General features: G+C 38.0%; 5 protein-coding genes and 1 pseudogene across 6 annotated transcripts; all 6 read right to left on the bottom strand.

The window, feature by feature from the left end:
• Window positions 1–6,599: 6,599 nt before the first annotated feature.
• Window positions 6,600–8,548, bottom strand: LOC147548804 (putative caffeoyl-CoA O-methyltransferase At4g26220). The gene is made up of 5 exons (XM_086671200.1): window positions 8,153–8,548; window positions 7,986–8,065; window positions 7,738–7,882; window positions 7,506–7,637; window positions 6,600–7,135 (listed from the first exon to the last, which is right to left on the bottom strand). Exons 1-5 carry the CDS (start codon window positions 8,237–8,239, stop codon window positions 6,842–6,844), a joined length of 738 nt encoding a protein of 245 aa, XP_086527326.1. The 5' UTR covers window positions 8,240–8,548; the 3' UTR covers window positions 6,600–6,841.
• Window positions 8,549–32,390: 23,842 nt separating this feature from the next.
• LOC147548803 (cytosolic sulfotransferase 12-like) lies at window positions 32,391–33,834 on the bottom strand. The gene has a single exon (XM_086672398.1). It carries the CDS (start codon window positions 33,589–33,591, stop codon window positions 32,584–32,586), a length of 1,008 nt encoding a protein of 335 aa, XP_086528524.1. The 5' UTR covers window positions 33,592–33,834; the 3' UTR covers window positions 32,391–32,583.
• A 2,375-nt stretch (window positions 33,835–36,209) lies between these two features.
• On the bottom strand, window positions 36,210–37,395 carry LOC147548802 (uncharacterized). Its single transcript, XM_086668125.1, has 2 exons — window positions 37,053–37,395; window positions 36,210–36,805 (listed from the first exon to the last, which is right to left on the bottom strand). Exons 1-2 carry the CDS (start codon window positions 37,393–37,395, stop codon window positions 36,210–36,212), a joined length of 939 nt encoding a protein of 312 aa, XP_086524251.1.
• Window positions 37,396–38,511: 1,116 nt separating this feature from the next.
• LOC147548801 (transcription factor PIF4-like) lies at window positions 38,512–42,316 on the bottom strand. Of its 2 annotated transcripts, XM_086666927.1 has the most exons (9): window positions 42,208–42,316; window positions 41,676–41,762; window positions 40,685–41,567; window positions 40,491–40,589; window positions 40,357–40,422; window positions 40,181–40,246; window positions 39,796–40,092; window positions 39,197–39,305; window positions 38,512–38,863 (listed from the first exon to the last, which is right to left on the bottom strand). In XM_086666927.1, the coding sequence occupies exons 2-9, from the start codon at window positions 41,750–41,752 to the stop codon at window positions 38,859–38,861; spliced, it is 1,602 nt and encodes a 533-aa protein (XP_086523053.1). In that variant the 5' UTR covers window positions 41,753–41,762; window positions 42,208–42,316; the 3' UTR covers window positions 38,512–38,858. The 2 variants fall into 2 exon arrangements, with proteins under 2 accessions (XP_086523053.1, XP_086523054.1); XM_086666928.1 differs by lacking the exon at window positions 42,208–42,316 and having other exon boundaries at window positions 41,676–42,198.
• Window positions 42,317–52,182: 9,866 nt separating this feature from the next.
• LOC147548800 (secreted RxLR effector protein 161 pseudogene) lies at window positions 52,183–52,711 on the bottom strand (annotated as a pseudogene).
• Window positions 52,712–70,463: 17,752 nt separating this feature from the next.
• LOC147548799 (uncharacterized) lies at window positions 70,464–71,246 on the bottom strand. Its single transcript, XM_086668121.1, has one exon. The coding sequence runs from the start codon at window positions 71,244–71,246 to the stop codon at window positions 70,464–70,466; it is 783 nt and encodes a 260-aa protein (XP_086524247.1).
• Between the last annotated feature and the right edge of the window lie 843 nt (window positions 71,247–72,089).

Genomic DNA, 72,089 nt, shown 5'->3' with positions numbered 1-72,089 from the left:
TGTATGGAAAGAAAGAAATGGAATACACTTTAAGTCCACTTCTTTCAATGTCGATCAAGTGATACACAGAACCAAAATAGATTTGGCGTACTTACCAAATGATCAGACTCAAGGTTCTTCCACAAGTCATGGCATGAATTCTCCCCCACTACAGTGGGTCCCAACCATGAAATATTTCACTAAACTAAACGTCGATGGAGCTTTCTCAAACAAAAAAGAAATTGTAGAGGTATATTCCAGGGAGGAACATCGAATTGTCTTTCTTGTCAAAGTCTTATTGAAGCATAAGGGAGTGCTATTCTGCTAGGCATGGAATTTGCAAGAACCATGCATTATTCGAAGATCATTATAGAAAGTGACTCGCAATCACTCATAAATGACTTGCTCAAGAAGACACACTAACCCCTTGGCCTTTTCGACCAATACTCAGTGATATTCATTATCTGGAAGCTGCTTTGGAATCAGTTCAGTTCTGCTACTGTTCTAGGGTTTGCAATCCGGCGGCACATGAATTAGCAGCATTAGCAATACACAACAATGTTTGTGGTGTTTGGAATAAGATTAATATTTCGAATTGTATTGTATCTTGTATCCAAAGCGATAATGCATAAATGAAATAAAGTTTCTTGTTTAAAAAAAAATGCTTAAGCCCGAGAGGATTTAAGTGAGTTTGTTTCAAATAAAATAATTTCACATTATTGTTTCTGATATCTAAACTTAAATGACAAATGAAGATCATAGGTATAGATTTCTAAACAAATAATAAATTATTTTTAAATACTAATCAACATAGCCAAAGGAAGGCTCTGATACCAAATGTTAGATTTATTAAATCTAAATATGCGGAAATTATATACCTTCAACCATTGTTGATTAAGTAGGAAAAATTGGAACTGTAAGATAAAAGTCTTAAAGTCTTCTAACCCCAATCCATTGTTGTGTTAATGATGGAGAGATACAAACAGTAAAATACGAGGGGTTAATGTAACTACTCCACTTCTTTTCCATCGAACAAGGGTGTAGTGGGATGGTTAATGTAATCAACTTTATCTCCCAAGTCTTTATTCCAGAATACCCATGTACGCATTCACTGAATTCAAATGAGTAAATGGTCAAAACCAAGGTATATATAATGTAATGAATTTGTGATACAGCTGACAAAATAACATTAGAGTTTTATGCTAAGTGGGGTCGTGACAAGTCAGGGATTGGATGACCTAGAGGAAGATTTTCCATTTTTAGTAGTTTCCGAATTTTATATTTTCTTTATTTTAGTAGTTTCAGAATATTAGTTGCTTTAGATAAGATTTCCTAGTTTTTAGCAATTTCCCAGATTTGGTTATTTTCTTAGTTTTTAGCGGTTTCTAGATTCTAGATATTTTAGAGTTTTAGTATTTTTAGACTTCTATTAATCAATCATAGAGGAGTGATCTCTATACTTTTAATCATTATTAAGGGAGCTTAGTTTATTGAATAGGCCTTTTATGTTCATTGTTAAGGGAGCTTAGTTTATTGAATAAAATTCCGTTTGATTTAATCAATCATAGAGGAGTGATCTCTATACTTTTAATCTCTTGCCTACTATGCGTTGCATCAGTTGGTATCAGAGTTTGTGTCGATCTTTAACAATGTCACCGAGAACACAACCTGCTAGCGGTAGGGAGGATCCCATGGATATTGTTAATGAAAGAGCTGAAGCTATAAATCAATCATTGGACGGTGTTGACGAATGGGGGCAACAAATGACTCGAATGATGAAAGAATTTACGCATCGGTTAGATGCCTACATTGTTCATCAAAGGGAACTGCACTCGGTAAGGGATGATGAATCTACTGAAGATGATTTTCATAATCCTTTTGTTAGGGACGTTCGGGGAAGAAGGAACCAAACAAATCACGATTCTCAGAGATGGAAAGCGGGATTGAGGATTGATATCCCAGAATTCAGAGGGCGTGGTAAACTTGAAGAATTCCTCGACTTGCAAACTACAGTTGACGATATTCTTGAGTTTAAGGGGATACCTCAGAATAGAGAGGTTCCTCTTATGGTTACTAGACTTCGTGATAGGGCTTCTGCATGGTGGCATCAATCTAAGTTGATGCGGTCCAGAACAGGGAAATCAAAGGTAACTTCGTGAGAGAAGATGAAGAAATATATGCGTGCAAATTTTCTTCCACATAACTACACCAAGTTAATGTATCAAAAATCACAACAAGTGAAGCAAAGAAAGAACACTTATAGTTTTCAATTCGACAAGAAGAAAATCGTGTTACTACCTAGTAGAGAGATTCCTCCTACAACTAACAAAGGTCACACTTCAAATTTGTTATCTTATGGGTTGTTCATTGAGGAGGTTGAACAAACTGATGTTGAATATATGATGATTGGTACGGAAAGTATTATTGTGAATGAGGTGAGTCCATATTCTGTTTCTCCAACATTTGAAGAAATCACGAATGTTTTCCCTACATATCTATCTAACGGTTTACCACCGCTAAAAGATGTTCAACATCAAACAAATCAATTTCCTAGTGGGAGCCGAATATATTTCATTATAGGGCGAGCCTAGAGGAAAACGTGGAGTATGAGGTGGGCGTGTATGTTTGGGTTTGTTTAACCAAAGACAAATTCCTAGTGGGTGAAAATAACAAGTTATCAACAAGGAAAATCAGACCACTAGAGATACTTGAAAAAATTAATCCGATTGCTTATCGTCTGAAATTGCTAAGTCATGTACACTCCTCAAATGTTTTTAATGTCAAAGACTTATTACCATATTATGGAGATGATTCAGACGAGGACGATTCAAATTCGACGTCGAATTCCGTCCAACCCAGGGAGGATGATGCAGATGACAAAATTGCATTAGAAGTTTATGTTAAGTGGGGCCGTGACAAGTCAGCGATTGAATAACTTAGAGGAAGTTTTTTTATTTTTAGAAGTTTCCGAATTATATACTTTTCTAGTTTTAGTGGTTTCAGAATATTAATTGTTTTAGAGAAGATTTCCTAGTTTTTAGCAGTTTCCCAGATTTGGTTATTTTTTTAGTTTTTAACAGTTTCTAGATTCTAGATATTTTAGAGTTTTAGTATTTTTAGACTTCTATAATTTTAGGGTTTAAAGCCTATAAATAGGTCTTTTATCTTCATTGTTAAGGGAGCTTAGTTTATTGAATAAGATTTCGTTTGATTTAATCAATCATAGAGGAGCGATTTCTATACTTTTAATCTCTTGCCTACTACGCGCTGTATTAATTTGTCAGACTCGTGCTTATCACATCTTCATGATGTATCAATGCCATATAACGTAGATCGTAGTCCATTTCTCAAAAAAAATAAAAATAATCAGACAAACATTCTTACAACACTAATTAACCAAGGCCATTAGAAAAGGGGATCCTCTTTCACCGTTTCTTTTCGCGATTGCTATGGAAGGCCTCAGTAGGCTTTTAGAGAAGAATAATCATCAATCCTCCTTTATAGGCTTTCCTATTCCTAACTCTGATATCACTATCAAGCATTTGCTCTTCGCTGACGACTGTATCATTTTCGGGAAAAATTCACTTGATAATATCTACAATCTTAAGCTCATTCTGAAGGAATTTAGTGACGCTTCTGGTCAGATGATTAACTATTCTAAGTCTAATATTTTCTTCTCCAAAAACTCGCACCCGAAGTTTAAACGCATGATCATTAGGGAACTCAAAGTTCATCAATCTTCTACTGGTGACAAATACCTTGGTACTAATCTGCTCATCGACCGTAACAAAAAACAAGCCTTCTCAATCTCTTCTCTCACAAATCAAGAACAAACTTGCCAAATGGCAAACTCATCTCCTCTCTCAAGCTGGTCGCTCGGTGGTGCTCACTACCATAGCAGCGGCCGTTCCCTGATACCAAATGCAGTACTTTGCCATTCCCAAAGGTATTTGCACCAGCATTGAGTCTCTTCAAAGGACTTTCTGATGGGGAAAATCCAAAACCTTCCACACTATTAACTAGTCAACCATTTGCAAGCCTCGCAAACTTGGAGGACTGGTTTTCGTCTCCCCTCTCTTGATAATCAAGCTTTTCTCAACAAGATTAATTGGCGCCTGATCAACAATCCCCAAGCGGTGTGGGTTAAAGTGCTCAAAGGTAAATATTTCCACAAATCTCATAAACCCACTCCCCCTAAAGCTAACCAATCTTGGCCCTGGAAATCCATCACTAAATAGTTCAATCAGATGGAGGGTCTGGTCTTCTGGGATATCAACAATGGTCATAATATTAATATCTGGAAGGACTTTTAGATCCCCAATCATCCCCCTCCCATCACTAATCAAAGCGGGACGAACCTGGAATGGGTAGCACAACTAATTAACAATAGTAACTGGAATATAAATGTTATAAATAATTGTTTTAATAGTGAAATCTGCAGCTCTATTCTTAGCGTAAATCTATAGGCAAATGAAGAGGATAGACCGATATGGACGCTGACAAAATCAGGTAATTTCTCAATTAAATCTATGTATAATTTTTGGAGGACAGGAAGTGCTAACCAAATGCAGGACCAGAACGATTGGGTTTTTATCTAGAACATGAATACGATACCTCGCATCAAACTATGCCTTTGGAAATGTTGTACGAACAGTCTACCAGTTAAAGCAAAAATAGGTAAATATATTGGAAACACTTACTCCTGTATCATCTGTAATGAGGACGAAACCATAGATCATGCAATGCTTCATTGTACTTTTGCGAAAGCCATTTGGTTCCATTTTCAGGTTCGAACGGATCAACTAACTACAGTTAATGAATGGATACAACAATGGAAAACCTTAGACGACGAAACTATCACTTTATATGCAAAATTACTATGGTTCATTTGGAAAGCTAGGTGCGAAAATTGTTTCTCCACGAATAAGCAAAACCCGAAACAAATGATAGAGAGGATTAATAACACCTCGACCACTGCACTCAAAATTGAGACTAGTATTACTAATAAATGCAGGGTCAAAACCAAGCAACAAACATGGAGACCTCCATCGACACCATTCTTGAAGTTAAACGTCGATGCCTCGTTTTCTACGCTCACTGAACCGACCGGGATAGGATGTATTATACGAGATGAAGAAGCAAATTTTATTATTGCAGCAGCGGACTCAGTTCGATGCCAGAACGCAGAAGAAGGCGAAAGCTTGGCTATTCTCTCCAGTATTTTATGGGCTATTCAACTGAACATTACCCGCGCGCATGTGAAAAGTGACAATCAAGCATTAATTATGTTCATCAACGGACAAAGTGTTCGGCTTCATTGGCAATCCAAAAGAATCATGCAACAAGTGAAGGACCTCAGACAAATTCACTATTATAATCTTCACCTTTGTTCCTTGAAACTGCAATGCTCAGGCGGATGCACTCGCGAAATGGGGTCATAAAAATGGACATAGAAATATTTAGAATTTTGTACCTTCTTTTATTCCCGGTTTACACTAGAGACCTTGTATTGCTTTGTTGCTTTAATTTAAGTTTATTTCATAAAAAAATTAACCAAGGCCATAAACGAAATAGGAAATTGGGCCTGCAGCCCAATTTCATGTTTTTTTTTTTGTCAAAAAGACAAGTTATCTTTTTATCCTTTTAGGCCCCATATATAGTTTGGAAATAGTCTTGAAGGACAATTCTAAAAGCACTCCCATTTCTAATGCCGAAATTGCTCTTAGAATCTTAGCTTGCGAAGCTTTACAAACTGGTTTGCACTGCTTTGCAATCTGGTTTACAGAGCTTTGCAAACTGGTTTGCACTTCTTTGCGGTCTGGTTTACAGAGCTTTGCAAACTGGTTTGCACTGCTTTGCAATCTGGTTTGCAGAGCTTTGCATTGCTTTGCAATCTAGTTTGCCTTGCAATGACTTTGCACACACTTTGCAATCTGGTTTGCAGAGCTTTGCAAACTAGTTTGCACTACTTTGCGATTTGATTTGTCTTGCAAAGCTTTGCATTCTGGTTTGCAGAGCTTTGCAAACTAGTTTGCAATAAGGTCAGTTTCGTCTTTTCCCTATATTAGATTATTTACAAAAATGCCATAGGGAGCTGAAGCCTATAAAAAGTTGATAAATCATTTTTAACCAAAACTCGAATTTTTTAGGGAGTTTTGACCAAATTTCCCTACAAATAACCATGTTTGCTGCACTCACAAATTTCTTTCCTCCGAAGCATCCTCTTTCTCAATCAACACCTAAGGATTTGTTGGCGAGGGAAGACACCAGGCTATTACTCCATTGACGAAGAAAACCAGTTCTAAACAAATCCAAAACCATTATACTTCACAACACTGACGTCCAAGATATGATTTTGGTTAACTCGATTTATTTGAATATCAATCATAATCTTATTGAACCTGGTTTGGTTAACTGGATACATTAGAATATCAATCATAATCTTATGGAAACTAGAAAAGAAAAAGAACAAAACAGAAAATTTTAAAAAAAAAATCAAATTGTAATATGAGTAACAGTATTTACGGAAGCGGCACCGGTTAAGCGAAAGCAAATGGGATTGAAACTATACTCGCTAGAATTTACTAAGCTCTGATACCATAATAAATATGAAACTTGAGTGATTAATAAGACTCCTCAAATCTATTTATAATATTGAGGAAGTTACAACAAACAGAAACATATCAAAGAGATAAACATACAAGGGAAAAGATAATCATAAAAGAAATTTTAATCTTGGATACATTGGTCTCCTCTTTGAAGTCAGAATTTTCTCTCTGAATTTCTTCTTCTCTTGGTTTCTTACCTTATTAGCACAAAGTAATTCCAAATAAAAACTACAATTAAAAGTCCAAGAATCAGGTCAGTGAAGACGCATACAAATTGTGAGACCATCACCAACAGGAAGTTGTAGTAGTTGAATCCGGGGATCAACTGCTAAGAAGTCATTAACATCTCTCATTGATTTCCTGACCTTTTTCATGTTTTCATCAAGTGTGGAGTCATCTGTCCATGCAACTGTACCTGACCAAAGAGTGTTATCAAACAAGATTAACCCTCCAATCCTTACCAATCTCATTAGCCTCTCATGATATTCCAAGAAATTAAACTTGTCTGCATCCACAAACGCGTAGTCGAACGACCCCTCGTTATTTGCCTGTAAATATTTCATAATTCATTAACCAAATATGATGCAAAAAATTATATTCATATCAGAAAATAATCAATTCTAAAACTTCAATTTCACTGAAATTAATCATTAAAATTTATCAAAATTTAGTTGGTTTTCTCCATCCACTTTTCATTGAACTTGTAATAGAAATTCAACAGGCACCCCAAGCACCCTTTTTACCTTGGTCTTTTAGTTACTAAAATTCTAAAGGCGCCTCATTTAAGCCTTTTCTTTACCCATGTATTGGAAAACTAGGAAGAAGAAAGAAGAAGATGATGAAGAATAAGAAGAAGCCATACAATTAAGAACATGAAAGAAAAAGAAGGGCTAAAAGGGCATTTGTATTTGTACTTACATCTTTGAGTAGTTGGTCAAGGGCAGGAATACCAAGAGACTCGACGAATTCCACCTTATGCTCTACCCCTGCCTTTTTGAAGAACGGTGCCCCGACTTCATACATTTTTCGATCTGTATCTATGGCTACGATCTGCATACTCTCTAACTCGATTACTATTCATCCAATTATCTTATACATACAAGGAATTAAGTATACACATATGGATAAATTAAGAGAAGAAAGGAATTACTTTTCCGTCATGTGGAATAGTAAGAGCTGTAACCAGGAGAGAATATCCTGTATAAACCCCAACCTCGATAGTCTTCTTTGCGTGTATTAGCTTAAGAAGTAAGGACATAACTGGTCCTTCATCTGCTGAACAAAGCATCAAACTCCTATAACAACAATTCAAACATCTTTCAGCATGTTAAAGAAACACTCTGTCTCTCTCCATATATATGTAATTTTGAGCGCGAGGCTTTTTCTTCGTTTACGTACCTAGGTTGACTGTAAGTAATATTTCTTAGCTCCTTGAGAAGTTCTGATTCTCTTGGGTAGACACTGGTCTCCAAGATATACTATACATTTGGAACCGATTAATTATCAAAATTTCGGGTACATATTAACATCTATATTTCTATGAACAATATATAAACAAGGCTTACCTGGTAGAGTTCCTTGCTCTGCAACAATCCCTTGTCTGTTTTTGCTATATCAAGCACACTAAGTTTCTTGGAAGAAGCTCCTTCCATATTATTTTCCCTCTGTTCTTTGATAATCAAGATTTCAAACTTTTCCCTTTAAGCCTTCATTGGGAGAGAAGATTAAAGAACTAGAAGGAATAAAAACAAATGATTTCATTGAGAATTATTGTTCCCTTAACTTTAAACTTTTCTTTGGTTGACCTCTAAAATAAATGGAGAGCTCCTCTTTGCCCCCTACTTTGTGACCAACATCTTTTTAAATCTCTTAAAATTCAATTTAGTGACGGTTTAAAGAGAAAATGACTATTTAGGTTCAAAATATTATCATAATAAAGAAAAAAACCACTTCTTTTTTCTATTAACCAAAATTTGTCATAATAATATTGGTAATGATACATAAGGATCGAAATAATGTGAGTAATTATCAATTAGGTCATTTTCTATTTTTTTAGTTCTCAGAATACCCTTAACCTTAAAACTCTCTTTCTCCCTAAAAAAAATGGAGAACCATTTTAGGGTTTATTCTTCAATAGCAACAAAAGATCAATTTCTCTCTCTCTCTCTAGTGTTTGAAATCTTCGTCTGGGGTTCACCGTACACTATAAAGAAGAACGCAAGAATTCGGATATGTTAAAGCTTGATTAAGAAAAGCTTAGGGAGTTAGGGTAATCCATTAATGGCAACGATTGACTTTCTTTATCTCCTTCTAATTTTCATTCCTCTGTCATTTTCTCTCCTTTTAACCATAATTGTTCGCCCTAGACCAGTTAAGATCCAACTCAAAAACCGTCATGTCTTCATTACTGGTGGATCAAGTAATATCGGATTAGCATTAGCTCAACAAGCAGCATCACAAGTTTATTGAGTTTCTAAATTGCCATATTTAGTCATTTTTGTTATTTATTAAACATTTTTTTGATTTGGTTGGAAATTGGGAATTAAAGTTTGTTTAGTAATATATTGTGTTAATGGTATTGCTATGAACTGTGAAGTTTGTTTGCTAATTCTCCATTAATTCTTGGGTTATTTTCCTAATGGCCCCCTACTTTGTGACCAGCTTCCCGCCTGGCCCCTCACTTTACGAGAAATACCCATATGGCCCCCTTCCGTTATAACACCGTTACTCTCTCTCTCTTCCATTTCTTTTCTCTCTCCTCCAGCATGTTTTCTCTCTCTGCCACCTCGTTAAAACCAGCCACATCATCGTCTTCACCGGAAGGGTCGCCGGCTGGCGACCTTCAAACTTTTTTTTCTCTCTCTCTCTCTAAAATATTTTTTTTAAAATTCTCTCCTCTCTCTCTCTCTCTCTAAACTCCGGCGAAGGGGGTTTCCCTTCGCCGGAGCGGTCTGTTCATCATGAACAGACCACGATCTGGTATGTTCATCACGGACAGACCCAGATCTGGGTCTGTTCATCACGAACAGACCTAGCTCCGGCGAAGGGAAACTCCCTTCGCCGGAGTTTAGAGAGAGAGAGAGAGAGGGGAGAATTTAAAAAAAAATATTTTAGAGAGAGAGAGAGAAAAAAAAATTTGAAGGTCGTCGGCCGGAAATTTAGCCGGTCGGCGACCCATCCGGTGAAGACGATGATGTGGCTGGTTTTAACGAGGTGGCAGAGAGAGAAAACATGCTGGAGGAGAGAGAAAAGAAATGGAAGAGAGAGAGAGTAACGGTGTTATAACGGAAGGGGACCATATGGGTATTTCTCGTAAAGTGGGGGGTCAGGCGGGAAGTTGGTCACAAAGTAGGGGGCCATTAGGGAAATAACCCTTAATTCTTCTGGTTCTTGTCTCGAATTGGGATGAGCTCTCTCTCTTTTTGTGTATGTTGCTCTTACTTTTATGTCAGTTTATATGCTTTGGGTATCTGAGAACTTTTTGTTTTGGCAAATGGTTTTGTAGGTATTGTATTGAATCTTAGGTGAGCTCAAACTGTTCATATAGGCTCCCCAATGCTTCTTACTGATTAGGGTATTCTCTCCCTCTCATTTGTTTTAGTTGAATTGGAGTTTGAGCAGAATCTATACGGAGATATCAGGAGTTTCAGAATGTTCAGGGGTCTCTGATGTCGAGGTTGCATCATATGGTCATGGGTCAACTCAACCTAGGAATAGTTTAGATGGGTGTGAGAATCTCGGTGTTGACCTTATTGGTGATTTAGGTTCCTATTTGGAAGATACTAATGACCGTTTGACTATATTGAGGATGGTGAGTGATTCTATCATCAAGAGAACGGTGAATGTTGTTACAGAAGAGGCTAGTGAGAGAATTTGTAAGAAAGAAGAAGAGGTGGCATTATTAAAGGAACGATTACAATTTATGAAGCGGGTTCGGGTAGATTTAAGGATCTCGAGTGTTTCAGACACTTCAGTAGTGAAGGATGGTAAAGATGAGTGTTTGGGCAATCTTAAAATTTAAGTAGAAGAGAAGTTTCAAAAACTCAGTAAAGATATTGAGGATGAGGTGAGAGATGTCGCGCTTCTTGTGTTTGGTAACAAGAAAGATCCTCCAAGTCACTCGCACATTCAGAACACATGTGCTACTTCAAGACGAGGATTGTGTGAAGGACTTGACTTGCTCTCCAACAACATTGTTAGCAATGCATAGAGAGGTTGGAACAATTTTTTTAGCTGCTTTTGCTATAAACGTTGGATTCGAGATGTTATATAAACTACTATTGTTATTGTCTTGGTGGGATTATTAACGATTAATCGTTCGAATGGTTGTACTTTTTTTCTTCTTCTCTTGATGCAAGAAAGGAATGAGTTGTTGGTCAATCCTTTTTTTCTTTTCTCCAGTTTTTTTTTTTTTTCAAACGATCCAGATCTCGATTTTATATGATGAATGATGAAATCAATTCCAAATTCAAGATTTCGTAGATACATACTCTTAGTTTATATTCTCGATTTGCAAACCGAATTTGCAAGATATGAAACCCAAGATTATATTCTGTAACGCTTGCAAATCATGTTTGCAATCTATATTTTGCACACAGAGTTTGCAGTTTACATGATGCAAACACAGTATGCAGAATAGATCGTTGCAAACACAGTTTGGAGAATAGATCGTTGCAAACACAGGTTTGCAGAATAGATCATTGCAAACACGTGTTTGCAGAAAAACGTAAGAGAAAAAACGTCGTTTTTTTCTGTTTTTTTTTTTTGAAAAAAAAGTATTGAAAGTGGATCTTGTTAAAAAGCTAATAAAAAATCATTTCTAAATATATAATTTTATAGAAAACCGGCATCTCAAACAAAAGTTATATCGATTTAAAGTTTAAAGCAAAATAAAAGAATTTAATTATACAAAATGACAAAAAAAGGTATTTTAGTATTTGTATACTTTTTTACCTGAATAATAATTTTCAAATGATTTGTGTTTTTCTACTCATTTTCAATATTAATTTGACCTTTATAAAAATTACCCCCGATTTTAATTGTCTTGGCCTTGGATGTTAGATGTTTTACTATTTAGTTGTTTTTGTGAAAGAATGAGAAAATTAAAAAAGGCAAAAGAAAAGAATATTATGTCTTTTTTCTCTCAAAGAATAAAGTGTCGTATGACAACACAAAATTAAGTAATTTGACTTTCTTTTGAAGTTCAAAATTTTTGTTTTTGTCTTCAAAGTGAAGTTACTTAAATTCATCATATACTTGATAATTACTAGACTATATTTTTTATCTACCTTTGCTCCACCACAATATAATTTTCACCACCACCACCATCACCATCACCAAGCCTCCAGCATCACTACCATGATTATCACGTCTCCACTATCACTATCACCAAGCCTCCAACACCATTACCACCATCACCACCACACATCCACTGGTCCGGTCTTGACCCAAATCGAGCAAAGCTTCGTTTTGGCCCACCAAATTTAAGGGCCACAACTTTGATGAGCCACAATTTTGGTGAGTCGAATCTAGAATTTTTGTGGTTTTAGCCCAAAAGAAAGGCCAATCGTTGGGTAACAAAAGAAGAAGTAACCCCGACAACTAACGGATATAACTTAACGGTGGGCCCACTTTGTTATGTTAAAGAGTGGGCCCCACCCAATAGGAACTCATGTGCTCCATTTACAGCCTGTTCTCATATCTTTTCTCTTTGTCTCTCCTCTGAGTCCTCTCTAATCCCAACGATCCACAGTTGGCACTTCTCTACTCATCAAATCCATCTTACTTTTGGCAGTTTTCTCTTCATCAAATCTAACTTACTTTTCTTCCAATGTTAATCCCAATCCCTCTCTATGATATTCATACGTACATAGATCATAGCTTCTATTCGCATTGGAAATAGATCCAATCTTATAGATTCAAAATATCTGTCTTTATATGCTTTTTTGGGCCTAAAGATGTCTCTGATTACGATAGATTCAAGACTGAATAATGATGTAATTTCACACATATATTTATGGTATATCCATATCGTATTGATGTGATAAATCTGAAAATATGTCAAAAATGTAAAAACTATATACATATATGCCTTGAAGCGTGCGCGCGCGCGCACACACACACATTTTCTTTAATGAATTGTCAGCGTACTTCGAGGCCTTGATTTCTAAAGTGAGAGACTAAACTTCTTACCACTCCAACCAATGGTTGTTGGCTCCTTTTGTTAAATTTATTGATCACTGTGATGCTAAAAGTGTCAAGTCTTGCAACATAGAACTTTCCTATAGAGATACGCCAGTAAGCGGCGTTTGCACACCCTATATAGATTAAACATTGAACTAGAGGACATTCCTATGAATGAAAGACAAGCCGAACAAAGGCATAATAAATATAAAGATCCTTTAACTATTTATTTGCGCACATTATGATTATTTTTTTTATTTTTGTTTTTGAAACCTCACATTATGATTATTATTGTCTTCAAGAATGTTAACAATTTTAGTCGCGGAATCAGTTTTTGTAAAATACCAATTATTAAGCGATAATCTTTAATTTTTTGCGAAATACCGTTCTGACAAATAATTTGGCAAATTTTGCACAAACTCTTATGAAGGACACATCTTAAAAAATCGCTTCGGGTCACTAAAATCTCAGGGCTGACCCTGCACCTCCACCACCACAGCCACCACAGTTCCACCACCACCACAACACCTCAAACACCACCAGTGTACCTCCACCACCACCATACTTTCATCTCCACAACCACACCTCAACCGCACCTCAACTACCAACACAAACCTCCACCACCACCATACGTCGACCACCACAACCACCATCCTTCCACCACCACCATACTTCCACCAACACCACCATTATACTTCCACCATCATACCTCCATGTTTCCACCATCACAACCATCATACTTCCGTTACCACCACCATCGCCATATTTCCACTACCATACCTTTGTCACGACTACCACCATTTCAACACCACGACCGCCATATTTTCACCTTTACCACCACCAGCACACCTCAACCACAATCATTGTATCTCCATCGCCGCACAACCACATCTCAACCTCATCACCATTTCTCCAAAGGTCCAACACCATTACCACTTTTATCATTATGGCCATCACAACCACCGCCACTGCCACCACCTTTGCCACAATATAGTTATCATGAAATCGTATGAGCAAATTTAAAATGATTATCTCTAAGAGAAAAGAAAAATATAAAATAAAAAGTACTTCTACTCGAAGCAAAGTTGTTTTTCTATTTTTGCCAAACAACACCTAAAAAAAACAACTATTTAGATGTTTCTTTTAATTATCTTCCCTCTTTCTCTCTTCCCGCTCTCACTTTCTCTCGCATCACAATTTTATTTTTATTTTCTTTGTAGAAGAGAAAAAAACCAATCTAATTTTACCCAGATGTTTCTCAAGCCCACCCTCTCTTATAATTTGCAATTCTGTTTGCTTTGTGAATTCGAGGTATTGAAACCTTGGTTGTTTATATTATACTCCCTACGTCCCATTTTGTTTGCAGGTTTGGGGAATTCAACTTATTAAGGAGACCTTATTTATTGTTGACAAAAAGAAACACTTTCCTAAACTACCCTCATTTAACTTAAAGTATTTCATTAAATATAACATTGGTAAAAGTGTAGAACCAATTAGAACTTTTTATTGGTATTGAAATTAAAGGGTAGCTTTGGAAGTGCCATCATTTTAATATTCGAATGAATGTTATAAAAGGAAAGTGACCAAACATTTTGGGACATCCATAAAACGAATAACAACCAAACAAAATGGTACCGAGGGAGTACATATTTTCAAATCTTACTGAAATTGTGGTATCTTCAAGTGTGTAGAAATATAGTTTAAAGAATAAAGCATTGACTAGTATATACATTTATCTCTCTGTAAACGTTTTACATCAACTTCACATCCTCATACTTTGAGAAGACACAACATTAAAACCTTTTCATTCTATAACTCATATTGATGATACATAAAACGGTTACCAGTTGACTATCGTTACTAAGTCAAGAAAAGACCAAAAACACAACGGGTCAACCCATCTCAAGGTTACAGGACCGCTGAGCCCAAATAGGTATGTCACCTAAGCCTGTAATCGGAAGGTTGACAAGATCATCTAAGGGGCCCTAGCCCTGTCCTACATCAAATATAACTAGATCTGTCTTGGGATTCGCGAGAAGTACAAGGGGGTCCACGTAAGCAAGACCGATGCTTTAAGCCCTAACCATGGGAAGGGAAAAATACACCACAAGCTTACCAACTCAACCCTAGATCTTTCCAAAGATCTCAGTCGACCAATATCTTAAGTATTTAACTTCAAAAGTCTTCATATTATAAGGAAACATCTCTTAGAGAATCTATGAACTCGGAAGGATATCTAGCAAGAATCTTTGAACATATGAACTTATAATAACAGTAATCCATCTCCTAGAATCCAAAATTTCGTTCTTGAGAAATGCAGGAAACAAAATCTAGTGTGGGAAGAAATCATCACGTTAGCAAGGTCAACAGAAACTACTCCTAACTAGGGATAAGTTAGTACAATATCCGTGATAATCCAAGAACAAACCTTAAAATCCCATGATCTGAAGGTAAAGTTAGTACAATATCCGTGATAATCCAAGAACAAACCTTAAAATCCCATGATTTGAAGGCAAAGTATGAACAAAAGTAGACCAGGAACACAAAGTTCGGAAGAACCAGAAGGTTTTGGGACAGGAAAGTGGTCGACATGAAAAAAATGAAAAAAAATGAACCAGCATAATTTAAAAAACCTAGGACAGTGGATGAATTTGCTTAGTGTGATAAATATTGCATCGAAAAGGTAGAATTAAAAAATGATGACATTGAATGCAAAATTTGTCTTGGGTCAAGTCTTTGTTTCGCAGTTTCAGAAATTAATTCGGCAAAGTACGATTAGGGAATGCATAAGATCAGAGGTCTATTCCGAAGAAGAGGCAAAATAAGGAAGCTGAGGGCAGATGCTCTGCCCTATAAACAACATTAGACTATAATAACATTAGAAAGAGGCAAACCAAAAAAGTGTGTTGAGGAAGCTACGTGTCGATGCTCTGCCTTGTAACAATCTTCAAAGAACCAGGGATTATCAAGTGGAACATCTCTTTCTGCTTTGTAAAATGTATATATTACCTCCTTTAATAGAACTAAGTCTTGTTGATGTTATGACAGACATTGACAGGTCGAGAAGTTTTGATAAACTTGTTTTTTTCCTAAGCATCTTGGCATTCGACTAACGAGTGGTGGGGAAGGGGCCAGCTTTGACCAGCCTAGAGATACAGAGATTAAGGGCATATGTTGAAACCCCCACATACACAAGAGTGAGCCTTTGATATGGTCGACAAAGAGGTAGACTCGAAAGAGCAATGTCACTTGAGCTTTAACTTAAACAAAGAGATTGTTCGAAGGTTAACACAAGTCTCATAGCCACTTAGAATTCTATCATAATATGAAGGCGAGACAAATAGACTTGAGTAAGCTATGCCACCTGAGCCCTGGAGTATGGGATTCTGCTTTGAGACTTGTTTTAGTCTCACCATTGCAGCAAGATGTCAATCAAATTAACTGAATTATAAGGCTAGTGTGAAGAGGGACTTTCCTCTTTACTGTTAGTATAAAACAGTGCGAAAGAAAGATAGGGATAACCGAGAGAGAAATAGTGATCGAGAGGGAGAGAGAGATTTGAATTTGAATATATTCAAGTTGTTATTTTATGTGGGATAGTTACAAGTATATATAGAGTTTACAAATTTGAATAAGTAAATCCTAACTAAATCTTAACAATACATGAGAATCTTGTACCTAGTCAAGGTGGACTCGGTTGGCCGAGTATGAAGAATTCCTGGGTCCCTAATACTCCCCCTCAAGTTGTAGCGGTGATGGAAACGACGCCCAACTTGCCGATTATCTTCTAAAACGGTTCTGCACCCAAGGGTTTGGTGAAGATGTCTGCTAGTTGCTCAGTTGTTGGTGTAAATTGAGTAGCGATGACGTTTCCTTTTATCTTTTCGCGAACAAAATGGTAATCAATTTCTATATGCTTTGTTATTTGGTGAAAAACGGGATTATCTGCAACGTGAAGTGCCGCCTTATTATCACAATGAACCGTCATTGGATAAGAGTGATTAATACCCATATCTTGAAGCAGGTATTTGAGCCACTGTAATTCACACGCGACAGTGGCAAGAGCACGGTATTCAGCTTCAACTGATGATTTTGCAACCGTTGGTTGTTTCTTGGATTTCCAGGATAAAAGGCTGGAACCAAGCATTGTAAAATAGCCGGTTGTAGATCTCCTAGTAGTAGGACAACCAGCCCAGTCAGAATCACAATAACCAGTGATGTGAAGAGAACTAGAGGCAGATAAGAAAATACCTTTTTCAAGGGAACCTTTGAGATATCGAAGAACACGATGAGCTGGGTCAAGATGAACTTGGCTCGGACTTTGCATGAACTGACTTAGATTATTGACTGAGCAGGTGATATCCGGGCGAGTGACCGTTAGATATAGTAAACGACCAATTAAGAGACGATAGAAGGTCGGATCAGATAAAAGATATCATTAGACGGACTAAGATGTGATTTTTGTTCCATTGCAAAAGCTGATGGTTTAGAAGCCATCAAACCATAATTCTTGAGAATATTAAGGGTATATTTTCTTTGACATAAGAAAATTCCTTTGGAAGAATGAGAGACTTCAATACCGAGAAAATTTGAAGTCTTCCAAGGTCCTTGAGAGAGAACGTTCGATCAAGACAAGTTTTAAGTTTGGAAACAGAAAAATTGTCATTACCAGTTATGATTATGTCATCGACATAAACAAGAACAAATATGGAAGTAGAACCTGAAATAAAAGTGAAGTGAGAGTAGTCAGATTTGGATTGGGAGAAGCCTTTAGAAAGTAAGACCGATAAAAATTTGGAGAACCATTGGCGAGAGGCCTGTTTGAGACCATAAAGGGATTTATTCAGGCGACAGACATTGGAATCCCACTTATTTGAAAAACTGGGAGGTAATTTCATAAAGACTTCTTCAATAAGATCACCTTGTAAGAAGGCGTTATTTACATCAAGTTGATGTAAAAATCAATTTTTGATAGCAGCTATAGAAAGGAGGACACGAACTGTTACTAATTTTGCAACAGGAGCGAAAGTGTCATGATAATCCAAACCTTCAATTTGGGTATTGCCCTTGGCGACAAGACGGGCTTTATGACGTTCTACAGTGCCGTCTGATTTGAATTTGACTTTGTAGACCCATTTACATCCAATGGGTCGTTTACCAGGAGGTAATGGTACTATAGACTATGTGTTATTTGATTCGAGGGTCGAGATTCTTTGGCCATAGCTTGGCGCCAATGTGGATATTTCAATGCCTGAGTATAAGTTGTAGGCTCAGAAGTAGCAATGACTGAAGATAAAAACGCTTGATGAGAGTCAGAGAAAGCGTTGATAGATGAGTATTGTTCGATAGGATATGGTAAGTCCGAAGATGATGAACAAATGTAGTCGTTTAGCTGAGGTGGTGGTCGGCGTGAACGAGTTGGCCGAGATGGCTGCTGACCGATGTTAGTATGGGTGTCAACAGAATGTTGAGGACTAACATGAGGACTCGAATTTAGGCCCAGCGAAGTGGGACTGGAAAGGGGGTGCTCGGAGACATCCGAGTGGGAAGATTCTGAAGGCACCGTAGAAGAATCAGGTGCAGCAGGAGTACTTGAGAGATACTCAGTTGGATTGGATGCTATAGGCACCGTTCGGACCGGAGAAGTGTTAACAAGAGATGATGAACGAGTGGGATTAGCGGAAGTAGGTGGTAAACGAGGGTAGTTAAATGTCTCATTGTCTGATATAGTGATAAAAGGTGGAGAGGTTTGAGATGAACCAAAATTGGTCATCGGAAACTAATTCTCATGGAATGTTATATCTCGAGAAATAAATATTCGACGAGTTTTAATATCATATACTCGATAACCTTTTTGGCCGTGAGGGTATCCAATAAAAATACCCGGAGAAGATCGTGGGTCCATTTTAGTTCTGAGGCGAAGTAGAACGGGCGAAACATAAAAACCCAAAAACTCGTAAATGATGTAAATGTGGCGGTGAACCAAGTAATTTCTCGTGAGGCGAGGGTCCATTTAAACTAGGAGTGGGTAACTTATTTATCAGGTAGACCGCCGTTAGAACATATTCACCCCAAAAAGAGATCGGTAAATGGGATTGAATTCGGAGGGAACGCGCCACTTCAAGTATGTGTCGATATTTACGTTCCACAACGCCATTTTGTTATGGAGTGTAAACGCAACTTTTTTGATGAATAACACCATGAAGATGAAAAAATTCTGTAATTCATGGTTGAGAAATTCTGAACCATTGTCAGAACTGACAGTCTGAATGTGAGAAAGGACTTGAGTGCCATTTCCATAATGTAAAGTTGAAATTTTGGAACCAAATTGTGTTGATACGTAATTAAAAAGACGAATAATGTATTTGGTTATGTCCGATTTACAATGCAAAAGAAACAGCCAAGTACATCGTGAAAACTATCAACGATGGTTAGAAAATATCTAGAGCCATTTAAGGAGGGGACCGAAAAAGCCATTTAAGGAGGGGACCGAAAAAGGTCCCCATACGTCAATGTGAATTAGTTCAAACGGGCGAATAGTATTCGAAGAACCAATGGGAAAAGGAAGGCGAGTTTGTTTAGATTGCGGACAAACAAGACATGGAGCTTTATTCTCATTATTCAAATTAATGGGTTTCATACAAGGAAACTTAGAGACAAAATATTTAAATCTAAAAAGAGAGGGGTTTCCTAGACGCCAGTGCCATACATCAAAGGAAGTATTAGAAGCACAATTATTAACTAATAATAAAGAAAATAAAATTCTAGGCTCTAGTCGAAGAAAATAGAGGCCATCAAATGGATCACCAAGTCCAATCGTCTCCTTCGTAACCCGGTCCTGAAAGACACAAGAGTCAGAATTAAAGAAGACGGTACAATAAAGAGATTTTGAAACTTCGGAAACCGAAATTAAATTAAATTGAAATTGCGGTAAAATAAAATTCTAGGCTCCAGTCGAAGAAAATAGAGTCCCATCGGGCAAACGAACGAAGTAATTCGGTGGAGCCGGTATATAGGTTGAAAACCTAGAGAGAGAGAAACAAATATTTTTTGCTGCCCCGGAGTCAATGACCCATGGGTTTTGAGTAAAAGGAGTTACCTGTTAGATCTATAGTTGGTTCGGAGGTGCTTCCAGATGTCTAGCCAGTAGAAGTAGGTCCATGAGACAGGGTGCCTCCAGCAGCTCGCTGTTGGGCCAGGAGAGATAGGAGTGACTGATATTGCTCGAGTGTAAGAGAGGTTGCTAACGGCACCGATTGAAGGCTTTGGTCGGTGTCGACAGAGGCAGCAATGGGCCCCGAGCGGTGTTGGGGTCTGTTCTTCGGCCCATTTCGAGGAGGATACCCATGGAGTTGATAACAGTTTTCTGTAGAGTGCCCATGTGTTTGACAGTGATCACAATAGAGTCTTGGCCGTTTGGTCCTTGGTTTGTCAAGACGAGAACCCGACTTATTACCCGAGTATCCAACAGCAAGAGCAGTTGCGTTGGCGCCGGCAACCGGTGAAGCAATGATGTGTTGTTGTACTTCCTCTTGCTTCACAAGAGAATGGATACGTAAGGTCGATGGGAATGGATCCATCAATAATATTTGACTCCGGATTGCCGAGAAACGATCATGGAGTCCTTGAAGGAACTCTATGGCTCGTTCTTGATTTGAACGATCCAAAATGGACTTTCCATGACCACATATACACGGTTTCAATAGCCAATAATGAAAATGTAACTCATCTTGCAAAGATTTGAGATGTGTGAAGTATGATGACACATCCGAACCATCTTGTTTGAGAGATGAGATTGCCCTTTTTAGTTGATAGATTTTAGGACTATTAGTTTGAAAGAACCGATCGTGTAGGTTACGCCAAATATCTGCAGCACTCTCATCATATAAGATGGAGGAACGAAAATCAGTTGCGACAGAGTTCATGATCCAACTAGCAACGAGATCATTGCAACGTTCCCATGAATGTATTTCATTGGGAGATGGGGGTTTTGGAATCGAACCATCTACAAAACCCAACTTTTTCTTTGCTCGAAGTGCCATTTTCATCGCACGAGCCCACAATGAGTAGTTATCTCGAGACAAAGGTGGAGTAATGAGCACAATTGTGGGGGAATCGGAATGATGAACATCAAAACCATTAGTGTTTTGAGCAGAGACACTGATTGTAGTTTCAGAAGATCGATCACCTGGATTATCCATTGATTAAAAAAAATCCTTGCTCTTATACCATGTGAAGAGGGACTTCCTCTTTACTGTTAGTATAAAAGAGTGAGAAAGAAAGATAGGGATGACCGAGAGAGAGATAGTGATCGAGATGGAGAGAGAGATTTGAATTTGAATATATTCAAGTTGTTATTTTATGTGGATAGTTACAAGTATATATAGAGTTTACAAATTTGAATAAGTAAAATCTTAACAATACATGAGTAATCTTGGACCTAGTCAAGGTGGACTCGGTTGGCCGAGTATGGAGAATTCGTGGGTCCCTAATAGTTAGTTTCTTAGTGATACGTGGGAAACCACTTTTTGACATCATCAAGAAGATATGCAAAGCCACTACCACATCTCGAGTTTCAATCTTTCTCACCATACATTTTCTTTCGTATTTCTAAGGTAGATTTTCTAGTAGGATCAATCTCACATTAATATTTAACTTACATTTCCAGCATCCTAAATGGAACAAGATTTTCTTACAATCATTTCTATTGTATATCAAAATCTTTGTGGAAAAAATACTTTTTTCATACAGTCATGAAAGTAAATACTCAATAATTTTCGAAAGTGCATTAGGTAAAAGTAATTTATGATGCCAACATTTCATTTCCAAAATCATTATTACTACTTTGGAAGTCCATGTTATGTGAATATCACCAAGATGATGCCTTGCCACTCTGAAATCACTCTGTGAATTACCACCGTCATTCAAACCTATATAAGCATCATACATTTGTCTTGAATCAATATTTAATATTTAATATTTCATAATTGGTTGACTTGCAACCTACTAACTCAACTTACTTGAGTGTTGAAGTGTCTTTGTAGGTCCCCCCATCGAATCTTCAATCGAAATAATGACTATGAAGTTAATTCCGTAGAGATATTCGAAAACCACTTTCCGACATGAAAAAAAAAAATGATTCTACCACATCTCAGTTTCAATCTTTCTCAACATATACATTCTACATTCTATATCCTATTTAGGATGCAGATTTCCTAGGAACATCAATCTCACATCAATATTCTACTCATGCTTCTGACATCCAAAATGGAGACTAGATTTTTTACAATCCGTTCTATTGTGAATCACTACCTATATGAAAACCTTTGTGGAGAAAATATTTCTTTGATACCATCATGAAAGTAAATACTTAATAGTTTTCCCAATTTCATTAACTATAGTCTATAAGAAATTTGTGATGGCGACATTTTCTTTCCAAAATCATTATTACTTGTTCCGAAGGCATAAAATGTTGACGAGAATGTTATACCTTTGCTCAGATATTTTATTTTTATCTTCTGCAAATAAAATTGATATTCTTTAATGGAGATTCATAAAAATTGTACTTTTAAGATAAAGAGAAAGAAATAATGTAATAGCTAGAGAGGCAAAGAAAAAAAGGAAATGATAAAGTTACAAAAGATTTTGACAAAAAAAGGTTCCCAGCTGATGTGGCGGGTGTGGTTTCAAACTTTGACCAAATCTAAGTCCACATCAGCTGGGAACCTTTTTTTGTCAAAATCTTTTGTGATTCTAGCATCTCTCAAGAAAAAAATAACTAGAGGTGGTTGTGGAAAACAGAAAGCATCTAACCGCAATCAAGAACGTGCAATTAAAAAGGGATTCAAATGAAAATTTGTCAAAAAGGTAGGGGTAAAGAAAGAACAAAGGTAACAGTCAACTAACAATAAAATTTAGATCAAGATCATAAACTAAGTTTAATTATGAAATGGGGGTTTCTTACTTTAGATTATCTAGTAGGTACTAAACTAAAAATTCTCGCATTGATCAACTTTGAATTAAACAAAGGATCGACCCACCAAAATATTATGTATGTTTTTTTTTTGTTTGGTTATGTGAATTGATCTCAATAAATTAGGTGAGAGGCCGACCTGGCCAATCATTTAACCTATTTAACTTCTTTTTCTTCTTTTTCTTCTTTTTTTTCTTTCTTTTTTTTTTTGTTGAAAAATATTCAACTGAAGTCTAATCAAATATTGTAGTTTTTATGTCCTGTAACTACAGACATGTTTAAGTAAGATTCGCTTTGATATATTACTTTTATAAAATTTGGTATGATTATAATTAAAAAATGGTAGTTATTCACACGTTATATAATTCTGAGGTTTTAAAATAATTTCGATCAAATCACATCAAATTAACAGTTGGAAGATATATAAGAATCATCAAGAAGTTGTTGTTATGTCAATTCCTACATAAAAAATTATTCAGGTACACCTAATACCTTATTTATTAGGGCGATTTTAGGTTGGATCAAGAAATATAGTTAATAGTAGAAAAAAACCAGTATCTTTTATTAAAGGTAAACACAAAACAAAGACATGACATTTAATATCCTAGTCTTGTTCTTTTCCATACCTTATTAAATGCACGTAGTCTCCAGTTTTTGTAGAAAATATGTATTGTCTTTTCTGTTGTTTTTTAGCTGTTATTTTCTTTATTACATTGTTACTGTTATTTCACTCTCTCTTTTTATTAAATTATTTTTTGACTATTTTTACATTTTTTTTGTTCACCATTCACCGTTTATTCACTGTTTTTTTTACGATTTTTCATTGATTTTTTTGCCTCAATCAATTTTCGAAGCGTTTTTTCATATATAAAAAAAAAACTAATTATTTTCTACGGTCCACGGGTTTTAGGCTCAAGATAAAATTCAAAAAGGGATTAAGGTTCAATCTTCCTAGAAAATAAGATTTTAGTTTTTTTCCTTTTGGAAGAAACATTGTTGATACATAATATGTTATGTATGACACATATAAAAAAAATGAAACAATGTATGAAACTTTAATAATAAATAACACGTTATTTCTGAAACAAAACAAGAATCAATAAACAGAAAAACACTATAACTTTGACATCTAGACATACTTTAACCATACTAAATGTGTTTTGTTGTAGAAATATACGTAATTGACACTAGATAACGTGTATATTGCGAAATAGATAGTAAGTTTGAAATCAATCGAAAAAATCTGAGAAAAAAAAGAAAGAGAATTTTGGGGATTGGTTGTCAAAAGTGGGTTTTTCCTTATATATATAAAAGGTTATAATGGGTATTATGATTAAATAGAAATGATAGAGATCTGTTTTTTCTATAGAGATGAGTCATTTTAGACTAAATATCCATTATAATTATAATTTTGGCTTAAAATCCTATATCAATATTAGGGCGGACTAAATGTGTGTTTAGGTGTAGATTTTTGGACAAAGAACCCAAAAATCATATTTTCTACCCGTAGTCAATAAGAACACTTCTTTGTATACCAAACTAAAGTTTTCCTTGACCAGTTGTGTTTGTCCTGAACAAACTATTGTCTGCCTTTGGATAAACTTATGTTTGTCTTCAACATAAAGATATTTGTTTTGAAAAAACTACTGCTTGTTTATTATTTTTTTCGTTTTCCATGTTCATTATTTTCCAAGAAACTTGTTCTTCCCACTGGCCCAACAATTTGTATCGAGTAATTAAACAACAGTTTGTATCGAGATAATAGTTATTTATATCGAACAAGCAACTATTTGTATCGACCAAATAACTTATTGTATCAGACAAACAATTGTTTAAAAGAATTTGATTTACAAAATATCACAAACATATGTCAAAAACATCAAATATATATCAAATAGATCAAACATAGATCAAAACAGATATGAAAATACTAAAGCTCCACCAAAATAAAAATAAAAAACAGATCGAAAAGCCTCAGCATAACTGGAATAGATCTAATTTTCAATAATACATAAATGTTTTTATAAAGGGAACAATGATTTAGATAAAGAAAACAAATATTTATACAGGTTGGTTTTGTTGATAAAAAAATGTGAGCTCACTTGCGTGGGTGAACAAAAACTATGGTAAACCTCCCAATTAATGGCCTAACTGCCATTTACATTATTTTGATTTTTTCGCTAAATTGATATTCGTGTTTTTTTCGTTAACTGTGCCGTAAAAAAGGCTCATTCCCAAATGTCAAAAGACTCCTAGTCTCGTATGCCTTTAATTAATTTACCGATTTCCGACATCACCAACTGAAACATTTAGGTTTTGGGTGAGGAAAATCATATACCTTTAGGTCTATTTATAATAAAAGAGTAATACAAATTTACAATGGTTCGAAATAAATAACATAAATATAGAAATAATCCTAAATCTAGTGTATCTATGAGAATATTTCCATTGATTTTTATCTTGGGTAGAAATATTTACAGAGTCCCACACTTACCCTTGTTAACAACAGACTGATCATTTGCCTCGTATTTAATCGTTCCCATAGAGATACCGTCTAACTACAACAATAGCAGTTATTAGTTCCAGTGTTACTCTTTCGCTACATGTTATAATTAGTTGTGACTATATATAGTATTTGTCTTGTGGGAGGTGATTATTGGAACTTACGTGTTTCTTCTTTTAATTATTTTCGGCCTTTATAAAATTTCATTTATCAGAATTTGGTTAAAAAACGGTAGCTTATTTTAAGCTAGAAAAATCCCTTTTTCTATGAAAAGCAAAAGCAAGAATTTCGCAATTTTTTTATAGACCCATTTTTAAAAGGATTTTTGAGTCAACAGTCCAAAATCTGGGAGGTAAACCCAAATTAAATCCACTCTTGCCCAAAAATTAGTTGCAGGTCCAAATGTCAGTTTTTTTTTTATCCCCCACTTGCCCTTGGACGGGACATGTTGACGTTTTCTTGAAAAAAAAAATGTCTGGTAAATAAAATAATTTACGAGTACACGAAAAATACAAAGTTTCAAAATTTTTTGAAAATTTGAAATTTTCAAACGAAATTTCAAATTCCCGCCCAGCAAACTATCTCTTCCCGGTAAATAAAATAATTTTCCGTACACAAAAAATTCCAATTTTTTTGAAATTTTCAAACGAAATCTTTTTTTCGAAATTTTGAAATTTTTGAAATTTTTTTGAAATTTTCAAACGAAATTTCAAATTCCCGGCCAAATTTTCAAATTTTTTTGAAAATTTTAAATTCCTGCCCAGCAAAAGTGTCTAGTACAGAAATTTTTTTTCAGTAAATAAAATAATTTCCCGGTCAGAAAATCTTTTTTTCGAAGTTTTGAAATTTTCAAACGAAATTTCAAATTCCCGCCCAAATTTTCAAATTTTTTTACGAAATTTCAAATTCCCGCCCAGCAAAAATGTCTAGTACAGAAAAAAATTTCCAGTAAATAAAATAATTTCCCGAAAAAAATTTCGTTTCCTGGGAATTTTTCGGTGGCAGTTCCGTAAATTTCTGAACAGTACACATTCTGATGGACGGGTTGTCAGATTATTTTTCAGAAAAAAAATCGTTTCCCGAGAAATTTCGATGGCAATTTTGTAATTTTTGATGGCATGAACGGTAAATACTTTATTTTCGAAGGGCCCTTTACGTAATTTTGACCCCCAAACTGACACATTGGACCTCCCTTTCATTTTTAGGCAACTTTGGGTGGGATTTTCATTTTGGTCCCCTTTTTGGACCAATAGCCCAATCCCTCTTTTTAAAAAGCTAGATTGTGAAAAAATTTGTTACTATCATCAATATCAATAACAATTCACTACCATCACAACCAGCACTCCACCACTTCTATCACAACTACTCCACAACCTCTCACACAATTCCGCCGACATCACAACCACTCCACCACCTCCGCTGTAACTCCACCACCACCAATTTGTCAAATCCATCACAAGTCCACCACCTCTACCACTTCTCTACTACTATCACCATCACTCCACCAAACCTGCCACAAATCCACCACTCCGTTACCTTTGTCGAAACTCACTACCCTTGGCGCAACTCCGCCACCACCATAACCACTTCACCCACCGCACTACACCACCTTCACCAACACCATTGGACCACCATTCTAGCAACTTTACAAATGACACCCTCCATTTCACCACAATCATCATTGCCACCATTCCACCACCACTCGTGCCATAATTCTACCGCCACCACTGACCACCTTATTGTCATTCCTCCATCACCACACCTACACGACATTCCATTGCCAATGCCAGTACCGCCACAACTCCAGCCACCATTAATATACGCCAACCACCATCACTTCACTACCGCGTCTTCATTACTATTTGTAACGCCCCAAGTGTTAGCAGCTGCAGATATTGTCCCCGCTTTGACCACCTCACACATGTATGAGTTTTATTCTTGGCAAAGGCACCACGAGCCCCCAAAAGGCCTCAGTACTTACTAAGCTTGTGCGTACACCTATAGCCCAGTCTCTGGACACTCTTACGAGCAATGTGGGACTCTGTCAATCCCCCACCCTCAGCTAAGAGTCGTCCTCGGCTCTGATACCACTTTGTAACTCCGTAAGCCTTAGTAGTTGTCGATATTGTCCCCGCTTTGACCACCTCACATAGGTATGGAGTTTTATATTTGGCGAAGGCCCCACCAGCCCCTCCGAAAGGCCTCTGTATGGGCGACGACACACGATTCGCCCGACCATCAGAGTACGCAGCGACTCCGTGGACCCTCTACAACGATATTGTCTCACTTTAGCCACCACCCACCGTGGTATGAGGTTTTGTTCTCCATACGAAGCCTCGGTACTTACTAGGCTTGAGCGTACACCTATAGCCCAGTCTCTGGACACTCTTGCGAGCAATGTGGGACTATTACAATCTTTGTAACGCCCCAAGCCTAGTAAGTACCGAGGCTTCGTATGGAGAACAAAACCTCATACCACGGTGGGTGGTGGCTAAAGTGAGGACAATATCGTTGTAGAGGGTCCACGGAGTCGCTGCGTACTCTGATGGTCGGGCGAATCGTGTGTCGTCGCCCATACAGAGGCCTTTCGGAGGGGCTGGTGGGGCCTTCGCCAAGTATAAAACTCCATACCTATGTGAGGTGATCAAAACGGGGACATATCGGCAACCTAAGGCTTGGGGCGTTACACTACCACAATAAATTTTTTTAGCTTACTACCACCAAACTAAAACCATAATCATTATTGTAAGAAAAATTTCAATTTCTCAAATTTTGATATTTATTTGTGTAATTAAATTTTGTGTTATATTATTTTTCCTTATTATATATTTCTTTTTTATATAATTGAATATGTATACTATTTTTATAATCACAATAAAGTAACATTTTTTTCCTGAACGTCACAAGCTAGGAATTTAGGATGTAAAAACACTTTTAGTGTAGCGTTCCAAACGACTCAGGTATATTATTAAAAAGCATTTTCGTTTAAATACTAACAAAAAAACTTGTTAATTAAGCTATATGTGTATCTAAATGAAGCCTAAAATATCTGTATCAAATCAGAAAAGATTGTAATCCTTGTATACAAGATAGTACACATTTGTTTATACATGGTTTGATAAAAGAGGTATTTATTATAATGAGTCAATATATTAAGAAAAATAAAAGAAGCAAGATCAAAATTTCAAAATGCAAATGATGTCCATGGACTAATATTCTTTTCTTTTTTTACATAAATTAGTAGACTTAAGGGAGCCTGAGCCCAAAAATTCAACAACAAAAAAGTCAACAGACAGCTCCAAAAACAACCAAATCACTAGGCACCTAGTGCCACAACAACTCAAAAAAAAAAGGTAGCTGACAAATGCAACCCCGACAGACTACCTAACCGTCTGCCTTACAATTCCATGTTGTTTCTCTTGAATGAGCCTCTGAAACTCCAAGCATAGCTCTTGCGGTCCCAGGTCCTCCTCTCCAGTCTCCATGACCAGGCCTCGTACCAGCTATCTGGTTGGTCTCTCTAAACACATGGTATACGACATGCAACAAACTGCTCCATCAGCCTCCTTATTTTAATAACCAGAACTTAGAATGCCAAGGGGGAATAAGCGAGCTGCTGGACAACAAAGAATAAGCCAGTTTTGAAGACTAGCACAAAATCTTAATTTTAGTATTATTCTACAAAACAACCACCACCTATAAGCACTACATTCTTATTTATTTTTATGTTCTTCTCATCTCTTTCGTTTCTATGTAGCATATTTATTATTTAATCCTATTGGTAAAAAATGTTAGGTGAAATTCTTCTCATCTCTTCCTCTCTAATTTGCTTCTTCAGAGATAGATCTCTCATTTAAAGATCATTAAATCGAGATTACACCTAAAGTGGATTGCTCTCTTTAAATATCGTCTTGCTTATGAATTATTCGATCAAGAACCCAACCCTTCTGAGATCTCAACAAACCCTAAAATATCTCAATCGAGCTTTCCCTGAACTTTCTCTCTCCCTTTCGATCAAGATTAGAGCCAACCCTTCAAAGATCGATCTTCCTTTTGTTCCCTAAAAGATCTTTGATCAAATAAGTCTAAATGATCAAAGATTGATCTTGGTTAAGAAAATGAAAATAGATGGGAAAAGAAAGAAGAGAAGTCTAAAACGAGAAGGTCTCGGAGTGCTAGTCCGAGACCTCACTTAAGGTCTCGGACTACCTCAGTCTTAGAGCTTAAGTAAGCTCCCAGACTGACCAATCTTAGAGCCCAAGCAAAGTCTTGGACTAGGGTAGTCAGAGACCTCTCTTCGGCTCTCGAACTAGTCAGTCCGAAAAGGGCGCCTACGGATGTCGGAGGTCCCTTTTCTAGGGCGCGAAAAGAAATTTTCACAGGCGCCTATAGTCGTTCTTATATTTATTTTAAAATTAATTTTGGATCCTTTTTCCAATCTTCAGCGACCTTTCACCTTTTATATATCTATATAACAAAACAGAACTTGTTTTGTTGACTAGGACAAAGTAAATGCACCTAGATGTTGACTGGACAACCACGTAGATATATCAAACAACTCATCTCTTGGAATCGCTAATGAATATCAAATTTAATATGATTCTTTGAATACCGAAACAACTTATCTCTTGGAATTCTCTAATGAATCTCAAATTTAATTTGATTTTTTGAATTCCCAAACTGACTCATCCCTTGAAATTCCTTTTCATTAGGAACTCTTGATCTCTGTTTAATAGAGAATTTTTTCTAAGGGTAAAGATAACACTGGATCTTTCTTCCAGAATTCTCCATCTTTCAACTCTTTCTCTCTCTCTCTCTCTCTCTCTCTCTCTCTCTCTCTCTCTCTCTCTCTCTCTCTCTCTCTAATTCTCTTTACTCTATTCTATTGAAAAAAATGAACCATATGTAAAAAGACAATTATCTCTTACGTAAGAGTAGATCACATCTATCAAAAATAATTCGTTGAGTTTTAGTTGGAAATATGGTTTGGTGCCTTGTTTTAATTAGGTTATTTGTTATATTTTACAAAAATTTATTTTCATCTTCCTATTTTGCTTATGCATTGCATCATGAATAAAGTCTTAGGGGACTTGATTGTTTTGGATGAATGACAATTATAGTGGGGTTCATAAGTTTTTTGGCAAGTGTGTACGATTTACTTGAATATTACTTCTTTATTTTGTAATGTAATGTTAGATTTTGTATATTGTTAAAAATTATTGAAGATTAAAACTTACAAGCTTTAGTTTGAACTTTTAAAGATTTGAAAGTGAAGTGTTGAATGCATAGTTGTGTGTATCTAATGTCTCTTCCGACTTCTTGATCTTATGGAACAAAGATGGCGTTGTCTTTCGGAATGCTTTCCACTCGGTTCTTTGCCAATTAAGAGATGCGTATTCTTGTGGTGGATCTCGACGCAGTAAGACGATTATATTATACATATTCAAGTTGGGAGATACTGTGAACACTATTCTACTATTTGTATGCATTCTTTTACATACTTTCGTTTGAAAATAAAAATAGTTAATTTCTTCAGGGAGTGCGGATATTCAGGGGTGGCCCGTGACCAAAGCCACCAAAGCGGTCGCTTTGGGCCCCAAATAACCAAGGGTCTTATGTTTCCTATTTCGTATGTAACTTTCGAAAAACTAATTATACTTTAATCCAATTTTAAACATAATTTAAAGCGTAGCTTAGTGGTAAAGAATTTAGATCTTTGATAAAAGGTTAAGGGTTTGATTCCTACCCTTTGCATTGTTTAAATTTTATTTAATTTTTTTCTAATATCCATTGTATGGGCCCCAATTTTTAATTTCGCTTGGGGCCACAGATATACTTGGGCCAGCCCTATGGATATTATTGCAAGACAAATTTTCTATTAGTGAGTTTATTAATGCAACCATACATCAATAGCCCTTGTGTCTCATTTCTATAGATTGAAATTGAGTACCATGCTTAATGTTGTTTCCTCGTTGTCTGGTAACTATAATATTTCCAACTCCGTTTTCACCTGTTATTGGGCTAAGAAATATACATAGTTGTGCATTTTGACCATCCTAATCTATTAATATCTTGGAATATGTTTTAGTCTACAAGTTACTTGTAATTTATAATTAAACGAGAACATAAAAATTAAATGAGAACATAACCTCTTTGTTATGTCTTCTAGAATCTATAATTGAACATTTTGATGGAAGCCTTTCAGAGTTTTAATCTACAAGTTACCTACAATTTAATAGGCCTCTTTGTTTTCTTAAAAAATTATATGAGAACATAACCTCTTTGTTATGTCTTCTCAGAATCTATAAATGAACATTTTGATAGAAGTCTTTCATAATTCTATACATGTGACATTTTGGTGTACAATTTTAAGTTAGTGTAATCTCCTTATCATAGGTCGTCATAAACTATTTATTGAGAGAGTGGGACATAGTTACTCCAATACAATCGGAGTAGTTGATTTTAGAGGTGGTTCTACTCAAATGGCTTACGTCATCTCAAAAAGTTTGCTGGAAAAACTCTAAAAAAATGGTTTGATTCGTTAAGTGGTTTGGATCGGTACAGTTGTGTGTATCTAATGTTGCTTCCCATTTCCTGATCCTACAGAATATATAAATGAACGTTTTGATGGCTTACGCCATCTCAAAAATAAAATAGTAACGTACCAAACTACGAGCAGTTTGGTAACGATTTGACAAATCACTAACCAAACCATGAGTGGTTTGGTAACAGATGACTTCAAAATACCGGATATCGAACCAACGAACACCCCTTGAAATATATTATGTAAATGCGTAAAATATTTAAAGGAAGTACCCGTGCCGGAGGCACGGGTTATGCCTAGTATATATACATAAAAGCAATGCTCAAAGTTGTTATAGACAATGCGGTTTTCACCTAGACAATTTTCGGTCGGTGACTTTTTACCAGAGAAGATGGAAGATGGGCACTACCCTCGAGACCACATTGCCTCTAACTATTTGTGACATTGTCTTGAGCGAGATTGCCTTTAACAACTTTTAACATTGCCTATAAAATCTCCTACTTGATAACGATAATTAAATTATTATGACCCTTGCTTTCATAGCACACTTAATCTTAATTAGTAAATTAGAAAGTGCTATAATGGTAGAAAATTAGAATGTGTTCCAAAACTAACATAAATATTTTCCTTAATATCAGATTGATCAATAATTCATACATGGAAAACAACAAAGTCTTCATCAATAATACAAGAGGTTATTCTAGCTAGTGGTAGACCAAGTTTGGTAACACTTAAAGAAATAGAAGCAAGCAACAGATAGAAGCACAACCAAACAACTTGATTGTCATTCAATTTAATGGAACCTTAAACCAGATCCTTGTAACTTTTCTTCAGTGATCTGATCAATCAGCTCAATCATATTTGGAGTCAGATAATTCTCATAATCTCCTACTTCGCCCCGACGAAAGAAACTACTGTAATCTAAGCCGGAGGAGAGTTTCCCAACCTTATTCACCTCTAAATTGCTCATGTTTTCAAAACTGCACAACCTTAATATTTCCTCTGCTATCCCTTCTTTTTCTTCCTCAAGTGAAAATGGATAACCAAGGAATTCAGCCAATTTTCTCAACTGAAGTTTGGGTTCTTTTTTCATATCCTCAAACTGTAGGAAACAAACCCTTTCAGGATTTTCTAAGCTTACTTTCCAGTACCCCAAAACATGATCCCAAAATGGTCCAAAGTATGAAATACCCCTAGAGAACTTGTCAACAACTTGTTCAATTGATAGAGGTCCTAAATTCTGAACTTGTCTCTTCTTGTTTATGAAATGCCAAAATGAAACAAGAGTATCCTTAGGATTCCTACAGAGATAAACAACTTTACACTTGGAAGAATCATCTGTTACGGATTCTGGTAGTAACACATATGGTACATGTGTGGAGAAGAGCCTCGGAGAACCATAACTTGAGAGATCAGGATGTGGATTATCGATGTATTCCCGGTCCAAAAATTTGACAAGTTCATGTGGGTTTGTGACGAGAAGAGGGTGTTGAAGATGAGTGTTGGAACGATTATTAGATGAATTATAGTGAACTCGGTTAACGGTAGCGAAAGCCAATGCCTTCAACCAAGTTGTGCCAGATTTAGGGGTGGTTACAAGAAACATATCAGAGTCTTGAGCTTTGAACTGCTTTTGACATCTTATCACACCTTGTAATTGTATAGGTATTTGCCAAAAGCCTTGGTATTGGTATAGATAATCGAGATTTCCCCAAGCTTCTGTTTTTGGCAGGGAAGATAGAAAATCCTTGGTCTCATTTGTTAATACTTCTGACTGCATATCACTTGAAGATGGAGGCATAGTTGTAATAAAATACAATGGGGTTGGATGAAAGACAATATATCAAGTTAGGATTACTAAAAGAATATGGAATAATGGAGTGAGTTCTTAGACTCCTCCTTTCATCTATTTATAATCATAAGAAGATACAAGGAAAATAAAATGTATGTCTGTTGGAAATTAAACCAAGTTAAATGAACATCAATCAATATTATTAATTATTTTTTTTGTTTGAAAACATCAATCAATATTGGTGGGAGATGAAACAAAAGAAGTCTTTAATTTTGTTATGCACTAAATTAGTAAATTAAGTTATAGAATTATTGTAGTAGTAGTTACTTATGTTATGGAATTTGGAAAATCAAAAGTCTTTTACATTTACTTAGAATTAATCTAGAATTATCTTGGGCATCTATGAATACTCAAGTTTGTAATTTGTTTTAAGCAAGAAGTGAGAAAAAAAGTTAATAGAAGTAAAGAGTATTAGCCTTCTCCTTCTTCTCTAGTCCATTTTAGTTCCAACAAAGTGGTATCAAAGCGAGGTTTCAAAAATTGAAAGAAAAACTGTGAGAAAAAGTTGTGTCGAAGATGAAAAATTGTACTAACAACATGGTTACACAAATGGGAAATGATAGAGTGACTTAGAATTTGGTACTTAGAGGATGACATGTTTCCTCATTTCGAAAGAAAAGCGGTCCCCACCATGGTCAAACTTTGAAAAGTCCTTGTCTTTTAGTGAATTCCACGTCATTATGTCATCCTCTAAGTCACGCTAGCATCTCCCCAAACAGATTCCTGTTAGAAATAAACATTAGGGTCAATGGGGATAAGGCCTAAAGTAAAACCCAAAAAGGGATTAAGGTCCTATCTTCCCATAAAATATGATTTTAGTCCTTCAGCACTTTAGACCCTATCACCCTTAAAAACATGAAATCTATTCTGACCCAATCCTTCCTCATTTTTCACCCAAATTTTAGAGAGTTGGACGCGCAAATTTTTTTTCTCACTTTTTCTCTCTAGAAAACAGTCAGTCCCCCTCTTTAAAACCCTTGAGTTTCTTCACCTAAACTAGCTCGACCATAAACCGAGATGAAGCGTCTCTCTCTATGTCTCTCTCTCTCTCTCTCTCTTTATATATCTCAATATTTCTTGTTTCCTCGCCATCCATTTCTGAAGATTCATCAAATACATTGTAACGCACAACCGAAACCCTAAAAGTCAGAAACAAAACGTCATAAAAGATTCAACATCTACATCTTCAAGCTTCTTCTTCATCTTCATCTTCATCTTCAAGTTCCATTAACGATTGGTAGTGCTTCATTAAAGTTTAATAATGCTCATGAAAAGTCTTGGAGAATCTTAAAGTTTCATCTTCTTGTTTTCATTTGTAACATTTCATCTTCAAGGTTATGTTTCATCATCTTCCTCTTTCTTTTAGGGTTTCATCTTCAAACTTATGTTTCAACTTCTGTACCATTTCGCAAATTGTTTATTATAAAATACATTTTGTATCATCCATTTCATATACTTTTTGTTCATAAGCATGTTGTTTCAAATTATGTTTTGTATTATAATTTTCCATATTGTGATTTACAAAACGAAATTTCCACTCATAATAATGTGCAATTTGATCTTCAAGGTTATGTTTCACCATTGAAACATAATGATTGAGATTGAGAGGGAGAGGGGCGAGAGATAGGAGAGACTGGGGAGACTGGGGAGGGATCTGATTTGGGGGTATTGGATTTTTTTTTAAAATCTTGGTCGTTCAATCTTGAACAGCCAGATCTCGGTCAAATTTTCGACGGTGCCACGTCAGGAGGGTGACTGGACTGGGCATCCTCTAAGTCACCCTCCTGGGCACCATAGCATTTTCGTTCTTCTTTTAAGCCTTGGGAGAAACCTTCCATGAAACTAACTATTGAGATTGAACTTAGAAAATTCTTGCACAATATTATACTTTGCGGGAAGATATCAGATAGATAGTTGGAAAGTACGGTGCAATGAAAGGGATTATAATTTCCTTCCATCATGGAACCCAAGTTCTTTCTCAATTTTTTTGTGCATGAAAGATGTCCCAGTTCTAACCAATGTAGAAGCACAATCAGCAAAGTTGCAACTTTTGTCACTCTGATCTCCATGAATCCTATAATACTGCCCATGGCATTATTTAAAGATGTCAACAAGCCGATGGTAAGAGCAAGTCCAATGCGGGCCGGGCGCAGGCCAAAAATTAAAATTTTTGGCCTGTGCCCGGCCTTCCAACGGTAGTCGGCTGGGACGGAGCCCCAACCGATTGCTTCAGTGGCCCCTAACATTAGGGGCGACTGAAGCAGTCCCCAACCGTCATGTTGGGGCAGGTCTTGGCCGTTGGATTATCCAACGGGGAGATCTTGTTTTTTTTTTGTAAAATAAATAACTAAAATAACTTAAAAATTAAAAATAACTTCAAAAGTAAAAATAACTAAAAAAAATTTAAATAACTAAAAAATTTAAAATAACTTAAAAATTAAAACCAACATTAATAATAAAAATATATTAATACAAACCGACTTTTGCATTAATAATCGACCGATCAAAACACATTAGTAATAATCCAACGAATCAAAACACATTACTAATAATCAAACGACCAAAATCTATTCATTGTCATCGTTAAATCTCGTATTCCGTAAGTGTTCAACAAGATCTGCCTTCAACCGAGAATGAGTATCTTGTCTTCTAACTCGACCTACACGTTCAAGCACTTCGTCTGATAAATTTTCTCCATGCTCTATCGGACCCATTTCACTTCCCTCAATATTGATTGTAGCATTTGGACCTTCGTCTTCAATAATCATGTTATGCATTATGATACATACCTTCATAATATCACTCATGGTCTTTACGTCCCACCAACGTGACGGTCCCCGAATAATTCCCCAACGAGCTTGCAGTACACCAAAAGCTCGTTTAACGTCTTTTTGAACCGACTCTTGTCTTTTGGCAAAATATGCTTCTTTTGGACCATATAGATTAGCAATAGTTTTAACTAAAGTACCCCATGGAGGGTATATCCCATCAGCAAGATAATAACCCATATCATATTGTGTGCCATTAACTACATAATTAACCGGGGGACTCTCACCCATTAACAATTTATCAAAAATCGGTGAACGCTCAAGAACATTAATGTCATTACATGATCCAAACATCCCAAAAAATGCATGCCATATATGGAGATCTGACGATGCAACTGCTTCTAGGATGATAGTTGGGGCTTTAACATGGCTAGTGTAGGATCCGTGCCATGAGGCGGGCCATTTACTCCATTCCAATGCGTACAATCAATAGTCCCTAGTATTCCAGGAAATCCTTGCGATTCACCAAGTGCTAGGAGTCTAGATATATCTAACTCATTCAGATCTCTAAGTATCTAGGGCCAAAGACATGGATGACTCCTATTAGAAATTCTCGTAAAAATTCAATGACAGTAGACTTACCAATCCAACAATATTCGTCTTGTGAGTTGGACGCACATCCATATGCAAGCATCCACATTACAGCTGCTATTTTTTGATGAGGTGACAATCCCTTTTGCCCCACTGCATCAACTCTTTCAATAAATTTGGGGTTGTATTCCCCAACAACATTGAGAATACGCAAAAATAAACCACAATTCATCCTGTAGCGTGAGCGAAACATTGTGTCATCATAAGTTCGAGTTTCATTGAAATAATCTCTCATAATGTTTTCATGACCGAGTTGTCTATTACGATCTATCGTTTGGCGACCCAAAACAGAACCAACATGACGAGAACGTTTTCGTGTAACGTTATTTTCCATTTCTTCTAACATTTTACGATCATCGTCATCTCTTTGTCGAGCTCATTCATCTTCTTCAAGCATCAAGTTTAATAAAGTAAAATTGGAATTCATGGGATTCAAAGGATCCATGGTAGAGAAAAAAGAAGATGAAGTTTGTAGAGAAATAAGAAGATGAAGTTTGTAGAGAAATAAGAAAGTGAAGTTTGTAGAGAAAGGGAAATGTATTTATAGAGAAATATGAGATATTTAATATGGTGGTTGGATGGTTAGAAAAGAGGGAAATTCAAATTTTCGGCCTTCAGGGAGGCTGAGGCTGGAGCTGAATTTTTGAGTCTGAGCTGAGACCAAAAATTTTGGGTGAAAAAGTTATTTTTGTCGGCCTAAGACAGACTGACATTGGACTTGCTCTAAGGCTTCTTTAATCATCAACCTGCACTATAGTCGTCTTATAATTCTCTCGAATATATCGAGGGTGATGAACAAGGGGTAGTCCCGAAAGCAAAAATCTAATCGTTGATCTGATTTCCCCCCTCTAACACTAAGATAATCGACGTTGGAAACTCATAATATCCGTACAAAAGTTCAGCAAAGTAAATCTAAAAGAAAATCCTATTGATCCGGCGAACAAGAAGAAGATGAATCATCAATCCAAAGAAACAGTTGCCAAAATCAACTTACTTCTTCTCTGATCTACTCCAAATTACTTGGGTTAGATGTTAAATTAAATAAAAAAAAAAACTTAAGCGGATGTTCCCCTTTGCAATTACAGGGGTTCCCTTTGCCGGAAGAAGGGGTGATCACTTGGGGTTTCTCTGTGAAGTTTGTTCAACCGTGAGAGTTGACACTATAAGCTATCACATTTTGGGTAATTTGAGAGGCGTCCCTCAAATGAGATATCGACTCCTCTTTTCCTCACAGTTCCTCTCTAAAATTTGCCTTCAGGCGGCCAATAACACTTTGGAGAGACGCCTTTATAAACCCATCACATCATGCAGAAATAGACAATGAATATTTTTCTTACTCAATATAAAAGTAACAAATTGAATATAAGAAGGTAAAAACTAAACAAGCACTCACCAGTTCCTAGAAAAGAAAAGGCTCGACGACCAAATACGGTTATTCCATCAAACATTATTGAATACACACTCATAAATGTAATTTTTATAAATAAGATGTTCTATATTTAACAATTTCACAAGGAGATGTTCTATTCTTGTAGCACAAGTTTAAAGCCCTACCGAATAATGAAAGGCTTCCAACTTTTCTTTGCTTTCATATATATACATAAGAAAAATCTGAGTATATTTCTACCAAAAGTTTATTTCGGGGAAACACTGCATAGAATTAGCAGTTGTTAAATGATTGGATGGGACCTCTTATTGGAGTGTTATAAAGAACGAGTTAATCCTCACCCTATTGCAAAAAGAAGTATTTGCTTCACATGGGACTATAAGCAAAAGATAAGCATCAAGTCTTGTGGGCTAACCTGTTAACGTCATTGAGAAAAGAGAAGGTAAATGACAACTATGAAGAAAACGACTTGTATGATTGTATCAACTAAAAGATCCGCTATTGTTTATAATTATAACCCGAAATGGAATAACTGAAAAAACATCGTACAAAAGTTGGAAAAACGAATGTAAAATTTGATATGTAGAAGTTCAAGTGTTTTAAACGTCGTTTTTTTATGAATCGGAATGTTGTAACTGTTGAAGGGCAGGACATCAAATGACAACCACTCTATCATACTAAGGCTATATTATACTGTTATTGCTGCAATGAAATAACAGAAATTTGAATCTCTAACTTGAGCACTTACTATTTGGAGCAGTATCACGGGGAGTTCCTCCATGACAGGGTAAACCATTTAGTCCGGTCTGTTGACTCTGCTGTACTGGCTGATGACCATAGTTGAACATGTTCATGGGCTGAAGCAAAACAAAAATATTACGTCGGGAAATTTCTCATTGCAAACTAAATCCATGGAGATGCAAAAACATGCAATTTGATGCCAATATAGGAATTATATTATATATATGTGAAAATTGGTCAAAACTCCCCAGGCCAAAATTTAATTTGTCAAGGACGATCCATTAAGTCTTTCGCTTTAGCTCCCTACGTAATGTTTTTGATGTAACTTTTCAGAAGTCCACACATAGTAGGTAAATTTGCGACATGTTTGCACAGGTTTTCCGAGGAGTCCAACCCTAAAAATATCGATATGTTTATTTAACCAAGATTATAAGGAAATTGGACCTTCAACCCAATCTCCTGTATATATAAATTTTTACCATATGTGGATTTCTTGTATATATATATATATATATATATATATATATATATATATATATATATATATATATATATCAATGAGAACAAACAGAATAAGTTTTTCTATCAAGGATGTAAAGGACAAACCGGAGCAGGTTGCATGTGGTGGAAGCCCATATAGCGTGCATATGGTTCGGGAAAGTTCTGGTTTTGCATCTGATTTTGAAAGTTAATTGGATTCAGCATAGGTGGAGGGCACATAGGAGGTTGGTTTGGTGCCGGAGCAGAAGGGATTGCTTGATCAACTAGTGGAACCCTTGGTAATTGAATTGGGTTATGCAAAGAAGGCAAGGTAGCTGGACCCATTCCCATACTCATTCTTGAAAGATAGTGCTGCATCCCAGGAAACATCATTGGTGCCATCCCACTTCCCATCCACATTAGCTATATTTTTAAGAAACAAAACACTATTGAGTCTAAAAATGGATAATAATGTCGACATGATGAAAATGCGATTATTTGATCTTCTGACCTGAACTTGTAACTGAAGTGATTTTAAGTATTCAATCGCCTCATCTAGCATTGATGCTTTGTCGGACTGAGAATTACAACAGTAAATTGTATTAGATCGATCAATTAAAGCTTAAAAAGCTTGAATTTGAACCTCAAATCTCATGTGTAAAGGCAAAAGATTTTGAAATAGCAGACCTTGTTACAGTGCGGTATAAGCTCCTGCAGTGCCTTCATCTTCTCATTGATTCTATCCCTTCTTCTCTGAAACCGGAAAAGCTTTAGGGAGAAGAAATGTGATTAAAATCGTAAAGACATTAGACTTATCATACCCTCTCTGAGAGATTATGAACTTCAGCAGCTCGGCTCTTGCGGTTGGACTCAGATCGTTGAGGTGGTTTCTTCGCCTCTGCCGACTGAAATTCGGCATCCTATATGTTTCATAGACTTAAACCACAAAATTCTAAAAAATGGACTAAAACAAAATATAGAACCGAAAGATGAGGAAAGAGTAAAAGTTGCTAACTTCACTTGGGCTCTCAGATTCATCTGCATCTCTTCCCTTCCTTTTGTGGCCGTGGGTGCTAGCTGATAGCTTCCATATTCCTCCAAAACTACCTCCAGATCCACCAGATGACGACGTAACAGTTGGCCCAAGAGTCTCTGTATCCCCTATTTCGCACTGGGTAAACAACTTCTGAGTATCATCTTTCACAGGTCCTGTAAACATACTTGAAACCCGACTCAAGTCAGCATCATTTAGTGGTTGGTTACTGCCACAATGGCTTGAGCCAATTGTCATCACTGATGACTCCCCAACATCACCCATTGTAACATGACCTGCACCTTTCTGTCCATTTGATGCGCCTAGTTTCCCCTTGATTGGCCTCGAGAGAGGAGAAACTTTTACGATTTTATCTGTTTTTTCCACAGTGCAATCTTGGCATGACGAATTGGAAAATTTCAACTGAGGAGGTGGCATTTCATTTTGATCTAAACGCATATTATTAGACTCTTTTAAATTGGGTAGTTGAGTCCTAACTGTACTAGTGGTGATAAAATGAGCATTAGTTTCCTCCAAGGCAGCGAAATTAACATTCTTATCTCCTTCATATTGTTTGGTTGGTTTCTCAGCTCCAATTTGCTGGGAGTCCGGTAATTCACCGAAGAAGTGGGGAAAGAAATCCTTTTCCAAAGAATCTTCAAGCGGGTAATTGAGCCACGATGCAGTATCATCTTCCTGAATAGTATTTCCTAAATTTCCAAAAGACCCAACACCCCTCGAGATTTGTTTCTCGGGCTTCTGATTTTGGCCAGAATTCGGAGTAGAACCTCGTTTCCGAGGTGTCTGACTGTGCAAAACCACCTGCCCGTTATGCCACAAGAGCTCTACGAGCTCGTTATCAAGTCTGCAGAATTCCGATAAAGCAAATAAAAAAAAAATTAACCTAGTAAATGGAAGTAACAACTAAGAATTAGTTAAACTATATATGAGTAAAGAGAATGATAATACTAACCCTAGAGATCTTCTCTGGTTTCCAATTGTAGGTTGAACATTATCCTCCATGTTCCAGTCAGGAACACAGTCATTCATTATTGAGATACTGGATGACAAGAATTTAATTTAATACTAAAAAATTGAACATCAAAGATATTAAGAACTTCATTTCCAACTAATTTAAAACTAAAAACAGTAAAAGTTCATGGCATAAAATCCACACATTAAAGTTAAGAAAGTAAAAGAAAGAATTAAAAATTAATCTATTTTATCTCCTCACTGTTTCTTTAAAAATTAAAAATGAAACAAAATTGAGAAAATAGGAATAAAATTATGAAATAATGAATCCCAAAGAAGAAAACCAGCCCACAATCCAAACCAAACCCATCACAAAAAGGAACCCAAAATCAAGAAACAAATGAAGGATAAACAAGAAAGCATTGTTTCTGTCATAACCCAACTTTTTTTTTTTCTGAATAAGAAATCAAAATGATGAAAAACAGTTAAGAAGAAGGAGAAGAAGAGAAGAAGAGAAGTGAAGCAAAACACACCTGACACTGAAGACCTCCTTTCTCTACCTCGCACACTCTTCTCTCTCTCTCTCTCTCTCTCTCTCTCTCTCTCTCTTCTCTAGTGGTCTGTGGTGTAGTATGCGTATGCAATTAACACCACGAAACATTTTTAAGTATATTGAAAAAACCTCACGTGAGAGTAACACGTGAGGATCAAAATGGTATGGCTCTTCAATTGCTTGGATTAAAATAGTAGATATTTTGGAATGAGGGATTGGGCCATTGGTCCAAAAAGGGGACCAAATGAAAATCCCACCCAAAGTTGCCTAAAAATGAAAGGAGGTCCAATGTGTCAGTTTAGGGGTCAAAATTACGTAAAGGGCCCTTAGAAAATAAAGTATTTACCGTTCATGCAATCGAAAATTACAAAATTGCCATTGAAAATTACAAAATTGCCATCGAAATTTCTCGGGAAACGATTTTTTTGCTGAAAAATAATCTGACAACCCGTTCATCAGAATGTGTACTGTTCAGAAATTTTGCGGAAATGCCACCGAAAAATTCCCAGGAAACGAAATTTTTTTCGGGAAATTATTTTATTTACTGGAAATTTTTTTCTATACTAGACATTTTTGCTGGGCGGGAATTTGAAATTTCGTAAAAAAATTTGAAAATTTGGGCGGGAATTTGAAATTTCGTTTGAAAATTTCAAAACTTCGAAAAAAAGATTTTGTGACCGGGAAATTATTTTATTTACTGGAAATTTTTTTCTGTACTAGACACTTTTGCTGGGTAGGAATTTAAAAGTTTCAAAAAAATTTGAAAATTTGGCCGGGAATTTGAAATTTCGTTTGAAAATTTCAAAATTTCAAAATTTTCAAAATTTTCAAATTTTCAAAATTTCGAAAAGGGAGATTTTGACATACACCCCCACTATTATATGAATATTAGGACTTCACCCCCACTTTTTGAAAACTTTTGATATACACCCCCACTTCGACGGAAACCGTCAACTCAGAGTTAAGTTAGCCGTGTGTGACACACACGCGCCAACCATGACAATTTTACCCTTTCGTAGTTGTTGAAATTTTTTGACATATACCCCCACTATTATATAAATTTTTGGACTGCACCCCCATTTAAAAAAAAAAACAAAATTCCACCTAATTTAGTCTTTAAGCCAACTAATTATAAGCCAATCAAGTACAAGCCAGGGGTTAAGTTACTAATTTGTATTATTAAGCACATCTTTTAATTCTACCCTAAAATATAAAAAAAATGCAGGAAATGTGTTGTCAAATTTGCGAATCAGAGACACATTTGGTCTTCAAATGTCCTTTTATATACATTCAAGTAATGATGTATAACAATTCAAGTTTCATAATATCAAACTAAAGTACCATATGTCTATTATCCACAAAAGAGCTCCATGATATTTTAATATTCAAACGAAGAACAAATAGATATTTTCATTCCCAATCCATAACAAAAAGAAGCCAAATAAATTAACTAAACAAAAATATTTCTACTTCATAATAGTCTCAACAAAAGAGTTATGTTTCTTTTATTTGGTACTCTGTTTCCTTGACTTGTACTTGGTTGGCTTAAAGACGAAATTAGGTGGAATTTTGTTTTTTTTAAAAATGGGGGTATAGTCCAAAAACTTATATTATAGTGGGGGTGTATGTCAAAATCTCTCAAATATTTCAACAACTACAAAAGGGTAAAATCGTCATGGTTGTCGCGTGTCTGTCGCACACGCCTAACTTAACTCTGAGTTGACGGTTTCCGTCCACGTGGGGGTGTATATCAAAAGTTTTCAAAAAGTGAGGGTGAAGTCCTAATATTCATATAATATTGGGGGTGTATGTCAAAATCTCCCTTTCGAAAAAAATATTTCGTTTGAAAATTGGAATATTTTGTGTACGGGAAATTATTTTATTTACCGAGAAGAGATGGTTTGCTGGGCGGGAATTTGAAATTTCGTTTGAAAATTTCAAATTTTCAAAAAATTTTGAAACTTTGAATTTTTTCTTGTACTGGTAAATTATTTTATTTACCAGACATTTTTTTTTCAGGAAAACGTCAGCATGTCCCGTCCAAGGGCAAGAGGGGAATAAAAAAAAAAAAAACTGACATTTGGACTTGCAACTAATTTTTGAGCAAGAGTGGATTTTTTTTGGGTTTACCCCCCAGATTTTGGACTGTTGACTCAAAAATCCTTTTGGAATGAATGAGATAGAATTCGACAACTTATTTGTTTATTATGTCGTTTTTGGATTGTGTTGGAAAACGGTTTCGGTTTGTAGTGTTTTTGTTTTCTTCTAAGTAATTAAGTGAACTCTAATTTATTGTATAAAATAGGTAGTCCAAATATGGATAAAAAATTCTTCAAAAAACCTCTCTCTCATTATTATCTCTTTCCATTGCTCTCACTATCTATATCTCTCGATCTCTCATTATTTCTCTCTCAATCTCTCATTGTTTCTCGATCGATATCTCTCTCTCTCACAAACACTGTTCGGCGAAGAAAAGCGTTCCCTTCACCGAAACCAGACCCCGAGGAGGGTTTCTGGCGAAACCCTCTAAGGGTTTCATGAGCACGAAACATGTTGTCACAAAACGGTTCGTAGCCCTGACCATTTCTTGGCCACAAAGCGTTTCGTGGCCCTGACAATTTCATTGCCACAAAACGTTTTGTGGTCACGAACTCTGTGATCTCCACAGAGAGATCTGTACAAACCGCAAGAGAGAGATGGAGAGATAAAGACTGTGCGAAAGAGAGATAAAAACTGCGCGAGAGAGAAAAAGAAAAGAGGAACTAATCTACACAGATATATTTCTACAGCGAGAGAAATGAGAGTATCTACAATGAAAGAGAGAAAGATCTAGAGTGAGAACGATAGAGAGATAATGTGAGACAGTGGGCGTAATAAGTAAGAGAAAAAGATGGATAGAGAAGATGAATATTATGGGGCAATGTTTGATCAAGTAAATTTTTAGACTAAAAGAAGAATATGTTTTCTAAATTAATGTTTATTGAAATTCTTTATTCCTTGGAGATTTTTCTTTATTCCCCAAGGCCGGAGCCATTTTAAAAGGCTGCCACTTTGGGGTATAAAAAAAGGGGAGATTTGTAGTTTGGATCACTTTCGTGTAATATACTTGTTTGAATTCCTTTTTTCTATTGTTACGCTTTGGACTCCTTGTTTCAAAAAAAAAGTTCAATATAACAATTAAGAGGGAAAAATACTATTTTACCCTTTACTTAACCTAACCCAACCTAAGTAGTTAACTCACGAGTTAACTAAATCCAAGTACTTAACCGCGATATAATCGCGTAGGTTCTAAACAACAATCAAGATTCTTCTTCTTCCATTAGAAAGGGAGTTTTTAGTTTTAATGGGAAATTGAAATTAGTACTTGTCGTGTCAATAATCAATAGTGGCTTGAAATTACAATTCTTGTAATTTGAAAACTGTGGGTTGTTTTGATTCTAGTTGGAAATTGAAATCCTGCATGATTGTTATTTCTAAGGTTGACCCGGAATCTGGTGATGAAAAATCATTTGATATTAAAATCCCAATTTCTGAACCAATTATGATTCATGATTTTGCAATTAGAGAGAGTTTTGTCGTAATCCTAGATTAACAAGTTGTTTTCAAACTTCATAAAATGATTAGAGGATAATCATCTCATCAAAAAAAAGATTAGAGGATAATCATCAGTTGTTTATGATAAAACACAAGATATCAAGATTTGGGTTCTTGAGAAATATGCGATAGATTCATCTGAAATTAAATGGGTTGAATCATCATATTGTTTCTATTTTAATCTATGGAATGCTTGAGAAGAAATTGATTTGGATGAACTCATTGTGATTGGTTCATGTATGACCACTGATTCATTCTTCAATGAATGTGATGACGGATTAAAGAGTGAGGAGCTTTCATGAATTCAACGCCATGACTTTGGATTACCATGATGGGTATATATTAGCTTTCATGCATGACGAGAAAACATCAAAACCAGAGTTTTTTATTATAAAGTCATGAATTTACAGTAGAAGTTTCAGCTAAGTTACCATCAAGGGGGGTCTAAAGTGCAAAAAGTTATATAAGGGATGCTGCATTAAATAAACTAAAGAGTCTAAAGTGCAAAATTAATTATATAAGGGCTGCTGAGTTAAATAAACTAGGGAGTCTAAAGTGCAAAATTAATTATGTAAGGGTCTCTGAGTTAAATTTATTATTAGAAGCTTCATCTAAGTTATCTTTTACGCTCTCTCTCTCTCTCCCATTGTTTTTCTCTCTTGTTCCCATACTCTTTCTCTATCATTCTCTTACTCTCTTACTCTCTCTCTCTCTCGATTCCTCATTGTCTGTATCTCTCTATTGCTCTTTATCTCCACTGTCTATCACTGTCTCTCTCTCTCTTGTTCTCTTACTTTTTCTCTCTCGTTCTCTTACTATCTCTCTCTCGATTCCTCATTGTCTACCTCTCACTATATATATATATATATATATGTTTCTTTCTCAATCTCACATTGTTTATCTCTTGATCTCCCCCTCTCTCACACAAATACAGTTCCGGCGAAGGGAATTGAAGTGTTCCCTAAACAAGACCTCAAGGAGGGCTTGTAGCGAAACCCTACCTGGGCATTTCATGGCCACTAAATTTGATATCTCTACAGATAGATCTATAGAAAACGCATGAGAGTGAGATAGAGACTGCGAGACATGGATAAAGACTGCGAGAGAGAGAGATAGAGAAAGAAAACAAATCTACAGAGAAATACATCAACAAAGATAGCAACGAGAATGATCTACAACGAATGAAATAGAGAGTACGATCTAGAAAGAGAAATATAAAGAGAACGATAAAGAGAGAAAAAGTGAGAGTGAAAGGGAAATGCTAAGAGAGAGGAACAAAAAGTATAAGAAGAAAAGAGAGATAATGTGAGATAGTGGGGGAGAGAGAGCATCAAGAGAGAGAAAGCATCAAGAGGGAGAGAGAGAACAACAAGAGAGAAAGCGAGACCAAGAGAGAAAATATGAAGATTAGGGAAAAGTTCAATGAATTAAATTTTTTGGGATAAAAATATTTGCCCCCTTTATGCCCTAGAGATTTTTCTTTATGCCCTAAATCCCCCATGGAAAGTTTGTCTCACTTAACATATAGTTCATTCTTAATACCTAAAGTCTACGACTTTGAGGCATAAAGAAAAGTCTCTCGGGCATAAAGACCTTTGTCAACAAAATTTGACCTATCATCTTCCTTTTCGGTCCAGAAACTAGATTTTTTGTATTTTCCCCTAATCTTCATCCCCTCATCTCTTCTGCCACCCTCTTTATATGTACATATATATCATTGTCTCTCTCATCTCTCACAATCTAAAAACTGCAACACGAATACAATCTACAGTAGAAAATAATGCAACCCATTTGATGTTAGAAAGAACTAAAGAGAGGCTCACTTCAGTGATTCACTCATTGGATATGTTTATGGATTTTCACCTTTCCTTAAAAGGGAAAGATCACCAGTATCAATAAGTTCCTTAATGGTTGAAAAAGATTCTTCTTCGACACCAAGCATGAAAATTAAACAAACCTTTGCTTTTTGTGCCAATGTTGTTATTAACTAAATTCTGAGACAGTTTGGAGAGTTGAGGCTTCGAAGCAATTAGCGATATAGCGAAAGAACTTTTCCTCTATTTCTTGCAGTGTCGGTGTCTCCCGTCATTGCCCGCGCCTAACGATCACCAGATCCTAAAACGGGTTACAAAAAAAAGTGTCAACTCAAAAAGAAGATACAACTAGAGGGAGTGGGGCATAAGGCGCGGATAGATAACTTGACCAGGCCAGGTGCCCAGCTAGGGGGCTTGGCCAGCTAACCTAAGTCCCATTGATAATAGGATTCTTGGTCGCACCCCTTAAAGGGGATTCCTCATATTAGGAATCTAAAAATCCTTATTAGAATTTAATTTTGATAAGATCTTAAATTTTAGATAAGTTATGATTTTAGTCTTTTTAGGAATCCTATTTCTGTTAGAATTTTAACTTTAGAGGTCTCTATAAAAGGACTTAGTTAAATCAGATAAAGTGTGAAATTTCTCATAAATTTGATAATCTCTCAGGCTACACGAGCATAAGATAGAAATGAAAATGAATTCACAAACTATCTAGTTAAGTTAGAAAAGTTTTTGATCTTCGCCGTTAAAGAAGGATAAGTAAGAGTCTCGATTCAGTTCTGGGTAATCTAACGAGCAGAAGATCAAGTTGATTGCTCGGGTATTTAAAGTGGAGGAGTTGTATATCTAGAGCTTTAGATTTTCGGGAAAAGGCGATCAAACTAGTCCGGGAAAAAACCGAATTGTGGTAATTCTTAGTTTCCAGTTAGTATATTATTAGTTCATGCATGAGATTCGGGCAACATAGTGTTAGGTATTTGGGCTATAGTGTCCCCTAATGTTCTAAGCTGAATCTCACATGCCTAAACATCTATCATTAGGTTGCCCGGATCTTATGCCAAATCTAAAGATGAACTAGAAGTTCAGATAATTACCTTAATTCGCTTTCACTCCAGCCAAATTTATCACCTTCTCCCAAAGATCTAGCGCTCCACTTGTGCAGCTCCTCCGCTTGAGACACCAGACCAACCGAATTGATCATTGCCTTTTGAGTTGACGAGAACCTTCTTGAGCAGTAAAGATGACAACGCCTTCTCATTAGATTTGATCCGTAACTTGGAAATAATCTCTTTTCTATCTTCTATTTGATGTAGCCAGAGAGAGAAAAAAAACTTGATGAGATTTTTCCACACATATTTTTGGTAGAGTTATGTCCTTTTGTAGAGACTTCTAAAGTCAGGGCCCTACTGGAAATAGGATTCCCAGATGGGAGTTTATTCCATCTACGATTCCTTATTGTTGTAGCTGGCCAGGAGTCCCATTCCCATGGGACTATCTGAGCCTTGTAAGGTCGACCTTAAGCATGACCTGTGTCATGTACGCAACCACCTTTGGCCGGTCACTTGGACCCGCATTTTGTTACCTTTGCCCGACTCTTAACTGAAACCTTCATAATACTTTTAAACAGATCTAATCCGATCGAATCGACACTCTTTTGTGTAACACGTTATAGGATCTAGTCGTCATTAGTCGCGAGTAATCCGAGTGACCCACAAATTGTAGTTGGTTTCTAGCAAAACATTAAGATCCCTAAAATAACTGGACTTCATGATCTTCATCATTTGCCTTATTCGACAAATTTAGTGCATTTCCATCTTGATCATGAGCAAGATGTCCTTCGATCAAGATGACAATGCGCGCCACTTGTCAGATCACTTAGATGACGATGCGCGCAACTTGTCGATTTGATCGAAAGAGACTATAGGGATGAGGTATATGAGGGAATTGATTAGATCCATAAATATGGCTTAAGAGGTCTGGCTAAATAGTTGGACAAAGATAGCATGGGTCGGGCCAAGTGCTCAGACTAAAAGATGGTCGGGCATAAGTCTTGGCCTATGAAAAGGCCAGCTATGGCATGGCCACGCCCAACCCAGCCCATTAAAAGCCAGATATCGTGGCACTGGTTCTAAGGACAAGTGGATGACTGAAGTATATATCCGTTCGGTCTGAAGGAGACGTCCTTCTGGAGGAGTGTCTTTCGACCAAGGTAACAATGCGATCAATTTGTCAACTAGGATAACGATGAACTAATCATAAAGATCATCCTATCTGGTCATATTAGGGGTCGTAATGCTTTGCTAGAAGCCTCTTACGATCATCGGATTACTTCGGTAATTCGCAGCTAAAATAGACCGGACCCTACAACGGGTTAAACATAAGAGGGGTAACTTGATCGGAGAGATTTGACTAATGGGAGTTGGGCTAAAGATGGATTGGATCCAACTAAATAGGCCAAAAGGGTTGGAATGGAGATTCAGAACAAAGATAAAATGAACCGGGCTCAAAAGAGAAGCCCGTATGAAGGCTCATGTTGGCCGGCCATAGCATAGCCGACCAACATAAGTGTGTAGGATTTTGTGTGTATCTAATACACTATCTAGTGTTGTAAGCGGAATCTCAAACATCATATGTTAACACTAGAATACCCAGAATCATATAGCATGAACTAATCAATGAACTAGAAGAGGGATAAATACCTTAACGCGTTTTTCCCTCGAACCTTTCCAATCGCTTGTGAAGATCGAGAGCTCCAATTGTAGGTCCTCTACTTAAGACACCGAGTGTATATACTTGATCTCCCTTCCTTTCAGACTGCTAGGACTTACTAGAAGGTTGAGAAGAACTCTTCTTCTTGACTAGATTGATAGAACGGGAGCTTTTTCTCTATATTCCTTTATCTCCACTAGTTGTATATTGAGAGAGAGAGAGAGTTGTATGTTTTTCTTGCAGAGAAAAATCCACACCTTTTCTGTTCTCTAATGACCCTATATATAGAGAAACCCTAATTAGAATCTCATTCAGATCATTAGGTCTTTCTATTTTCGGGTCACAGAAAAGATAATTACCAAAATACCCTTTTTTCTCTGCAAGAAAAATATAATGCTCTCTCTCTCTCAATATACAACTAGTGGGGCCAGGGCAGCCCACTATGGGCTTTCTATGGCCGGCCCACTCACCTAGGTCGGCCATCACATGACCGGCCTAATAAGCCTTCCTCCGGGCACCCCTTTTTAGGTCCGGTTCTTTCTATCTTGTTCCGAATCTCCATTCGAACCTTTTCGGCCTTTCCAGTTGGATCCAATCCATCTTTAGCCTGTTCCTGTCTAGTCAAGTCTCTCCGATCAAGTTACCACTCTTATGTGTAACCCATTGTAGGATCCGGTCTATGTTAGCCGCGAATCACCGAATTGATCCGACGATCGTAGTTGGCTTCTAGTAAAGCATTACGACCCCTAATTGGACCGGACTGGATGATCTTCACCGTATGGTCATCGTTATCCTAACTGACAAATTGATCCATTGCCATCTTGGTCGAAGGACACTCCTTCGGAAGGACATCTCCTTCAGACCGAACAGATATATCCTTCAGTCTCCCACTTGTACTTAGAACAAGTACAATGCTCGATTCCCATGTCTCTTCGTATCTCATCTGATACGTCATATCCATCAGACTTTCTTGATCTGGAGAGCAATGGTTAATATAGATGATTAACCATTAATCCATTTGAGTGTGGCCACACATTTTCGAGTTGCTCCTCCTCAAGTGGCCCGAAGATACTTATCCTAACTCAATAGGAGGACATCATTCACTCTTGTACTCCCACTTAACTTCATGTCTATCCTGTCTCCCCCAGTAATCCGCCTTTATAACCTCCTTTTACGGCACGGCGTTTGACGGTACCAAAGTTCGACATTCCTTACATAAGATGAGTGGAGTACTCATGTTTAAGGAATCTCTCCAATCTTGCCTATGAGAGTTCATGACGTTTTTCAACTCTTAGAAGAACTCTCATGTTTGGGTTATCCAGTGTATATTCTCCAATCATACACCCATGTAATTGACTTGAATACTATATTCCTATAGCCCATGAAACTACGCTATCAGTCAATCTCCCATGCTAGTCTTTATGAGTCATTGTTGTCCATGCAATGACCTGGACTAGGGACTTAATCATGAATTTATTCCATGTTCCCTTAGTAGGGTTCCATTTACCAGATCATGTATCTGATAAACCTACTTGGAATGCTTCATTATTTTGGACTGTCAATTAAACACTAAACCATTATTTAATGACAGAAATAACTTATTTATTTCTTTTATTGAATGTAGCTAATTGATTACATGGAACTCCTTTCATTAATCTAATTACAACCTAAAGCCATTCATCGATGCGCTTTATACCTATGCCCCTTCTATGACTCTCATACTTAGGCTGAGGCAGTGGTTTAGTTAACCAGATCGGCAACGTTGTCGTCCGTATCGACTTTGCAAATGACCACATCTTTTCGGTTAGTGATTTCCCTAATCACGTGGTACTTCCTTACGATATGTTTGGACTTCTGGTGTGCTCTTGGTACCTTATCCTGGGCAATTGCTCCATTGTTGTCACAATATAGAGTAACCCCATTTTCTATGCTAGGAACGACACCAAGTTCAGAGATAAACTTCTTTATCCAAACTCCTTCCTTGGTTGCTGCCGAAGCGGCTAGGTATTCTGCTTCTGTGGTAGAGTCTGCTAAAGTAGTCTGCTTTGAGCTTTTCCAGCTTACTGCTCCTCCGTTTAGACAAAAGACGTAACCTGACAGCGATCGGAAATTATCTCTGTCCGTTTGGAAGCTCGCATCCACATGGCCTTCCACGATCAGTTCATCTTTCCCGCCATAAACCAAGAAGTGATCCTTTGTCCTTCTCAAGTACTTCAGGATATTCTTGGCTGCGGTCCAATGATTCTCACCTGGATTAGGTTGGTAATGACTACACATGCTGAGAGCATATGAGACGTCTGGGCGAGTGCAGACCATGGCGTATATGATTGATCCTATTGCCGAAGCATAAGGCACCTTCTTCATGTATGCTAGCTCATCAGGATCTCGGGGACACTGAGTCTTGCTTAGCGTCGTGCCATGTGTCATGGGTAGAAATCCTCTCTTAGATCTTCTATTTTGAATCTCCCAAGAATCTTATCGATATAAGTTTCTTGACTGAGTCCAATCATCTTCCTCGATCTATCTCTATAGATCTTGATGCCCAATATATATTCTGCATCTCCTAGGTCTTTCATTGAAAAACACTTCCTAAGCCACTCTTTCACGGAGTTAAGCATAGGAATGTTATTTCCAACGATCAGTATGTCATCTACATACAGGACCAAAAAAGCTAGGTTGCTCCCACTAACCTTCTTGTATACACAAGATTCTTCTTCGTTCTTCAGAAAGCCAAACTCTTTGATTTTCTCGTCGAACCGAAGATTCCAGCTCTGACTTGCTTGCTTCAACCCGTAGGTGGACCTTTGAAGCTTGCAAACTTTTCCAGCGTTTTTGGAGTCCTCATAACCTTCAGGTTGTGTCATGTACACATCCTTTTCCAGTTTTCCGTTCAGGAAGGAGGGTTTGACATCCATTTGCCATATCTCGTAATCGTAATGAGCTGCAATAGCTAGAATAATCCTAATGGACTTAAGCATCGCGACAGGGGAAAAGGTTTCTTCGTAGTCTATTCCTTGGACTTGTCTGTGTAACCTTTTTCCACGAGTCTAGCTTTGAAAACGCTCACGTTTCCATCCTTGTCTGTTTTCATCTTGAAAATCCATTTGCATCCGATGGGTTTTACTCCATCGGACAAATCAACCAAGTTCCAAACTTGATTTTCAGACATGGATTCGATTTCGGATTTCATGGCTCCCAACCATTTTTCGGAGTTTGGGCTCGTCATAGCTTCATTGTAGGTGTTGGGTTCATTATCTTCTATCAACGAGATCTCTTGTCGTTGAGATAATTCAATCAGCCTTGCGGACCTATGTGGGGCTTGAACAACAGGTGAGACACTCTCAACTCCTTGAGGGTTCTCCTGCGAATCACATTCGCTTTGCGCGGGAGGGTCTCCGAGATCTAACATCGCTTCCTCTGTTCCCTTTTCTATCGGCTCTGAATAGTTAGAAATCGGGACTTCTGACATCGGTACAACGGTGTCAGTTCATTGCTCGGATCGAATCTCTTCGATCTCTATATTTCCCCCACTTGTGATGTGACACGAAAATGTCACATTTAAGGAGCCTAACATAGACTAATTAGTCCTTTTCGAGTGTTATCAATAACATTTTATGTGTTTTTCTTGTTTAGGTACCATATTTGGAATAAAGAACTTAATTCGGAATAAAGGGAGCAAATTATCACTATCATTTCATGTACCCAAAACGAGAGAAAAAGACTTCAAACAAATCAAATGAGAAGAGGATTCAAAGACGAGTCCAACGGTGAAAACGGAAGTCAATTCCGAGTTCGGACGGGGAAGTTGTGAAAGAAAGAAGTCGAGGTTCGGTCTTAAAACAAAGATGCTATGAAGGCACCCTCCTTTGGTTATAATTCTAGAAGACACCCTCTTGATTTCCAAGTGAAGATTAAAACCCAAGTCTAAAACCCAAGCCCAAAGAAGATGAAAGAAGGAAGAGATTTTGGAGGCACCCAATGGACTCAAGTTTGAGTCAAAGTCAAGGTTGACTAAGTCTAGGGTTTGAGTCAAATACACTATTCATCTTCTTCTTCAATGATTCAACAACCGAGAGGAGAGAGAGAAGGAGGCAAGGGGCTAGGGTTCTTCATCACTTAGTAGAGTTTGAGAGAGAGAAAAAGAGAAGAAGGAGAAGGAGGAGTGCCGGCCAAGGCAAGGCCGGCCTAGCCTTGGCCGGCAGCAGCTCGGGCTGCACGGCAGCAGCTCGAGCTGCTCGGGAGAAGCTGCTAAGCAGCACAGCTCGGGAGAGCTTCAGACCAGGCCGGAGCAGCACTTGCTAGTCGCGACCAGCAACATAGGACGCGTGCAAGCAGCTCGGGTAGCTGCTGCTCCTGGCCGGATGCAAGGTAGCTGCTGCATCTGGCCGGTCTTGATGCTTCATAGCTCGGGACGTGCAAGGGGTAGCTGCTCACGGCTCGGACGTGCAAGGACAAGAAGCTCACGGCTCGGGACAGTGGCCTTTTGGCCGGATTCCATGGATTTTGACCGGATTTCTTCATATTTTGGCCGGACTTATATGAGTTTTCCGGCAACCTTCTTGGTTCGAAACCTTAGGGCTTTTGCTCTCCATCATCTTGGCTAGCTTCCCATGTAGTTTGATTTGATTTTGAGCTAGAAATTTCTAGAGAGAGAAAGCTAAGGTTAGCTTTAATGGAGGTTGTGTTTTAAATGGAGAAGATGATGGTGGTTGCTATGGGGAACCCAGAATTTGCTAAGGGGAGATCGGCTGAACCTTAAAGACTCATATTTTCCGACGATCTTAGCCTCGAACCACATCGAAAAAGGGGGATTCTCTCACCATTTCCTTTCCATTTCTTATTAAATCGCCATGTTAGCTAACTTTAGTGTGTCGATGAAATGTGATGAATTCGTGATTATGTTTAATATGATTTGATGTTTTGATTATGAATTGATGTTCATTTAATTCGATTATCGTTTTGATCGTATTTTCATGTGTCTTGTCAAGCATTTCGCATAGTTAATAGACGAAACGAAGTATTCGATATCGATCGTAGTCTAAGTCATATTTTCATGTGTCTTGTCATGCACTTCACATAGTTAGGCGACTAGACAACACTTTCGTTGACTCGGGATTAATCAATTATGATGTTTGTTTGACTAAGTATGATCTCCGGATATACGTAGTGCTTATAGACATCACTTTAGGAGTCGAATACCGATTGTACCTCGACACATTAAATCGGACAACACATAATCGTAGGTTTATCATTATGGATTCTCGGACTTCGACACCTCTCTCGCTTATTTGTCGCCCGAATCGAGTCTTACCGTCTCCCGACTCTTGTTCCTCCGAACTCTTCTCTCGAATCTCTCTCGCCCGTTTACATTGATTGTTTAGTTTAGTTTACTTGTTTTCTTCTTTTGTTTACTTATTCGATCAAATACCCCCATTATCTTTGTTTCTTTCCTTTTTAGTCTAAGTTAGCTTGTAATATCTAGACCGAGAGATAAGACCCTTCGATATCCAAACTACCTTCCTATCCTTGGATCGATCCCGGCTTTGCCGGATTACTACTTGATACCTCCGCTTGGGTGTGCAACCTTTTCGGGGTCCATCAACTTGTCTTCTTGGAAAGAAACTCCTTTTCAAGGAAGACACCATCACGAGCAACAAACACTTTGTTCTCTGATGGGTTGTAGAAGTAATACCCCTTTGTCTTGTTTGGATAACCCGCGCCAAGGAATATCTGGGATTCTCAGACTGAGATATCCCAGTCCGAAATAAACTAGGAGTCCGAGACCTAAAGTCTCGGACATCCAAACGCATCCAGATGCGTCTGGAATCCCGGTAAGTCTCGGTATAGTACCGAGACCAAGACCTTATCCCAGAAGCGTCTATTAAGACCTGACTTCTCAGACTTCCTGCCCGAGAAGGTATAGACTTGGTCAGACGCGTCCAGGACGCGTTTGAAGCACCAAGACGCGTCTTTGGCCAAAGGACGCGTCTGGACCTATGAATCCGACATGTTTGGAACATGCCAATCCGGTCCGGCCAGTGCTAGGCCTTAGTCCTAGACTTCTCATGGGGCAACCCGGGCTAGTCAAAGGGCATGTTGACCAAGTTTGACTTGGGTCTTCAGAGTATGACTCGGGCCTTAATCCTAGTGGGAGGTCTTGACTTTTCTTCTTACGACATTGGCAAATTTTTCCGATTTGACCCGGGCCATCCGAAGGCCCAAACGGAGTTTTTCCTTGAATCGATTTTAGAAATCATTGAGGAAGAAACTTAACGTGCCATTAGTTCATATTTTACGAAAATAGACTTTGAAGCCCGTTAGATATAGAGATGTCACAATTTTCCGCAAATAGCGAAACTAGAAGCGAATCTAGGATACATACTTTATTTTATGGATGTCATATTTTGTATGTACAAAATGTGAATGCGTAGAATAGTATTACCTTTAGATAAGTAATCGACTCTTGATCCTAAGCACAAGTGAGAATGTGCCCGAATAATACTTAGAGTATAGGGTCATAAGATCCATTGCTGAATCGAACGATGAGATCATGGTTCAAGTGGGAGTAATCAATGGAGGTTCAAGGACGTAAATCCAAACGAACCATAGGCGAACAAGAGGTAACCTAAAAGATTGGATCTTTTAGGGGCTATACTAGGAACTAATAAATTCCTTACGCAAACTCACAAAAACTTTACGTAATAAGTCATGAATGGTTAGGATAAGTTCACAGTAACGCATATTTGATAAATTACGTAAATGTCCCCAATAAAATTTTGAGTAAAGTCTACCCAGATCAAGACACCTACTGAGCCCTTGTTCATCGATGGTGGGTCTGCCTCCGCAGGGTGCTCTTTTACCTCGGAACAGTACGGGTAGATCTATGAAGAGGTCTACATGTCTAAATGGTTATTCACAACGAGTCAGCAAAAGAGTTGTAGATTTCGAGGCAAAGGATGAGTTTGACACTCAAGTGTGAAACTTATCAACTAAGAGTGATAAGAGTATGATCAGTAAGAGTTTAATCACCCAAGACGACGAAGTTGAGGGCAGTGCCCTAGTACGTACGCTTAACTTCGAAGAAATGGGATCTTGGAATCATATTATTCAAACGGGGACGGTTTTCATTGGATAATGTGACAAAAACATTTTACAAATATTGAATGTAGTACTTAGCAAATCCTTTTTCTGTTTCATAGACAGTATAGATGGCTCATAGTATTAGTTCCGATTTAGATTCATTCTTTCCAACGGGAAAATTGGATCTATATAACTTTATAGATTGGGAGAAGGACTTGAGAAGTGGTCTCAAGACTTCGAATGAAGAAATTGTAGGAGAGAAACCAGTAAGTGACAAGGAAATAAGTGCCTATGTTATAGAGGTAAATTTGGCAGATATGGTTGATTCCCCCTCATGGGTATTTGACACCGGATGTGGGGCCTACATAATATCTTACTTAGATTGACTAAAGGGAATACGGTATCTGACAAAGAGGGAGATGGTTCTACGAGTTGCAAACAAGGCAAGAGTTACTGCTGTAGCTGTAAGAACCTATAATCTCAGTTTAGATACTGGATTGAGATTCGTGCTACATAATTGCTTTTATGTACCAACTATTTCAAGGAACATCATCTCTGTGTCCGTAATGGACAAAGAGGGATATCATCTTGTAATAAAGAACAAACGTTGTTCTCTATACAAAGGTGAGATGTTCTATACCAGTGCTAAACTCTGTAACGATCTTTATGTTACAAACATAGAAGACGAAATCCTGAGCATAGACACGAAACTACTTCGTACTCATGAGTCAAACCAAGGATATCTCTGGCATTGTCGTTTAGGCCATATTAACATGAAACATATGCAGAAGCTTCATGCAAATGGACTTCTGGGTTCTCGTGATTTACAATCATACGATACATGCAAATCATGTTTAATGGGAAAAATGACACGTTCACCCTTCAAAGGGAAAGGTGATCGAGTTAGTGAACCATTAAGACTGATACATACAGATGTATGCAGACCTATGAGTACACTAGCGAGAGGTAATTTTGGATACTTCATCACGTTTACTGACGACTTCACAAGATATGGTTACATATATCTAATGAAGCATAAGTCAGAATTGTTTGAATTATTCAAACGATTTCAGAATGAAGTAGAGAATCAACTTGGCAAGAAAATAAAAGCCATTCAATTAGATCGAGGTGGTGAATATTTGAGTCAAGAGTTTGAGGATCATCTCAGGAGTTGTGGAATAGTATATCCCAACTCACTCCGCCAGGAACACCTCAGATGAACGGTGTGTCCGGAAGGAGAAATCGAACCTTGTTAGACATGGTCCGATCGATGATGAACTTAGTCGGTCTTCCAACCACTTTCTGGGGATATGCTCTCGAATCAGCTTCTTTCACACTAAACCGAGCTTCGTTTAAAGCTTTGGAAAAGACGCCATATGAGTTATGGTTTGGAAAGCCTCCAAAGTTGTCTTTTCTTAAAGTCTGGGGATGCGATGTTTATGTAAAACGTTTACAAGGAGATAAATTAACACCCAAATCAGACAAATGTCTCTTTGTGGGGTATCCAAAAGAGACAAAGGGATATTACTTTTACAACCCATCAGGGAACAAAGTGTTTGTTGCTCGTGATGGTGTCTTCTTTGAAAAGAATTCCTTTCCAAGAAGACAAGTGGGAGAAATATAGAAATCGATATGAGCAACAAACTGACAACAGTGTACCACCAATGTCAATAGTCCTAATTCCCAACTATTCTGAGCCAATAGAAAGGGAAGAAGATGAAGAGATGATGGATCTCACAGAGCCTCCCTCGCAAAGGGAATTAGATTCACAAGAGAACCCTCAAGAAGTTGAGAGTGTCCCACCTGTTGTTCATGAAGGATATATTCCCTCGGTCCGAAGGAATGGTATCCTTCTAAGGGATGTCCTTTGATCTTATGACAATGCGTACGATTTGGCGAATAGGATAATAATGACCTTATTTGGAAGATCATTAGTCCGGTCGAATTAGGGGTCGTAATGCTTAGCTAGAAACCAACTACGATCGTCGGATAACTTCAGTAATCCGCGGCTAACATAGACCGGATCCTACAAGGGTTACACATAAGAGTGATGGTTTGAACGGAGAGATATTGACTAGATATAAAGTGGCAAATAAGTGGATTGGATCCATTATTTGAGGCCAAAAGGAGTTCGGAAGAGTCTGGACAAGTGTACATAACCCCGGGCTAAAAAGGGAGCCCGGGGGTGCCCATAAAGGGGTCGGCCATGTGATGGCCGACCTTAGGAAGGGGGCGGACAGCACATGGCCGGTTCGACCCCTTGTGTGGGCCGACCATAAATCCCATAGAGGCTTATATTGGCCGGCCACACATAAACCTTTTTAGGGTTTCATATGGGACACAAAAAGATATGTCTTGACGGAGATATTTTAGGAATCCTAGTTTGGGTCAAATACCTTCTCTATGGTCCTTATAAATAGACCTCCTTAAGACATAATTATGGACGGAAATCAAGAGACAATTCAAGAGAGCTTTTAGAGAGAAAAGCCAAAAGAGAGAAAAGGAGTTTTCTCGATTATCTAGTCAAGAAGAAGGTGTTCTTCATCTCAACCTTCAAGAGAGTTCCAGCTAACTCGAAGGAGGGAGTTCAAGTCATACACTCCGTGTCTCGAGTAGAAGAACTACAATTGGAGTTCTTGATCTTCAGAATCTTGTCGGAATTTTGTTCGTGGGAAAGCGATTAAAGGTAATCATCTTTCCATATCTAGTTCATTGATTTGTTCATGTATAATTAGATCCTGGGAGTCTAGTGTTAACATTAGATGCTTGAGATTCTGCAATAAATACTAGAAAATGTGTGTTAGACACATCCGTAACCCTACAGTTCAAGCCCCGCCCGCGTAGGTCGCAAAGGCTAATTTAATTATCTCAAAGAGCGGAACTGCTGTTAATTGAAGATAATGAACCTAGCACCTAAAAGAAGCTATGACGAGCTCAGACTCCGACAAATTGCTAGGAGCCATGAAATCCGAAATGGAATACATATATGAGAATCAAGTTTGGAACTTGGTCTATTTGCCTGATGGAGTAACACCCATAGGATGCAAATGGATTTTCAAGATGAAAATAGACATGGATGGAAACGTCAGCGTTTTCAAAGCTAGACTAGTGGCAAAAAGTTACAAGCAAGTTCATGGTATAGACTATCATGAAACCTTTTCCCCAGTCGCAATACTTAAATCCGTTAGGATAATTCTAACAATTTCCGCTCATTACGATTATGAGATTTGGCAAATGGATGTAAAAACCGCCTTCCTGAATGAAAATCTAGAAAGCAGGAGCTGGAATCTTCGGTTCGACGAGAAAATCAAAGAGTTTGATTTTTGAAGAACGAAGGGGAATCTTGTGTATACAAGAAAGTTAGTGGGTGCGACCTAGTTTCCTTAGTCTTGTATGTAGATGACATACTGCTCATTGGAAACAACATTCTGATGTTAGAATCCGTTAAGGAATGACTAAGGAAGTGTCTATCAATGAAAGACCTATGAGATGCATAGTATATATAGGGCATCAAGATTTATAGAGGTAGATAAAAAACGATGATTGGACTCAGTCAAGAAACTTATATAGATAAGATTCTTGGAAGATTCCAAATGAAAGACTCTAAGAGAGGATTTCTACCCATGACACATGGTACAGTGCTTAGCAAGAGTCAAAGTCCCAAACACCTAGATGAGCAAGTACACATGAATAAGGTACCTTATGCCTCGGCTATAGGATCTGCCATGTACGCCATGATCTGCACTCGCCCAGATGTCTCATATGCTTTAAGTATGTGTAGTCGTTACCAATCTAATCCAGGTGAAGCACATTGGATCGCAGCCAAGAATATCCTGTAGTACTTCAGAAGAACAAAGGATCACTTCCTGGTGTACGGCGGAAAGAAAGAACTAATCGTGGAAGTCCATGTGGATGCGAGTTTTCAAACGGGCAGAGATGATTTCTGATCACAGTCGGGTTATGTCTACTGTCTAAATGGAGGAGTAGTGAGCTAGAAGAGCTCAAAATAGAGCACTGTAACAGACTCTACCACAGAAGCAAAATACTTAACCGCTTCAGAAGCAGCCAAGGAAGGAGTTTGGATAAAGAAGTTCATCACGGAACTTGGTGTCGTTCATAGCATTCAATTCCGAATAGTTTTATATTGTGACAACAATGGAGCTATTTCCCAAGCTAAGGGACCAAGATCACACCAAAAATCCAAACACATCCAAAGGAAGTACCACGTGATAAGGGAGATCACTGAGCGCAAAGATGTGGTCATTTGCAAAGTTCACACGGATTAAAATGAAGCGGATCCGATAACTAATTAAACCACTACCTCAGCCCAAACATGAGATTCATATGAGGGACATTGGTATAAAGCCATCGGAGAATGGCTTTAGTCTGTAATTAGATTAATAAAAGAGTTTTATGTAACTGATTACCTACATTCAATAAATGAAATAAATTAGTTATTTCGTCGATTAAACAATGGTTTAGTATTTAAACGACAATCCAAATATGATGAAGCATTCTAAGTAGGCTTATCAGATATGTTGATCTGGTAAATGAAACCCTACTAAGTGAACTTAGAATAGATCCATCATAAAATGCCCCTAGTCCAGGTCATTGAAGTGGACACCTACGACTCAAGAACACTAGCATGTGAGATTGACCGATAGCGCAGTTTCATGGGCTATAAGAACTCGGAGTTCTAGTCAATAACATGGGTCTATGATTGGGAATATACACTGGATAACCCAATAAGAGAGTTGTGCAATGAATAATGAAATACGTCATGAACACTCTTAGCAAAATTTAAAAGATTCCTTAAACATGAGTGCTCCACTCATCTTATGTAAGGAATGTCAAAGGTTGGTACCGTCAAACGCCATGCCGTAAAAAGAGGTTATAAAAGCAAAATACCAAGAATGACATGATAGACATGAAGTTAAATGGGAGCACAAGACTGGATTATGTCCTCCTAACTAGGTTAGGATTAGTATCTCCGGGCCACTTGAGGAGAAGCAACTGAAAAGTGTCGCCACACTCGAATGGATTAAAACGTAATCATTCGCTAAGCCAGCTATTCTCCAGATCAAAAGAGTCTGAAAGGTATGACGTATCAGATGAGATGCAAAGAGACATGGGAATCGAGCATTGCGCTGGTTCTAAGGACAAGTGGATGACTGAAGTATATATCCGTTCGGTCTGAAGGAGACGTCCTTCTGGAGGAGTTTCTTTCGACCAAGGTAACAATGCGATCAATTTTTTAACTAGGATAACGATGAACTAATCATGAAGATCTTCCAGTCCGGTCTAATTAGGAGTCGTAATGCTTTTCTAGAAGCTGCTTACGATAGCCGGATTACTTCGGTAATTCGCAGCTAAAATAGATCGGATCCTACAACGGGTTACACATAAGAGGGGTTACTTGATCGGAGAGATTTGACAAGTGGGAGCTGGGCTAAAGATGGATTGGATCCAACTAAATAAGCCAAAAGGGTTGGAATAGAGATTCGGAACAAAGATAGAATGAACCGATCTATAAAAGAAAAGCCCGGATGAAGGCTCATGTTGGCCGACCAAGACAAGCCCATAAGGGGCTATTATGGCTGGCCACACTAAGGGGAAACCCTAATTAGGGTTTAGTCCTAATTAGGGAATCCAACATAAATTAAACTCTATTTAAAGCTTATGTTTTTTGAGGGACTTTTCAGGATTCCTAATTTGAGTGGGACTCTACTACGGCAATGCCTATATAAGGACCATTAAGGATTCAGAAAAGGTGTGGAATTTTCTCAAGGAAATCATCTCTCTCACACATCTTAGAGAGAGAAGATTAAAGAGAAAAATCTCCCATTCTATCTATCTAGTAAAAAAGAAAGGTTCTCCTCAACCTTCTATTAAGTTCTAACATACATCAATGAAGGGAGATCAAGTTAACCTACTCGGTGTCTCAAGTAGAGGAGCGACAATTGGAGCTCTGGATCTTCACACACGATTGGAAAGGTTCGAGGGAAAAATTGCGTTTAAGGTTAGTTTTTCCTGATTCTACTTCTTATTAGTTCTTGCATATGATATTGGAGAACTAGTGTTAAACATTAGACGTTTGAGATTTCGCTTACAACATTAGTTAGTGTATTAGATACACACAAATCCCAACATCCAAGACATAAAATGCTGGGACTCTACCATCAAGAGTGTGCTCAAGCACCTCGACCAAGAGGGCTGAGACACATCTAAGTCCTTAGGGCCGAGACACACTTGTCTCGGGCCAAAGTAGTTTGCCTTATGGTTAGGACATGCTTGTCCCTTTCCAATGAGTGTCTTAATCTAAGATCGAGACATCGCCATAGGCCAATGCCGAGAATGTCTCGGGCCTAGATCGACCGTTTGGAGGGCTCTTTTGAGATAAGTCTCGAACTGCGGGTCGAGATATTTTGGGCCATGACTAGAGTGAGAGTTTTTCGTTATTTTCTCAAAACTTTCTACCGGATTAACTTGTATTTTTTTCCGATGATTGATGAGGGTTATCTGAAGGCGTAATGGAGTTTTTCGTAAAATTGATTTTGGAAATCATATAAGGGAAAACCGAAGCGTGTCTTACTCAAAATTGTACGAAAAACATATATATGACCCGATTGGCATAAATATGTCAAAGAATTTCTCTGATACGCTACCATGAATGTAGCATACCACGATTTTAGGCCTTGGAGACGAATATAAATTATCATGCATACTTTGTTATGAACGTCATATCATTATGAATGTATATGCCTGAATATGACGGCAGGAACTAGTATGACCATAGTAGTGTTTCATTATGAATGTAATTATGATTTTAATTTCAAGTTTTTCAATTTGCATATCATTTGAGTCTTGTATTAAGAGTGAGGGGCTAAGAGTCCATTGAAGAACTCAAGGATGGGATCAAGATTCGAAGGGAAAGAAATAAACGGAGGTTCGGGGATGGAGATCTGGATAAACAAGAAGAATCCTAAGAATATATGATCTTTTAAGGTTTGGGGCCATACTAAGATCCTGACGCGCATATTAATTACGTTTTATGTCGTGGATGATTATGTTAAAGTTTGGGGTAATGCATGTTTGAGAAAATGTCAATAAGTCCCCAAAAGAATTTTGAGTAAAAGCCTACCTATTCTACGACACTTGTTGAGCTCTCGATCGTCGATGGTGGATTTGCCTTTGCAAGATGACTCGTTTATCATAGGAGAATGCGGGTATACCCATGAGAGAGGTTTTCACGTCTAAATAGTTTTACTCAATGCATCAACAAAGGAGTTCTGAATATCGAGGCAAAGGATGAATTTACACATAAAGTGTGATCCATGAACCAAGAATCATGAGAGTATGATCAGTAAAGAGTTTACTCACCCAGAACAACAGGTTAAAAGCAGGGCCCTAGTTCCCTTAAACTCGACAAAATGGGATCTTCAAATTGCATTATTCAACTGCACGGGTTTTTATTGAATAATGTGGCAAAAACTGTTTTGCATAGATAACAAGGTTTTCAAATAATTTGTATTACTTTTATGTAGTTTTAACAATGACAAAAGAAAATGTCTTCAACCTCCATTCTTTGTTTGAAAAGGATAAGCAAAATGGAGATAACTTCATTTACTGGGACCAGACGTTGGGAATTGTTCTCAGATCCGAAAACAAGCAGACTGTTCAAGACACTCCTATTCCTACGATAATTGGAAATTCAATTGCTGAAGAAAAGTTTGGAGGATAATTTTTAGAAAAGCATTTTACAATCATAAGTTCTAGTTACCTCTTTTATAAAGATTTTGATCTCTTAACTATTATTCATCAACTAATAAGCATACTCGATCAAACAATTTAACCTAAACATAAAATATCAAACCATAAAGCATGAATGATGAAAAGAAAATCACTGTCTATATAGAGAGACAAATAATAGATATTTAAGAACAATTAAGAAATCTAATTAATTAGAAACATATCTCAAAAAGGTGAAATATGAGTTTAAATTAAATCCTAGATGAACACTGAAATCTAAGGAATTATTCATTGCTATTACAAAATAAATTGAAATAAAAGAGAAGAAATGGAAAAGAAATCACCAAAGTAGATCAAATCATAGCCCAATGTGCCTCCAATTTGATGTCCAATTTCGCGCCAAACATGCAAGAATGATGCTCGAGGAACTCCAATTAATATGTCCTTTAATTGTTTGAGAAGAGGTGACAGAAGATAAAAATCAATAAGATTTAGATAAGAAATGATAAAGATAAAAGAAAAAGGAAACGAAATTGAGATAGAGAAGAAATTATAAAGAAATTGGGATAAACATCCCATCTGGGAATCTTACTCCCAGTTAGATCTGTTGATCTTCAGGAAGCGATCAATTTTAGTCCGAGTCATTTTTTGTGGTGATCTGGAAATTGAGATAGAGAAGAACTTATTAGAGTTCTAGCTGACTTGAAAGGTGGGATACTTTTGTTGATATCTTGCCGGAGTGATAAACTCTAAAGGAGAAGTTTCCTCTTTTAGATACGTGGAGTCCAATCGGGCTTAAACACTTCAATATGTCTAACCGACTAAGATCTTTCTGGAAAGTCTGAGATTAAGTTATTAGGTCGCGCAGCGCTGATATCTTCCCTGTTCTGGGCGTAAGATATGGGCCGAACCCCCCTTATTCCTTTGGAGATTCCAAGGCTGATCTATCCATGCCGAGAGGGCGTTTTGTGCAAAACTGGTTTCTTCTGGCCGACCTCCCAGTTAGGGGAATGTGTAGTGGACCATCAGGGGTTCTAGCTGTCCTGCTGCATTAAGCCGAGTCGTTCCAAGAGACTTCTGGTCAGCCTTTGACTCTTCAGCCGTTAGTCAACGTCTGGACATTTTATGCATCATCATGAGTCCCGCCACTCCTTAGTTGAAAGTAGAGAGACTAAGGAGTAGAAGTAACTCGTGTGTTTTGCTTTGAAGGCCAGAAGTCGAAAGTATTACCTGTCCTAGAGTTGTATTGTGAAGCTCTTTGGGCCTTACCTAGACTGTGGCCGTTTGGTGAAGTTCTGTCTTCCTGCTCGTACTCCAGAGCTGATTGATGTTCATAAATTGGAGATTTTATTTGACTGTGTTAGCTTTGCTAAAACTGATCCGGCTGCGTTCCGACACGTGGCTTATTATTCCTAGACACGTTTCGTCTTCTGCGCAAGTAATTAATTCCTTTCCATGCGTGATTTTATTGACGTCACAGATTTGATTTTCAGATTGCCTATTTTCGGCGCTAATCCCTCTGAATTACTATTCAAGGCAGCGTTTTTGGCATGCGTGGACATGTGGTATCTTGCTAGTGGGAGAGCGGGTGAGCTCCCTAAGGTTCTATTAATTCCTGACGCTATCTTTGTGCTGATCTGGACCGTCGATTGTCTCTAGCTATTGATTGAAGAGATGTTAGGGTTTTTCCAACTGTGACTGCAACCGCGTGTCTCTTTCTTATTGGCTCGGTGCATGTTAGCTTAAACCCTCAAGCTGAGTCTTTTTAAGCCTCCGGATTTGCTCATATTTCCTTCTTTTACTTTCTTCGTCTAGTCAGTCTTCATTTCTTGAGTTGTGCTCTCGTTTTGCAAAAGAATGGCGACTCCTTCTTCCGCCGCTAATTTCTCCGGTCAAAATCGTTTTACAAGTCGGATGACTCAAGGGGAGATTGACATTCTTCAGGATGCTCACGCGATTCTAGCCACTGTTGAGCTTCTTCTTCCATCGCCCAAAGATAAGATTTACCTTACTGATGACCGCCGTGTTGGTGTATACGAGGTTTTCTTCAATCTGGGGTTGGTGGTTCCTTTCCCTCTCTTTCTTGTTGACTTGCTGAACCATTATGGGTTACAACTGTTTCAACTGAGTCCAAACGCCGTAATGACCATCATGGCCTTTTACTTCCTCTGCCTTCATCATGGCGAGAAAGCGAGCCTTTATGCTTCCGACAAGATTTTTTCTGTTAAGTCCAGTGATCGGTGCTGGCATTACTTTTCTTCTCGTGTAGGTCCATTCTTTTATGCTCCGAATATCCCTAAGGTTTACAAGGATCCATTCCTTTTTGTTCGTCCCTCTCTTGCGACTGAGGACTATGGTTTTCGTACATCCGATTATGTTCATGTTCGTCCTAAGATCATCCCTGATGAGGGAGATGTCAGATGTTTTGAAGTTTTAATCGGTTTGGATAGGGGAAAGAGGGTTTCCTCCCTGAAAGTGTCGCTGATATACAGAACCTTTATCAGAAAAAGACGCTTCCTTATCTTCCTTGTGAGTTTTGGTCGGATATGCTTCTTCTTTTCTTTTCGGTATTTCCTTATGTATCTGATCTTCTTGCTCTTTTTTTTTCAGCTTTCCTGGGAAAACGTAATAGGGCTAAAGATATTCCATCTTTTTCTGGTGTTAAAAGATCTCGTACCAAGTCTCTGTTCAGCCGGAGTTCAGCCGGCGTCGTTATTCGAGAACCTGTCAGCCCAGCTTCTCCTTCGAATCCTACCAGTTCTTCTCCTTCTGCTTCTCATTCGATTAATCGTGGCGCCGTTGCCTCCCGGACTAGGGCGAGCATTCATTCTTTGGCTAGCAAAGGGAAATCTTCGTCTGTCCTGAGTTTATCGGCAAAGATGTCTAGTTTTCCCAAGGACGTTCCCCGTCACGTGACATCTCTGATTGATGGCCTTTATCTTTATTTCCAGAATGAGGTACTCCCAGCACCAGTTCTTTGCTTTCTCCTTTTTCTTCCTTTTCTAATTTTTCTGTATTTTTCCCCCTTTTCAGAATTATCAGGTCAGTCACGATGTCGCGTCCCACTTATCCTCAATTGAGCTTCTGGAGTCCGAGCTTGCAAAAGCAGAAAAAACTCTTTGTCTTATAAAGTCGAAGCTGAAATCTTGGCTAATGATGTGAAGATAGTTTCCGCCGAACGAGATTCGTGGAAGTTGGAGGCGGAGCAGTGTAAAGCCAGTGTCGAACTTCAATTTTCTCAGCCTGACGCTCGTGTCATTGGTCTAGAAAAGAGACTTCAAGCCCTTCAAGAAAAAGAAGCCATCTTGATTCAGCAAAGGGAAAAAGACAGGGCTGCTCTTCAAGCTTCTTACAAGAATATCTTCGAGTTGGCCGACTAGATCCGTAAGAAGGCGATAGCGACTTTTAAAGAGAGGGATGAGTTTTTGGCGATCTTGAGGCAGCAGCGTAAATCCGCGTTTCAAGTCGTCTGGGATGCAGCTCGCCGTTTTTACGTTCCCAAGGAAGTCACTTCCCTGCATCATCTTGACAAAGAGCGAGTAGCCTTGTTCGTTAATGCTGTTGTTGCTGATCGAGGTTTGGAGAAAGACTTTCCCTTTAGCGAAGATGAGTGGTATCAGGAGGTTACCAATTCCGTGGTCCATGTGGGTGATGATTCTGACGAAGGCTCTGCTTCCTCCGTTCCTTGTCCCGATGATCGTTCTGGTCCTCTCCTTTCTGGTGATGAACCGTAGTTGTCGTTGTTTTCCTTTTGTTTTCTGGATATTTTTCCTTTATTGTTCGAATAGTGACCCTGCTACAATAGCTTTCTTCTATTTTAATCCTTATGGTTTTGTTTTGCTTTCATATCCTGTTGCTGCGCACATAAGTATCTCCCAAGGTAGGGCACGGTCAGTCCATCCTAACTTACTAATGCAATTTCCTAGGCTTACTACGCATGCTCCGAATGATCGCACCTGCAGAAATAATTTCAGACCTAGTCTAGCATGCTCTAAGCTTACTATTTCCCTCTGCAAAATATAGAACCCGAATTAGCCTTGAGTAAAAAGTTTTGAATAGTGCTAGAGTTTTTAGCTCTGCCCCTGGTTGTCTATACCAGAGTTGTCTTCGCATAACTAGTTTCACCAGGACTCCTCCTTAAACCTCTGGTCGTGGCTTTCGCTACCAGAACTGATATCGCTAGCTTGAGGTCGGCAACTTTCGCTAGGACTTCTCCTTAGACCTTTGGTCGTGGCTCTCGCTACCAGAGCTGGTTTCGCCAGCTTGAGTTTGGCAAAGTTTCACTAGGACTTCTCCTTAGGCCTCTGGTCATGGATTTCGCTACCAGAGTTGGTTTCTCCAGCTTGAGCTTGGCTAGTTTTGCTAGGACGTCTCCTTAGGGCCCTCGGTCGTTGTCATAGCTACCGAGGCTGTCCCGTCCCTGGTCATGGCTTTCGCTAGCAGGGCAGTTTTCGTCGGCTTGAGCTCGACTAGTCTTCGCCGGGACTCCTCCCGAGCCCCCGGTCGTGGCCTTAGCTACCAGGGCTGTCTTCCTCATTTTAAGCATGACAAGTTTTGCAAGGACTTCTCCTTATACCCCCGGTTACCTTCATCGGGGCGGTAGTTTTATCTAGGACTTTTCCTTGGGGATCCTTAGGGACCACGTTTCACTCGAGTAAAGAGTTGAGTTTAGCTAGGACTCCTCCTTGTGAGGCGTCGGGTTGCAGTTGTAGCTACCGGAGCTACCTCCTTTGCCAGCTTGAGCCGATCAGTGTAACTAGGACTTCTCCTTGGGACCTTGGTGAGGGGTCGGTTTTTACTCGAGCAATGTTCAGTTTAACTAGGACTACTCCTTAGGGCCCTCAGTTGTTGCCGTGGCTACAGAGGCTATCCTGTCCCAGATCGTGACTTTCGCTTAGCAGGGTTGTTTAAATTAGGGCCCTTGGTCTCTGCTCTCACCTACCAAGGCTGCCTTCCCCTGGTCGTGGCTTTCGCTGTCAGGCCTACCTGCTCGATTCAGAGCGAGATGAGTTTAGTTAGGACTCCTCCTGTTATGGTGTTTTTGTAAAAAATATTTTATTTTGCTAGAGAAAACGTGTAGCTGGTTACCGAAAATATTTTATTCAATTATTTAAAATACGTAGCGAGTAGCGCTACTTTTCTTGCCCAACGACTAAAATAATATATATATATATATATGGATAAAATATGTAGCTAGTAACGCTACTCTTCCTGCCTAATGGCTAGAATAATATATACGTATTCTTTGTGCGGTTGAGGAGCGATACTGACCTTAGCGGCGCTATTCTTACATGTTTACAGTGTGATCGAAGTTGGTGATTTTTCTGATGCTTGGAAGGGTGGGAACCACTGCTGGTCGTCGACAATGCCGAGCTGAAACGGCGTAACATTCCCTGGCGGTCGCTTGATCTCCTTTTATTGTTCCCACCAGGTTCGTTCCCGGAATCGGGAATTTCAGGGTTAAGTGATTCAAAGAGATCATAGCTGGTGATTCTTTCAAGAAGTTCCTTCCCAGGATAATGTTGTACGCGTGTAGCTCGTCGATGATCACGAATTCCATCATTTGTGCTCGGCTGGTCGCTCCTTCTCCGATGAGTATGGGTAAAGTGATCTTTCCCCCAGCTCGTAGTCGATCTCTGCCGAAACCTGTCAAGTAATGATCATAAGTCTCGGTGTGATGTGCTCTCACCTGTTGTTTTTGGAGGCATGCTCGGCTTATGATCTCTGTGGAGCTTCCCGTGTCAATCAGGATACACCCTATTCTTCGATTGGCAATCAGTGATGTTATCACCAAGGGGTCTGCGTGAGGCGCGATTACTCCTCTCAGGTCATCATTAGTGAATATTATCGGAGGCGTAGCCTCGTCTCGTATCATCATGATCTTCAGATTCTTCCGTCGTCGTTTGTTGCTTTTGTCCTCTGCACGAGTTGGTCCTCCAGCTATGACGTTGACACTTTCTTCGCCCTCAGATTGGGACTCCGTTTCTGCCTCGGCGAATATTTCCGCCAGAGTTTCTGATATTTTGCCGAGCTCTTTCGCCAGTGCTATCAAGCGCCTGATTGCTGTCATCGCTGGGGTCGTGTCTTGAATTCCCTGGCTATCAGTCTGGCCTTTTTGACTTAAGTTGGCGGCCCTTTCGTCGGAGGGCTTTCCGAACGCATCGAGGAGGGCTTGGGTGAGATTAGTAAAAATTTTTGTTTTTGAGAGCGATCCTATTCCCCGAGAATGAAGGACCCTTCAGATTATCCGCCGTTCTCGGATTTTTGCCGAGCAGGGATTTCAGCCTAGCCTCTGCTACGTCTAGGTTTCTCTGAAGTTTCGTTATTCTCTCTTCTTGTTTCCTTCTTTCGACCTTAAGCCGCTCGAGAGCTGCTGAGATCATTACAGATATAAAGATCCTTCTCGGTCTTCACCGGGTGTTCGTTTTTCTGCTGGCATGTCTTCCTGAAGGTCTTTAGAAAAAAGTGATTAGTTCTAAAGAAGTATTAAGTAGGATTTGAGTTACCGAATGTGAGGATTTGCTGGAGTGATCTCCTCCTTCTAGCGCCAAATGCTGATGTCGAAAATTGGCTTCCGGTTAAATCATCATGAAAAAGGGAGTTGATGCATGACAGCCTCCGTTATGATGGTATATTCTGTTATGAGAGGAGATATTCCTCTGTTCAGCTCTGCTTCTCTACTCTGCTCCGCTCCTCTGCTCTGCTTCTTTGCTCCTTGCTTCTTGCTTCAGCTCCTGACTCCTTGCTCCAGCTCCTGATTCCTTGCTCTAGCTCCTGATTCCTTGCTTCTGTTCGTCTGTTCCCAAAGGGGGGAAAACCTGGAAAGGGTTCGAAAATCGCTCTGATGCTCAAGACAGTCAGGGTACTCTTTGCAGTAAAGGAATGAATGTTGATTGATCTTTTTGGATGGCGA

This window comes from Eschscholzia californica, unplaced genomic scaffold, assembly GCF_041429995.1.
Source record: "Eschscholzia californica isolate CP2 unplaced genomic scaffold, dmEscCali1.0.p SCAF_3, whole genome shotgun sequence".
NCBI classification, from domain to species: Eukaryota; Viridiplantae; Streptophyta; class Magnoliopsida; order Ranunculales; family Papaveraceae; genus Eschscholzia; species Eschscholzia californica.
This window is presented reverse-complemented; position numbering and strand designations above follow the sequence as displayed.

Coding starts and splice junctions, on each gene's coding strand:
- LOC147548804 (XM_086671200.1), bottom strand. CDS start 8,239: ATGGAAGGAGCTTCTTCCAAGAAACTTAGTGTGCTTGATATAGCAAAA. Junction 7,638..7,737: donor CTATTCCACATGACGGAAAA/GTAATTCCTTTC, acceptor GAGAGTATGCAG/ATCGTAGCCATAGATACAGA. Junction 7,136..7,505: donor TTGACCAACTACTCAAAGAT/GTAAGTACAAAT, acceptor AAATATTTACAG/GCAAATAACGAGGGGTCGTT.
- LOC147548803 (XM_086672398.1), bottom strand. CDS start 33,591: ATGCCTCCATCTTCAAGTGATATGCAGTCAGAAGTATTAACAAATGAG.
- LOC147548802 (XM_086668125.1), bottom strand. CDS start 37,395: ATGGAAAATAACGTTACACGAAAACGTTCTCGTCATGTTGGTTCTGTT. Junction 36,806..37,052: donor AGACGAATATTGTTGGATTG/GTAAGTCTACTG, acceptor TCCTAGAAGCAG/TTGCATCGTCAGATCTCCAT.
- LOC147548801 (XM_086666927.1), bottom strand. CDS start 41,752: ATGAATGACTGTGTTCCTGACTGGAACATGGAGGATAATGTTCAACCT. Junction 40,590..40,684: donor AATCTGAGAGCCCAAGTGAA/GTTAGCAACTTT, acceptor TGAAACATATAG/GATGCCGAATTTCAGTCGGC. Junction 40,423..40,490: donor TTCATAATCTCTCAGAGAGG/GTATGATAAGTC, acceptor TTCCGGTTTCAG/AGAAGAAGGGATAGAATCAA.
- LOC147548799 (XM_086668121.1), bottom strand. CDS start 71,246: ATGACAGCAATCAGGCGCTTGATAGCACTGGCGAAAGAGCTCGGCAAA.